This window comes from Podarcis melisellensis (genome assembly GCF_964234715.1).
Source record: "Podarcis melisellensis genome assembly, chromosome: 13".
NCBI lineage: Eukaryota > Metazoa > Chordata > Lepidosauria > Squamata > Lacertidae > Podarcis > Podarcis melisellensis.
In genome coordinates, this window is record NC_138545.1 from 11,466,389 (window position 1) to 11,536,564 (window position 70,176).

The 70,176-nt window shown below is 47.2% G+C and overlaps 4 protein-coding genes across 5 annotated transcripts; 3 read left to right on the forward strand and 1 right to left on the reverse strand.

Annotated features, from left to right (window-relative positions):
* The first annotated feature begins 3,725 nt into the window (after nt 1-3,725).
* On the forward strand, nt 3,726-21,597 carry LOC309354937 (alpha-N-acetylneuraminide alpha-2,8-sialyltransferase-like). Its single transcript, XM_081885243.1, is given in 8 exon segments — nt 3,726-3,973; nt 3,975-4,156; nt 5,175-5,252; nt 6,183-6,335; nt 8,170-8,314; nt 9,690-9,802; nt 11,991-12,077; nt 20,533-21,597. Coding segments are annotated over 8 exon segments (1,245 nt in total). The 5' UTR covers nt 3,726-3,949; the 3' UTR covers nt 20,996-21,597.
* Nucleotides 21,598-23,711: 2,114 nt separating this feature from the next.
* Nucleotides 23,712-31,572, forward strand: LOC309354966 (snaclec rhodocetin subunit delta-like). Its single transcript, XM_081885286.1, has 7 exons — nt 23,712-23,812; nt 25,880-25,982; nt 26,781-26,849; nt 28,443-28,552; nt 29,358-29,477; nt 29,958-30,084; nt 31,057-31,572. Exons 2-7 carry the CDS (start codon nt 25,916-25,918, stop codon nt 31,122-31,124), a joined length of 561 nt encoding a protein of 186 aa, XP_081741412.1. The 5' UTR covers nt 23,712-23,812; nt 25,880-25,915; the 3' UTR covers nt 31,125-31,572.
* A 727-nt stretch (nt 31,573-32,299) lies between these two features.
* LOC309354931 (extracellular calcium-sensing receptor-like) lies at nt 32,300-43,729 on the reverse strand (the record flags this gene model as incomplete). 2 transcript variants are annotated; one of them, XM_081885237.1, is made up of 5 exons in its annotated part: nt 32,300-33,445; nt 34,179-34,302; nt 36,506-36,733; nt 39,014-39,826; nt 42,809-43,729. In XM_081885237.1, 4 exons carry the CDS (start codon nt 39,698-39,700, stop codon nt 32,532-32,534), a joined length of 1,953 nt encoding a protein of 650 aa, XP_081741363.1. In that variant the 3' UTR covers nt 32,300-32,531. The 2 variants fall into 2 exon arrangements, with proteins under 2 accessions (XP_081741363.1, XP_081741362.1); XM_081885236.1 differs by lacking the exon at nt 42,809-43,729 and adding an exon at nt 41,615-41,872.
* A 3,281-nt stretch (nt 43,730-47,010) lies between these two features.
* Nucleotides 47,011-65,636, forward strand: FIS1 (fission, mitochondrial 1). Its single transcript, XM_081885283.1, has 5 exons — nt 47,011-47,170; nt 56,663-56,795; nt 59,454-59,530; nt 62,816-62,921; nt 64,222-65,636. The coding sequence occupies exons 1-5, from the start codon at nt 47,126-47,128 to the stop codon at nt 64,317-64,319; spliced, it is 459 nt and encodes a 152-aa protein (XP_081741409.1). The 5' UTR covers nt 47,011-47,125; the 3' UTR covers nt 64,320-65,636.
* The last annotated feature ends 4,540 nt before the right edge of the window (nt 65,637-70,176 follow it).

Here is a 70,176-nt window from a genome sequence, read left to right on the forward strand (position 1 = left end):
GACTCTTTGTGACCGCATGGACCAGAGCACGCCAGGCACTCCTGTCTTCCACTGCCTCCCGCAGTTTGGTCAAACTCATGCTGGTAACCTCGAAAACACTATCCAACCATCTCGTCCTCTGTCGTCCCCTTCTCCTTGTGCCCTCCACATCATCCCAACATCAGGGTCTTTTCCAGGGAGTCTTCTCTTCTCATGAGGTGGCCAAAGTCTTGGAGCCTCAGCTTCACGATCTGTCCTTCCAGTGAGCACTCAGGGCTGATTTCCTTAAGAATGGAGAGGTTTGATCTTCTTGCAGTCCATGGGACTCTCAAGAGTCTCCTCCAGCACCATAATTCAAAAGCATCAATTCTTCGGCGATCAGCCTTTTTTATGGTCCAGCTTTCACTTCCATACATCACTACTGGGAAAACCATAGCTTTAACTATACGGACCTTTGTTGTTGTTTTTTTAAATGAATATTTATTAGCTTTTTCCACAATAAAACAAAAACAAAAATAAACAAAAAGTAACAAACATACAAAAATACAAAACTTAAAAACAGTTAAAAACACATAAAATTTCAATTGCTTAATTTCTTTTGACTTATTTCCAGGGGCGCCGACTTATAAAAAATATTGGGGGGGCCCATACCGACTTATAAAAAATATTGGGGGGGCCCAAGACCTCCAAACCGCTGCTGCTGGGGGAACGAAAGGGGCAAGCCCCGGGCTGCCCCGACCTTAAGTGAACCTGTGAGGGCCCGCCCTTTGCGGCAGCCGATTGGCTGCCGCCGTGGGCGGTGAATATTAATGATGTATCATTTTTGTGCTTCATGCTGTGGCCACAGACATGTGATCTGATGGTGAATTTGGGGTGACCCAATGCAAAAATCCTGAGAATCCCTGTGGATCCATGCTTTGTAACCACGTTTTTGCACCATTGCAGCCCCAGGCAACAGTGGGTGCGTGATTTTGGGGGGGCAGGCTGTAGCCATGGACATGCTATGTGATCTGTTGGTGAATTTGGGGTGACCCAATGCAAAGATCCTGAGGATCCATGTGGATCCATGCTTTTAAACCACATTTTAAGTGGGGAGGGAAGGAAAAACACAGAACGGACAAGGAGCACGAGAGGGGTGTGCAGAGAAGCAGCTGGCTAAGAATGCAGGAGAGGGGTATAACGGGAGGGAGGAAAGGAAGGCAAAAGTTTTCCCTCACCTACCAACCCAAGCCAGCCAGCTCGCGCTCTCTCTCTCTCTCTCTCTCTCTCTCTCTCTCTCTCTCTCTCTCTCCCTCCTGCATGTTTTCAGCAGCGACACTCTTGCTTTCCCCTCTCCTTGCTTGGAGGGGAGGGGCTTTCCCTGCTCTTTGTTCCGTTTGAGCAAACACAGCAAGGAAACAGAGGAGGGTGGGCAGTAAGACCCTGAGGCAGAATGCAGGAAAGCAGCCGCTTCCTCTTTTTGAGGGAAAAAAACGGTAATAATTTTCTTAAATTATTGGGGGGGGGGAGCCCCCCCAAACGAATTTTTGAGGGGGCTCGGGCCCCCTCAGGCCCCATGGAGTCGGCGCCTATGCTTATTTCTCAGACCTCCTCACACCTCCCCTTCTTGTATTCCAATTCAAATTATTAGCTCAGCAAATCCTTATTACTTATTTCTCAACTTTAACTTAATAATTTATCTTAACATATTATTATTTTACTTTTTCTCCTTCATCCCTTTCCTCAATTTATTTTTGCTAACCTTATTTTCATTTAATTTAATTCATTTTAAAGTCCAATTCTACCTTATCCAAACTTAAACATCAATACCTATCCATCAATTCTTATTCTTAAAACATTTTTTCTAAGATCGACCAAGATTCCCTTCCACGAATTTCCCAATTTTCATACTAATAACAAACAAAATAAAAGCAGATTAAATTGTAATTATGAACCCTTTGGATTCCCAAACTCCACCCCCCCTTTCCCGGTTTCAGCCCCCAACAAGTGTCCATCAGTCTTGATCTACTATCAGCCTGGAGATCTCACGTCCGAGGCTCTTAATTCTCTCTCAGTTCCTCTCTGCCGGTCTTTTTGATAGTCCTTAATATTGAACACCAAATCTTGGAGAAGCTCCGGCCCAACAGGATCCATGTTTCTTCCAGCCAGACCTCCATACTTAAAAGTAGAGCCTATGGGGTGTTCCAAATCTTGTTTCTTACTCTTATCAAGTCCAAAAATCCCCAAAGCTCTAACTTCCACCTTAATCAAATTTGTAATCCTTAGGTCTTCAGATCTCCTCATAAGAAGAGATTTCTCAATCTCCAATTCAGGCCAGACTTTCCACATCAAGTCTTTATTTTCCTTTGTTGTCATCATATCAGGCCTCAAACTCTCTTTTGACATCTGCGAAATTACAGCTCCTCCTTCCTTTTCTTCAGAAGCAACATATGTCTCCTTCTCCAAATTCTCAAAGCTCTCGAGTTTCTCTGTTTGTCCAGTTGCACAGGCTTCCTGATTCAAATCCTTATCAAATTCAATGAAGTTATTTACTGTTAAGTAACATTTGTAGCCAAAACATCAATTTGGCGTTGTAACTTTCCCAAGAGAACAAATACTCTGCCCAACTCAGCCTGGATTTTCCCTCCTCCAGCCATTCTTGTAATGTCCCAAAACCCCCTCTAGAGGGATTTTGGTTCCTTAAATGTTTCTTTCAGTTCAAATCCAAAAGTCAAGTTAGTTTGTATCAGCTCTTCCTTATTTTCAACAAATTGTAACAAAAATAACCAGCAGAAGCCACAGAAACAAAGTTATCTTTTTCCGTCTTGACAGCTAATTTGACAGCTGTCAAACTCTTCAATACCTCATCAGGAGGCTCTCTCGCGGAGCACTCCCAGCTCTGGGGGGGGGGGGTGACACTTCAGCTCTCAAAATTAGTTCTTTATCCTCCAGTATGATTTCTTATAATGCCAAACGGTGAAATTAAAGTCTTTTACCAAAAAAGGAAAAAAAGAATTCTCTCGACCTTAGTTAGCAGGTCCTTTGCTTTAAATTATTTACAAAGAGGGGGGGCTGACTTCCTGTTTAAGCCTTCCCCACTCGTGCCTAATTCGTAGAAAAAAATTTTAGAATCCCAATTTCCGTACTACTCACGGGTTGTTACTTTAAAGTCCAATTGTTCACAAGAAGAAGTCAGCGCTCTCCGACCATGGCAATGCGGCTTCACTCCGCAGAAGGAGCAGTCTACTCTCAGCACCGCGCCGCTCACCCCTTCCCTGTTCCGGAGCCTTTAAAAAGGCTCCTTCGCAGCTTGGGGGGGTGCAAATGGTGCCCGCCGAGTCACCACGCTCACAGGCTTCACCGCCTGTGATTTTTGAGGGTCCCCGCGTCGCCGCAGAGGCAAGACCCAATCCTGCGGAGCCGATTCCCTCCGGAGCTCAGAGGGAATCCGCCATTAGTCGATCGCGCTAACCCGGAAGTCCAACTATACGGGACCTTTGTTGGCAAGGCGATGTCTCTACTTTTCAAGATGCTGTCTAGAGGCTTAGTCTCCTCTAAATTATGAGGCCCTGGGCTGTGGCCCACTCAGCCCATATGAAAATCTGACACTGTCTACTCCTTTTACCAACAAAAGTTGCTGTGACCATTGTCCGCACTCTGAAAGGTGTGATGTTTCCTGAGGGCAAATCCACACTTACAGGATGACTGAACGATAAGGGTGAGGCTGCTTACTGAAAGAGATTTATTGAGCCCATTCAGACGTGAGAAACGTTTTAACTGAGCTGTTTAAGCAGATATTTATCTACCAGCCTATCTTCTGGTTTATATTATCCTTTTGCTTAGTTTTGTTTACACATCAACAGTGATGCAGCTTATTTTAGATACACATATGCTGAATATAATACAACACATTTCTTATATTCTTTTTACTGCCTTTGCATTCGCTTCAGGTGTTTATTGTTTTTCTTGTTCCTCATCCTGATGCGTTTTGATGCCTACCTCGGCAGCAGCTGTTCGGGGCACACCTGAGGAAGCAGCAGACTCCAGATGAACCCGGGCGACGGACAGTTTGGGTCTCGGCTCCATCTTTCCGTAACATGTCCTTCAATTTACGGCTTCGGAAGCAGAATTTAGCGCTGACCGTCTGCGTGGTTTTCCTTGTTAGTCTCACTCTTTCGCTGCTACAGAGGGCAACCAGGTGAGTTACCTGGGTTCTTTGGGAAAGTGGGCTGGGAACGGCATAGTTTTGAGTGCTTTTTTGAAATGTCAAACCGTATCAGAGATAGCCAGGCCGCCTGAGACATCCACTGAGGCAAGCACCCCCATACACACACACACACACACACACACACACACATGTTGTAGAGTGTTATAAGAAAACAAACTGCTTTTCCCCCCTTATGGAGTACCCAAGAGCCTGCATAGAGTCCTTATGTAGGTTCCCTATCGGTAGGAGAACACAACAGAGGCCAACCAGAAAATACCGAGAAGTAAAGCAGCTAGTAAGCCTGGTCTTTATTAAGCTGTTGCAACAGGGTGCTCACCCCCCCCCCCCCATGCAGGAGGGAGGAGGAACCCAGAACATTGGTGTGCAAGCTCTTATATAGACTTTTGAAATTGCCACCCTCTAGTTCATGGCCACCCCGCAATCATACATCACTGAAAGGGTGGTCTACTGCAGAAAACCTGTCTGCCAGGATACCTGATAATGGTCACTGGTTGCTTTTACCTGGGCATCCCAGTCATTCTTTTGTGATAGTAAATACTTAGTTCCTAAATCTCTTACACATATTAATAGTGTGCTCAGTTTAACAGATACTTGCCAGACTGTATGTATAGGGAGGTGTAAGCCCCTACAATCCAAAGACAATTGGAAAGCTTTTCCCATTTCCTTCCTCCTTGCAGAGAAATATTTGAGGTCAATTTGGGAGAGTCAAAATGGCTTCAGGATTGTTCTCCTGTACTATTTCAGACACCTGGTTTATATACTTATGTATGTGTTTGCCTTATACATTTATGAACATTTATTTGTATATCTTAGACCTTATAATTCTTATAACAAGAGGAAAACCTGTAGACAATCAGCTCTGAGAGCCTTCTTTAAAAACTTGGGTTGTTTTAACAAGGGGAAGTGCAAATGGGCTTCAGCAGAGTCTGTAGCAACCACGAGCTCTGAAATTAATCCCAGCGCTGTGTGTGGTTCTTTCCCCCCACAGAGAGAAGACTACGTTAGGACAATTATCAAAGTGCCGGGAATTGAATCGGTTATTTGAAGTAAGGGAATTCTCTCAGAGGTGAGTCTTTCTGTTTGGACTGGCAGGCCTCACTTTGGGGCAGAGAGAGGCAGCTGGTTTGGGGTGTCAGGGAAAGGCAGCAAATCTTTAGTTGTGTCTGGCGCGTCAACTTGAGGCGCGCCAACTCAAGGGGGTCAAAGGTGTCGGTTTGCATTTTTTAGTACAGAAAGTATTGATCAGATGCGTAGAGATCTTTCCTATTCTGGAAGCTTCTCTGTGTGAAAGAAACAAGCAGAAGGTTCATGATGTTTCAGTTATTCCTTCAGAGAAGCTGGCTTAAACTGGTTCTCTTATCTATTACTATAATAGTAAGGCCAGAAAGAGCCTGGCTTTCACTTTCTCTTTCTACCTCTTTTCCTTCTGGTGTAGTCTTCTGTACATAGTATGCTTAGTGTTAAGGTCTAGACTTACCGTAAGTTGTTGTAAGTTTAAGTTAAGTCTGCTGCAACTGGATTTCTTATGGACAGGGCCAATCCTGAATGTATTGGATTTGTGACCATTATGCTCATTTGCCTTCAGTAGCAGGAAAGCTCTGCTGGGTGAAATAAAATTTGGGGGGAATTCTGCAATGTGTTTTTACTCTGCTAACTATACGTCGGAGTTCTGCTCTGGACCATTTTGAGTAGAATTCCACAACAAAAGGCATCTCAGCACCCTCTATATTTGCTTAAGACGTCACACCTCGGGCCTCCACAATCTTGGGGGCAACCTGGCGCCTCTGTGTTGTTAGATCTGTTATTGCCAAATTTCTTTACTTCCCTGAAGAAGTATGACTATGACTTCCAGCCCCTGGAAAACTTGTGGAGGAGGGAAACAAAGAAGAAGGGCCTCAGGAGATGATCTCAGGGTCCGGTTAAGTTCATATGGAAAGAGGGATGAACTCTGAAACTAGTTGTTGGTAATCTCTCTCTCTCTCTCTCTTGCTGGCAGTGCTCAGTTCAGCAAGACAGCCAGCGATGAGAAGCGGGTTCGTGTTGTCAAAACGTGGAAGCTTCCTCAAAAAGATAAGGGCATTCTGGAGCATGTGCTACTCACTCAGGAGTGCCCTTGGGAACCCAATCCTGCAGCAATGGCCCAATACAGGTAAAGCCATCCACTCACCTGTTTGGAAAGACACCTGGAAAGACAGACAGCAATGGTTGTATATGCTGTTGTTAGACCCTCCAGCCGGAAGCCTGGCTGTTGCATTCTGCATTAGCAGCAGCTCCCAGACCAACCCCACATAGCCCCACATGGAACATGTTACAGTAGTCCAGTCTCAAAGGTTACCAGTGTTCTAGAGAGAGGTTTGGGAGAGAGATCCTTACTCTCTCGTAGCAGAGTTAGGCACAATGGTGATTGCTCCAAGCACATTTAAACTTGGTTAGATTTTTCACCTGCCCCCCCCATACGCCTTTGAACAAACATTCTGCCCGAAAATACTTAGGCTAGAATAAATCACATAGTTTAGTCACAGCATTTCTAGATGCTACATTAAACAAGTCTCCTATCTGTTGGCGGTAAAACAAAGATGCAAAGGTTCCGAAAGACTTTAAAAGAAAAGTACTTTGTTTCCGCACAAAAAGTCTCGTGCAATCTTTGGGTTAGCAAAGGTGCGGGGTGTAAAATCTTCTTTTCGGGGAGATTCAGTTCAATTGGGTTGTTGTTGTTGTTTTGCGGTTGGGGGCTCCTTCTTTGCTTGTTCCAGAAAGCATGAAGAGAAAAGGGAAGAATGGGAGGGAAGAAACAAAAGGCTGCAGGGAGCCTGCTAAGCTCTACCCCCACTGGCTACCTGAGCTCAGGTTAACTCCTTCATGCAGGGAAGTGTGAGTCAGTAATTGTATATTACAACAAGTGCCTAGACTACTGTAGACAAGCTATCTTCCTGTCCAAGAATGGACAAAGCTGGTAACAACAACAACAACAACAACAATTTTATTATTTATACCCCACCCATCTGGCTGGGTTTCCCCAGCAACTCTGGATGGCTCCCAAAATGTCTTCTAAAAGTCAGGTAGTTGTTTATTTCCTTGACATCTGATGGGAGGGCGTTCCACAGGGTGGGCGCCACTACCGAGAAGCCCTCTGCCTGCTTTCCTGTAATTTTGCTTCTCATAGTGAGGGAACCGCCAGAAGGCCCTTGGAGCTGGACCTCAGTGTCTGGGCAGAACGATGGGGGTGGAGATGCTCCTTCAGGTATACTGGGCCGAGTCCATTTCACACTTTAAAGCTCAGCACCAGCACTTTGAGTTGTGCTTGGAAACACACTGGGAGCCACTGTAGATCTTTCAAGTGTTATGTGGTCTTGGTGGCCACTCCCAGTCAACAATTTAGCTGCCACATTCTGGATTAGTTGTAGTTTGCGGTCACCACGTAGAGCGCATTAAAGAAATCCAGGGGGGAGATAACCAGAGTATGCACCACTCTGGCAAGACAGTTCGCGGGCAGGTAGGGTCTCAGCCTGCATACCAGATGGAGCTGGTAGTCAGCTGCCTTGGACACAGAATTGACCTGCACCTCCATGGACAGCTGGTAAAAGTGGCGCACCTAGTTGCTGAGGTCACTTAACATAAAACTATCAGAAGAGATCAGGCCAAAGACTCATCTAATCCAGGTCCCTGTTCTCAGAGTGGCCAACCTGTGGGAAGCCTGCAAACAGAATCTGAGTGCAACAACACCCTCATCCTCTTGAGATTCTCAGTAACTAATGTTCAGAGGACTCCAGGGATGGAGTCGGACTAAAGATCTTCAGAAGGAAGGCAACACCATCCTGAGCATGCATAGAGTCCATAAATGATCTCCCCTTGATGAGGCTTAGAGTGACTTCATCTCTTTGTATGGGGCAACCCCCTGCCCCACCTGCCACAAAGGGCTTAGGGGGAGCATAAGTTATTTCCTTTGCAGGGTCACCCTAATCCACCTCTCCTTCCATTTGCAGGGCGGAACTGGGCCAATGTTGCAATGCTTCCTTCTCAATAGTCTTGACCAAGGAAAACACGCCGTTGGGATCGAGTATCACCTTTGACGGAATGAAAGGAAAGGCGTTTCCGGCGAGCGCTAAGCTGGTGGACCTGCTGCCGGAGGTGTGTGCGGGGGGATATTTGGGGTGGGGGAAAAGAGCCACAACCCAGAGCACATCCTGGTACCGAAGGTTCAATCCTTGGTCTCTCTCATTTAAACTGGGCAGAGGAACCTTTGGCTCACAGGTCTCCCTTGGCCTGCCAGGCCTCCCCTCGCGGTCCACACCAGCCTGCCCTATATACCTGATGCCACCTATGAACCCTGTTTTTGTGGGATCATTTCCGGTTAATACATTGTGGGGATGTGCGAAGGATTCTTGCAGTGATGCACTCAACCACCTGCTCATTAGACTCCAGCCAGATAGGTGGGGTATAAAAAAAATATAATAATAATGGAGGCTGCATTTTAATGTTGTATCTTTAATCTTGTTTTTTAAGTTGTCTTTCAATCAACTTGCTTTTATTATTGGTTGTTAGCTGCCCTCTTGGCTGGGGAGGGTGGGGTATAAATAAAAATTATTATTATTATTATTATTATTATTATTATTATTATTATTAATCCTTTTCCATCCTGACTTATTAAATCTAGCCAGGGTGGGGTTACTAAAGGGGTCAAAGGTGTGGTCAACGCATCCTTGCATGAGGGAATGGCACCCGTCACACCATCAGATGAGTGGTGTACAAATAATAAAACTATTATATTATTATTATTATTATTAAGGCCGTGGTGAATCTGTTCCACAAAAAGCCCACCTTAGACCCAATGGAGGTTAACGTGCATGAACCAGTTGCCAATATCCCATTCTTCGCAAAGGTGGTTGTGGAGCTGGTATCCCAGGAAGATTGGAGTTGCCTAGACAAATTTGTCCAACTTCCGGGAGTGAGTCACGTGACCTGTGCCTCACTCTCACCCTGAAAAAGTCCATTTTGGCGTTTGCACCCAAAATGGCTGCTGCAATCTTGTGTGAAAAAACGGGCTGTCCATTTCCCCCCCGGGGGCACTTGGCAGGTATGCTACAATCTGGGTTTAGACCTGGTTTTGGAACGGAGCCTTTAGTGTCATCAACCTAGTCCTGTGGAACTCTCTGCCACGAGAGAATCACCAAGTGAATTATGCGTCAACTTTTAAATGCCTGCTGGAAACTTTTCTGTTCTGCTAGGCCTAAGCAGGAAATTCAGAATGCATCCATAATGGTTTATGGAGGTTTTCTTCTAGTTTTTAACTTTTTATGACATTATTGTTTGGCTTTATGCTTTTATATTGTTGTAAAACGCTGTGATATATTTTTATGACACAGTGTTCTATCAATATTTTTATGCATGAAAATGATTTCCCACTCCAGAGTTAAAGGGTAACAGAATCCTGGTGATCTAAGCCGATATTTCTTTTGTATGTTTTTATTAAGATTATTTCTCTTCTGCACTCTCAAAAACCTAGAGGTCACCCTTCCCAGACTCCCAGTATAGGCACTGTGCTGTAGTGGGCAATGGTGGGATTCTACGAAACAGCAGCTGTGGCCAGGAGATTGATCGGGCAGATCTAGTAATCAGGTAACTTATTTCTTCTTCCTTTTCGAAGAAACAGGTGGGAATCACAAATAATATGGGGTCCTTTTACAGTGTTTATTCCCAGGTGGCCTTGGTTTTTTTGTTTTGTTTTACTCAGAAGTAAGTAACATTCTGCAAAACCCCTACTTCTCCTTGCAACTAGCCTTTTAACTGGCAGTTTCCCAATTATTTTAAAAGAGCCTTTGAGCCGAGTGGTAAAATTCATGCTTTGCATACGGAATGTCCCAGGTTCAGCCCCTGCTATTTTCAGTTTTAAAGCATAGCTGTCAACCGTCCCTTATTTGGCGGGAAACTCCCTTATCTCAGCGCCGTATCCCGCTGCTGTCCCTTATTGATGATGTCCCTTAAATTTCCCGGGTTTCAAAGGAAGCAGCTCCTTTCCCTCCCTCCCTCCCTGCCGGCGAGGGAGGAGGGAGGCTCCAACTGTGTTGCTTGGCTGAGTTGCTCACCCAATAAGGAGTCTAAGAATGACTGGGGGGGTGGAGCTTGCATGCCTTGTGCCGACCAAATCGGCTGTGTTGCCTGGGGACTCACCTTTGCTCAGCGCTTCCCAGCAGAGAGGTGACGGTGGTTTCCCTTGCTGCATCCCCTTTACCGGGTTGCTGCGCTGTGGGAACCACCGCTTGAGGCTTCGTTTGGCTGCTGGCTGGGCTTTCTGCCTTTGACTTGGAGGGGCTCAGAAGTTGAACATACCTGTGCTTGGAAAATCCCTTATTTTGGCTGCTGATCCTTTATTTTCGAGGCTGCTGGTCCCTTATTTTCAAATCTGTAACTTGACAGCTATGTTTTAAAGGCAATGGGAAAGATCCACCCATGCCTGAGATTGTGGAAAGCTGCTGCCAGTCTGAGTATACATTATTGAGCTTGAAAGACAGGTGGTTGGCCCTGGTTTAAGGGGGCTCCCTATGTTTCTAATATTGGAAGCAGCCTAATGCTGAGCCCATGCATATAGCCCAGTGTCATCAAAACTGACCGGCAGCACACCTCCAAGGTCTTGGGCAGAATTCTGCTCCTTGAATCTTCTTGTTCCTGTTCACTTGTGGTCTTTGCATTCCTAAATTCACCGTTCATTAGTTAGTAATGTCTCTTGCAGGAGCTAAACCTTTCATTATTGGCTTCTTCTTTCCCGCCAGAACAATTGCTCATTTAAATACACTTAAAAAGTAGACAACAAAGGAGCAATTGGCTGCAAAGAGGAAAGCTCCGAGTCAGAGAGAGAGAGAGAAACGTACTTCATAGAACAGAACTGCCAGTTTAGCAGCTGATTTAGGAATGCTGCAGTCAGTGAACAGGAAGCAACTAAATACAAAGGTAGAAGCCCCATTAAAAGAGGGAAGCTATTAAAGAAACGGTAGATTGGGAAAGCATCAATATTACTGTGTGAGTCCACACTGGACGGCCTGAAACTGCTTTTGGGTTTTAAGAAAAGGGAAAAAAGATATATAATGAAATAAAAAGGATGTTTAAAATAACGTTCGTAAAAACCCCCAGAAGATTTTCTCTTGGGAATTATAGGGACAGAACTACCTAAAATGTATAGAAACTTATTCATGTATGTGACTACAGCGGCAAGAATGTTACTTGCCCAAAAATGGAAAGAAGAAGAAGCCCCAGCAAAGGAAGAATGGATACAAAAACTTATAGAATATGCAGAAATGGTGAAACTTACCGGAAATATAAGAAATCAAACTTTTATAAAAGAATGGAAGTGGTTTATTGAAAATTTACAGATAAATTGTAAACAGATAAAAACATTGGTAAACTGATAAAAACATTGTAATAACCTGCAGTTTCATAAGAGTATATATTTAAAGAAGATGAATAAATGAACAAACTGAGTTAATTTGAATATGCAGAAGGTATTTAAAAAACAATTCAGGAACCACAGAAAGTCGGGGAAGGAAGTCAAGTTCTGAAATGTCAAAATGATTGTAAAATCAGTGAAATGTATAAATTTGAAAGGTATAAATAAAAATTTTAAAAAAGGAAAAAAAGAAACCTTCACAAATCAGGCCTGAAAAATAGATGCAGGGATAGCATGCAGAGCCCTGGAATGTGATGTGTTGGCACTTAAGTTGCCTGGATTCTCCATGAAGCCTGTCTGAATGAGAGATCCCAAACGGTTGCACGAGAGCTGATTCTGATTTACCACTTTCTCCCTCCGATCCAGGTTCAACCTGCCTCCCATGAATTTCTCTGAAGACGTGGGAACCAAGTCAGACCTGGTGACTTTAAACCCCAGCATCCTTAATGAAAAGTAAGGGAAAGATCTGAGAATGCGCTTGCTGTGTCATAATTTAAGCCATGGTATGATGGGATGATGAGCTGCTTGCGCGTAAAAGCTGGATCCCGCTGGGGTTTGGCTGGTCATCCAAACCCAGGCACTAACGGAGCTCCCCCAAAGCATGACTCCGCTAGTCGCTGGTAGAATCTGACAGTGGGCGGCTACGGAACTTACGCCAACATAAAAGTTGTTTGACAGACATGCGCCTTCGTGACTCTCTGCGTGACAGTTTCCGGCGAAGGGATGGAGTTCCTAAGGGAGGTCTAGTAACCTCTTCACTGTTTCCACTGGAAGTGTCCCAGAGCCCTTCCTCCGCAGTGACTCTGGCACTCCCCCTGCTGGTTCCCTCCGCTGCTGCAGAGTCTCTCCTATTCTGCTGGAGCCTGTCCACCACTTTTTCCTCGGATGACAGTTCCCTGACATCCACCTCCCCCCCAGGGCCCCCTTCACACCCCCCCACCTCCTCTCCCACTGGCGGTGAGGGCGGAAAGCCCCTGAAGGAGCTCTCCTCGTCATCCGAGGATTCAAACACTTCTAACCAAGGCGTACCGTCTCTCTCCCCGTCTTCCTCTTCTTCGTCGGAGTCGGCTTCCTCACCCACCCCTGACTCTGGGAACCCTTCAAACTCTCCTTCCTCATCGGTGGTCCCAAAGTGTTCCCTTCTAAATCGTGCCACGGGTTGCGGTTTTTTTGGAAAACGCTGGTGAAATGTTTCTATTAAAACCTCGTCCTTGACTACCTCTGCTGGTACCCAAGTGTTTTCCGACTCTACTTCCCCCTCCCATTCTACCAGATATTCCACCTGATTCCCCTTCCACCTGGAATCAATGATTCCTGCCACGTTCATGTCGCGTTCTCTCTCTTCTATCACGGGCGCTTGGGTGGCCTCTCTCTCACGCTCCCCCCACTCCCGTCCCTCTCGGTACGGCGACAGTAATGACCTGTGAAATACTGGATGTAATTTCATGTGACTGGGCAGTCTGAGTTTGAATGCTACTGGATTGACCTGCTGTATGACCTCAAAGGGTCCCAATCTTTTGGGTCTCAACTTCTTACTCCCCCCTTTGAACGGTAGACCTTGGGTTGACAACCACACCCGGTCTCCCACCCTTATGGTTTCACCTTCCCTCCTATTTCTGTCTGCTTGTTTCTTATATTCCTCCTTGGCTCTCTCTAAGTTAAGTTGGAGCTGACGGTGAATCGCTTCCATCTCTTCAAAAAACATTTCCGCCGCCGGCACGCTCCACCTCTCCCCTCCCTCTCCTGGGAATGCCCGGGGATGGCACCCATAGTTTGCCAGGAAAGGACTCATTCCTGTGGACACATTCTCCGCGTTGTTGTAGGCAAATTCGGCCAGCGGTAGCTTATCTACCCAATCATTTTCTCTGTCCTTTATATAACACCTCAGGTATTGTTGTAAAATCCCGTTTGCCCTTTCCGCTTGCCCATTAGTTTCTGGGTGTCGGGCAGTGGAGAAATTGAGTTCTACTTGCAGTAAGCTCATAAGTTTCCTCCAGAACCTGGAAGTAAATTGTTTGCCTCTGTCACTGACCACCCTCAAGGGGGCGCCATGCAACCTGAAAATATGCTCTACAAACAACTTGGCGGTCTCTTCCGCTGTAACCGCATGTGAACATGCTATAAAATGACACATTTTGGTTAATAGATCTACCACCACCATGACAGCTGTTTTGCCTTTGGATTTTGGCAGATCCGTCATAAAATCTATGGATACTGCCTCCCATGGCCTCTCTGGCGTGGGTAAGGGTTGTAATAGCCCCGCTGGCGCCACCCTCTCTCCTTTTGCTCGCTGGCACCTGTCGCAACCCCTGACATATTCCCGCACGTCCTCCCTCACCTTGGGCCACCAAAACTCCCTGGTAACCAACCACATGGTTTTGTGCTGTCCAAAATGCCCCGCTGTGGGGCTGTCATGCAACTGCTTGAGTACTCTCCCCCTCAGTTCCCCATCTGGTATGTACAGTGCCCCTTTGTAATATAACGCCCCGTTCTTTTCTTCAAACCCCCCTGTGTTCTCTTCTGTCCTCCTGAGTTCTCTGAGTTTCTCTTGGGCGTATGCATCGTTCTCCGTCCCTTCCATCAGTTCCCTTTGCCCCACCAATGCCGCCCCACACACCCAGCGGTCTTCAGATATTACATGCCTTGCCTCAGGCGCTCCCTCCCCCTCTAAGTACTCAGGTTTCCTGGAAAGGGCATCCGCTCTCACGTTCTCTGAGCCTGGCACGTAACGAATCTCAAAGTGGAACTTGGAGAACTCCTGAGCCCATCGCACTTGTCTCTGGTTCAGCACTCGAGCTGTTCTCCAATATTCCAGGTTTTTGTGGTCAGTTCGGACTTGAACCTTGTGTTGCGCCCCAATCAGCAAGTGCCGCCATTTCCGGAATGCTTCATGAATGGCGAGCAGTTCTCTGTCGTACACCGTGTAGTTCCTCTCGGATTTGTTCAATTTTCGCGAAAAGAATGCACACGGTCTCCATTCAGACGTATCCTTTCCCGACTGGAGAAGCACGGCCCCCACCGCTCGGTCTGACGCATCAGTCTCCACTCTCATTGGTTTTTGTAGATCCACGTGCAGAAGCTGCTCTTCCGACGCAAACGCCTGCTTTAGGCGTTCGAACGCCTGCTGCGCTTCTTCCGTCCAAACAAATTTTTTTTTGCTACTAAGACAATCCATGATGGGCGCAGTCAAATGGGCAAAGTTTTTGATGAACTTCCTATAGAAGTTTCCGAAGCCCAGGAACCTTTGCACGTCCTTCTTGGTCTTTGGTGTTTTCCATTCCAGTACCGCTTGAACCTTGCTGGGATCCATGGCCAATCCCTTGTCAGACAACCGGTACCCCAGGAATTCCACCTCCCTGGTATGAAACTGACACTTCTCCAGTTTCACCCACAGCCGGTTTTCTCGAAGTTTGCTCAGTACCTCTCTTACATCTCGCACATGCTGCTCCTCATTCTCTGAGTACACCAGGACGTCATCTAAGAACGCTACGCAGTTCTTGTAGAGCAATGGCCCCAGGACGTGATTCATGAATGATTGAAAACAGGCGGAGCCTCCTTGTAATCCGAAGGGCATAACAAGGTACTCAAAGGCCCCCAAGGGGGTGAACATAGTGGTCTTCCACTCATCCCCCTTCCTCACACGTATCAAGTTATATGCCCCCCTAAGGTCCAGCTTGGTAAAAATTTTCCCTTTTCTCACCTGTGTCAGAATGTCATCAATTCTAGGCATAGGGAAAGTCACTGGTTCTGACACTGCATTCAGGGACCTGAAATCACACACAAGTCTGGGCTTGCCCGTGTGTTTCTTGTCCACAAAGAACACTGGACTGCCCCCCACCGCTCGTGACTCTCTGATGAAACCTCGCTTAAGATTCTTGTCAATGAACTCCCTTAACTCCTGCATCTCACTGTCTGACATTGCATACAGCTTGCCCACTGGCAATTGTGCTCCTGGGAGTAAGGTGATTTGACAGTCAAAGGGTCTGTGCGGGGGCAGTTTATCTGCTTCTTTTTCGCTGAATACGTCAATTAAATCAGCGTATTGCGGTGGCACCTTCCCCTTGTCCATCACTTCCACCCCTGCTAGAGTGGCCCTGGCACCTGCCTGCGCCTCTCCCTCCTTGCAGTGTTCTAGGCAATGTGCTGATCCAAAGGAAACCACTCTCTGATGCCAGCCTACTAGCGGATCGTGTAGTGCCAGCCAGCTCATTCCCAAGATAATAGGGGCTCCTCCCAAGGTGGCTACGTTAAACGCAATCAGTTCTGTGTGCCGTGCCACCCTCATTATCATAGGTACAGTCTGTTGGCTCACTTCTCCTCCCAACAGCTCCCTCCCATCAATTGTGGTAACCTGCAAAGGCTTACTTAATGGGATAGTCTGTATCTGATGTTCCGCTGCAAACTCCTTACTCATGAAATTACATGAGCTACCTGAGTCCAATAGCGCTTTTATCTTTAGTGGGTGTCCGTTTGCCAGTTCCAGCAACACCTCTATCACAAGCGCTGGTCTTGGAGGTTCCGGCGTGGGCACGTTCACTACTCCCTGGCCTGGCTGCTGTGCCCTGATGTTGGCAACCAGGCGTTGGCTTTTACTTGTTCCTTCATTTCTCCCTCCTCCTTCCCCCCAACAGTTCCTGCCATCCCTTGCCATTCCTTCCTTTGCGGACAGACTCTGGCAAAGTGACCTGGCTGTTGGCAGAGATAGCATCTCTTGCCGCTCTTTCCCTCCTTCTTCCGCTCTTCCCTGGTGTTTGAAACTGCGCGCGCGCGCGCTGTTCCCAGTTCCATCGGCTCTGCTGGCGGGAAAGGCTGCTCCGGAATCTCTGGAATGCGGAAATCCTTCCAACGTTCCCCCTTTTCTTCCCACTTTTCCATAGCTCTAGCTTCCTGGCGTGATCCTATGGACAGCGCTGCTTTAGTCAGCTGATCCATAGACTCCGCCCTAGGTGCCCGGGAAAGTTCATCCTTCACTGACGGAGACAGACCTTCTTCAAACATCATCTGAATAGGTTCACTAGCAAGGTCCCACCCCAGTCTGTGAATCAGCATGGTGAACTCAGTCCAGTACTCACGTACAGATCGGCTCCCTTGTTTACATGCCATTAACTTCCTGCGCACCACCCCCTGCTCAATCTCGCTGGAAAACATCAAGTCCATGGCGCGAAAAAACTTCATTGTGTCCTTTAAGATTTCGTTATTGGCTGCCATCAGGGGCCGAACCCAGTCCCTCGCCCCTCCCTCTAGATGGCCAATCACGTACGCCACTCTAGAGTTCTCATCGGGGAAGTCATCAAACAGTAGATTGAGAGCATATTGCATCTCTGTCCTAAAGGCTTGATAGTTCCTGGGATCCCCCCCAAATTTCTGCACCAATCCAGACACCCTTCTGGCAAGTGGGGTGGTTTTCCCCTTATCTGCATCTTGAGCCCTCCTCTCCTCTAGCCTCGCCGTTTGCAGTGCGAGCTGGACCTCCAACGCCCTATACCTTTCTTCCAGGCTTGGACCTGCTCCCGCTCCTCCTCCTGCTCCGGCTGGTTCGCTCATGATGCCCTCTGCTTGCACAAGCTGCTTTCGGAGACTGTCAGATTGCTATGATGGGATGATGAGCTGCTTGCGCGTAAAAGCTGGATCCCGCTGGGGTTTGGCTGGTCATCCAAACCCAGGCACTAACGGAGCTCCCCCAAAGCATGACTCCGCTAGTCGCTGGTAGAATCTGACAGTGGGCGGCTACGGAACTTACGCCAACATAAAAGTTGTTTGACAGACATGCGCCTTCGTGACTCTCTGCGTGACAGTTTCCGGCGAAGGGATGGAGTTCCTAAGGGAGGTCTAGTAACCTCTTCACTGTTTCCACTGGAAGTGTCCCAGAGCCCTTCCTCCGCAGTGACTCTGGCACTCCCCCTGCTGGTTCCCTCCGCTGCTGCAGAGTCTCTCCTATTCTGCTGGAGCCTGTCCACCACTTTTTCCTCGGATGACAGTTCCCTGACACATGGGTAGGCAAACGAAGGCCCGGGGGCCAAATCTGGCCCAATAACCTTCTAAATCTGGCCCGCGGACGGTCCGGGAATCAGCGTGTTTTTACATGAGTAGAATGTGTCCTTTTATTTAAAATGCATCTCTGGGTTATTCATGGGCAATAGGAATTCTTTCATTCCCACCCCCCCAAAAAATATATAGTCCGGGCCCCCACAAGGTCTGAGGGACAGTGGACCAGCCCCCTGCTGAAAAAGATTTATGATCTCTGATTTAAGCAATTGTAGGAAGCAGTAATGAAACTGCACCCAGTGGCCTGTGCCTTCTGCTCTGCATGCAGCAGGTCCTGGGTTCAGTCCCTGGCGTCTCCAGGTAGGGCTGGCAGGGGCTCCTCCCTAATATCCTGGAGAGCCCCTGCCAGTCAGTGCAGGCACTTCTAAGCTAGAGTGGTCAATGGTTTGACTCGGTGCTCTGGTGTATTTAAGATTTGTTGTATAAATCAGGATCTGATTTCTTTACGCAGGTCCTGTAAGACAGAGTTGTTCCGCCTGGCCTTTGGCTTGGAGCCAATTTGTTTATATATATATATATATATATATATATATATATATATATATATAATTTTTATTATTTTCCAACACAAATATACAATTCTGTCAAATTTTCACAAATTTGGTTCTTTTTAGACTTCCTTCGGCTTCTCTGACAGTCATCCATAATTACTTCTCAGTTTACGCATTCCTCTGTTTATATTGCCATTAAACTTCCCTCCCACTCCTATTTCTAACAATATATCTCTGTTTTCACAGTGCTTCTTGAAATCCCACCAGTGTTGTTTGCACATCACATGTTCTTTTCAGATATTTAACAAATTTTCCCCAGTCCTCGATGAACTTTTGGTCTTGAAGATATCTAATTTTCCCAGTTAATCTGTCCAATTCTGCATAGTCAGTCAGCTTCAGTCTCCATTCTTCTATTGTCGGTATTTCCTCTTGTTTCCATTTCTGGGCCAGTAGGGTTCTTGCTGCTGTGGCTGCATATTGAAAAAGTTTACAGTCTTCTAATTTCATTCCCTGTAATTCCTAAAAGAAAGGTCTCTGGTTTCTTTACAAATGTATATTTTAACATCTTTTTCATTTCGTTATAGATCATCTCCCAAAAGCCTTTCACTTTCTTACATTCCCACCACATATGATAAAATTGGCTTGGAGCCAATTTGATTCCCTCCCTCCCTTTCTTTTCTTCTCCTCCTGCGAGGAGGCTACATTTTAATATTTTAATGTTTCAATAATGTTTTTTAAGTTGTAATCATTCAACTTGTTTTTATTACAGCTTGTAAGCCACTCTGACCCCGGCCTTGGCTGGGGAGGGCGGGATAAATTAAAAAAATATTATTATTATTATTATTATTATTATTATTATTATTTATCTCTGTGTAGGTGTATGAAAACAGGGATGCGGGTGGCGCTGTGGGTTAAACCACTGAGCCTCTTGGGCTTGCTGATCAGAAGGTCGGCAGTTTGAATCCTCGTGATGGGGTGAGCTCCCATTCCTCGGTCCCTGCTCCTGCCAACCTAGCAGTTCAAAAGCACGTCAAAGTGCAAGTAGATCAATAGGTACCGCTCCAGCGGGAAGGTAAACGGCGTTTCCATGCGCTGCTCTGGTTCACCAGAAGCGGCTTAGTCATGCTGGCCACATGACCCGGAAGCTGTACTACGGCTCCTTTGGCCAATAAAGCGAGATGAGCGCCGCAACCCCAGAGTCGGCCACGACTGGACCTAATGGTCAGCAGTCCCTTTACCTTTTAGGTGTATGAAAACATGTTTTATCCTGTGTAAACATTTCAAATACTTCATGAAACCCAAAGAATAATTATGGCCATGCCCACACACCACACATGAAAAACACACCGCTCCCCACAAGGGATCCTGGGAGCTGTAGTTTGCTAAGGGTACTAGGAATTGTAGTCCCAGCAAAGGAAGAATGGATACAGAAACTTATGGAATATTCAGAAATGGCAAAACTTATCAGAAGAATAAGAAATCAAGATAACAAATCTTTTAGAAAAATATGGATATGGCTTCTTGCATATTTACAGATAAACTATAAACAGATAAAAACATTGGCAGGATCATTGTAATAGCCTGCAGTTTGATAAGAGTGCAGTGGTACCTCGGGTTAAGTACTTAATTTGTTCCAGCGGTCTGTACTTAACCTGAAACTGTTCTTAACCTGAAGCACCACTACAGTTAGAGGATTACCAGTATTTGTGAGAGGCTGTATGCTTTAGATGTGCCTTAGGGTAGATCAACCCCATATCTTTAAAGCACATCAAGCGCACATTTAAAGCCCATGACTTCTCCCAAAGAACCCTGGGAACTGCAGTATCCCTCTCACACAGCTACAGTTCACAGTTGTTGTTGTTGTTTAGTCGTGTCCGACTCTTTGTGACCCCATGGACCAGAGCACGCCAGGCACTCCTGTCTTCCACTGCCTCCCGCAGTTTGGTCAAACTCATGCTGGTAGCTTCGAGAACACTGTCCAACCATCTCGCCCTCTGTCGTCCCCTTCTCCTTGTGCCCTCCATCTTTCCCAGCATCAGGGTCTTTTCCAAGGAGCCTTCTTTTCTTATGAGGTGGCCAAAGTATTGGAGCCTCAGCTTCAGGATCTGTCCTTCCAGTGAGCACTCAGGGCTGATTTCCTTAAGAATGGATACGTTTGATCTTCTTGCAGTTCACAGTACCCATCACAAACTACTGTTCTCGGGATTCTTTAAATGTTTGGTGCGGCTGCCCCCACAGCTCCAATCCGTGTTGCAGTCCAGGAGGTACTGATGAGTTCAGCCAGCTTAGAAACTGCAGATAGGATGAAATTTTCTCCTCCAGGCTTAGAAGAATGTGGCTTGATCGTTTTGTTCCTTCCCCATCTCCTGCAGATTCCGAAGACTGTCGGACCGCCGGAAGCCTTTCGCCGATTCCCTGCGCCTTTATGGGGACGCTTTCTTCCTCATTCCTGCCTTCTCATTCGTGGGACACACCGATGTCAGCTACCGTGCCCTGTATACCATGGAGGACTTTGGCTTGGCTCAGAGAGCTCTCTTCTTGAACCCCCATTACCTGGCCCCGCTGGGTAGCTACTGGAAGTCGAGGGGCTTAGGGCCCAAACGCCTCTCCTCCGGCTTCATGTTCACCAGTATGGCTCTGGAGTTGTGCGAGCGCATCACTCTCTACGGATTCTGGCCTTTCCAACACGACCTGGAGAACCAGCCCATTTTCCACCATTACTACGACAACAGGCTGCCCAAGCAGGGGGTTCACGAGATGCCAAGCGAGTTTTCCCGATATCTAGACATGTACGCCCAGGGGGTGCTGCGCTTACGGCTTGGCAAGTGTCCGTGAGAGGGGAGCTTCTGTCTGAATGGGCAAGGGGGTGATCGGGTGTCTCCTGAGCCGTGGAAGAACGGGCGGCACAAATAATGGCACCAGGTTGCAATGCTCGGCGAAGCCGGAAGGCAGCAGTGCAGACAGCCCAAAGGAGCGTTTTGTCGACGCAATCGAAGGCCGCTCATTCAAATTGGAAGACCTTTTCTACCCCCTGGGATGTGTTAAGGAAAATGAGTGAAATTCCTCTAAGAACAGGAGGCTCGTCTGTGTCCCAGGATTGGTAGACTGAGGGACAGAGTGTGGTTTGAGTGTGGCACTGATAATGTCAAGGTCATAAGTCTGATTCCTCTATGGGACTCCTGCCTGCTTCTGCATTGCTGGAGGTTGTGCTAGATCAGGCACCCTCAACCTGCGGCCCTCCCGATGTTTTGGCCTACAACTCCCATGATCCCTAGCTAACAGGACCAGTGGTCAGGGATGATGGGAATTGTAGTCCAAAACATCTGGAGGGCTGAAAATTGGGGATGTCTGTGCTAGACCCTTGAGGACCCTTCCAACTCTACAATTCTACAACAACGTGGGCTTCTTTGTGTTAGTGTTCATATTGTATATGTAAGCCGCTCTGTTTTTTAAAAATATATATATATTAGAGAAAGGTTTGAAGTAAATCAAACCAATAGAAATAACAGAAGATAACAGACTTTGCAGAACTGGCGAAGTTGGCAGGAAAAATCCGAAACTGGCAAGATCAAGCATTCCAAAAGGACTGGAGTAAATTTATACGATATCTGAAAGATTATTGTAAGCAATTGACATCACTAGCAGGGTTGTTTGAAGACTTGTAATGAGAAATTCTCTACCTTTCTATATTTATTTAAATTTTGAGTTATTTTGTAATGTGTGTAATTAGAATTGGGAAAGGTACAAAATATAAAGACTAATGAGGCAGGAGGGTAGGAAGTTGACAGGCTCTAAAGAGCCAGGGATGCAAAGTGGAGTGTTATGATGTGAATGTATATTATAAAATGGAATATATATATGTGTGTGTAAACACCTGAAAAAAAGAGAAATAACAGAAATACAAAAAAGTGGCCAGCCCAGCTCAGAATTGCAGGTGTCTTGACTTTTGAGACCCTTGGGAACCCTCCTACCTCTGATTTGTGCCTTTTAAAATTGTTTTTGCTGCCGTAAACACACTGAGGGACACAGCCTTATTCTGCTTCTTAACGTTTCACTGAATATAAATCCAAAAGGGCTAGTTCTCATGTAGAAACCCGTCTTGTAATTGTGATTCTGCCTCACCTCCCAACCCATGCCTGACTTTCATCCTTGCCCTACCCTCGGACAGGAGAAAGGAAGGTGGTTTCTTGCCACGGCCTGACATCCCATTAGCAAACATAAATAATTGCTCCTGCTCAGCACCTGCTTCCCGTTAGAAGGTCTAGAATGCAGGAACAAAGCCTGATAGCAAACATTTTTTTCCATTAGCTGATTTCATTATTTGCTTAGTGTTTTATATAGTCTTCCATGAGGTCAGGTCAGGTCAGGGTCAGATTTCCAAGCTGTTTTCAACCAAGAGAGACTTCCCTTTGCCAAGACCTTTCATCAAAGGCAGGTGTGGGGGACACCTTTGGCTTGACAGGTGCTGCTGTACTACAACTCCCATCAGCCCCAGCAAGCTTGGCCAACGGCCTAGGATGAGGGGAGTTGTGGCTCAGGAACATCTGGCAGGCCAAAGGTCACACACCCAATCAGAGGTCCTCCTTAGTGGAGGTGGGGAAATTGGGCACTGCCCCATCAACCTCAGTCTGTTCTCACCTCGCCCTGTCCTCCAGCCTTATACTGAGGTCCAGCTCCGAGGGCCTTCTGGCAGTTCCCTCACTGGGAGAAGTGAGGTTACAAGGAACCAGGCTGGGGGCCTTCTTGGTAGTGGCGCCTGCCCTGTGGAACACCCTCCCATCAGATGTCAAAGAAATAAACAACTATCTGACTTTTAGAAGACATCAGAAGGCAGCCCTGTTTAGGGAAGTTTTTAATGGTTGATGTTTTATCGTGTTTTTAATGTTATGTTGGAAGGCACCCAGAGTGGCTGAGGAAACCCAGACAGATGGGCAGGGAATGAATGAATGAATGAATGAATGAATAAATAAATAAAATAATATTTTTATTTTATCAACCCCCCACCCCGGCTTTTCACAACATTGAGATCAGGAAAGGCGGACCTGGGCGGACATTTGCTATGTTTATTTATCTTATTTCATTCCATTTACAAATTGCAATAATAACCACTTTCTTTTTTAATAAGATGTTTTAATTGAGATTTCCCCATAACACAGTAAAATTGCATCTACAAAAGTACAAAACAAAGGAGAAAAGAAAGGGACAAAAGAAAAGAAACATTAGCAAAAAATACAAAAGGGGAACTTCTGATTTTCCACTTGCCGTTTACATAAAATAAGAAAATGTGATTATCTTAAACTTTCGGCCCACTTCAAGGGTCTGCTATCTTCTGCCAATCTTAACACCCGAGTGGGTCCATCGGGAAGGAGAAGGTCCTTTACAGAACATGCATCATGCTTGATGTCCACAATCCATTCAACTACCGGTAGTTTAGGTAGTTTATCCACCGTGTTACCTGATACTGAGTGGAAGAGCAACAACAAAGGACCCCCAAAATTGGCCCAATTTCCCCATTTCTTTTAATGCTGTTTGTCTCTATCAGTGGCATAGCAAACACAGCTGCTCCTAGTGTATAAATGCAACCCAGCAGAGAGGCTGTTCCCTGGAAAGCCATCCAGCTACCGAGTGGAATCATCTAACTTAGACTATCAGGTATACGGCATGCGTTTCGGGTTGCGGTGCTATGACCTTTTGTACCTATTTAAAAGACTTGGGACGTAGACTCCAGGACGGAGAATTATAAAGCATCAAAATTGAGATGTGGGAAAATATGGGAATAATGAGGAGAGCCAGGACTGAGATGTGGAGATATGCTTCAGAGATCCAGACTGTGGGGAGCTCTGAAAAATTAATAATTATAATTTGGACTATAATTTGGTTTTTTAATTTTAGTTTTTTATTTTAATTGGAGTATTGCGATTGGATATATAAACTGGATGTTTTTTATTAGGAAATCAATAAAAATGATTTTTTAAAAAAATTAAGGACTGGGGACGCAGGCCCATGACACAAAACTGCAGGTGCTAATTTTAATCTGCATGTAATGCCCTAACTGACGCTTATAGATACCTTCGGGCAAATTCATATGGTGGGTGACTAGTGGCCACATCCAAGCTTTCCATTTAAAGCATTGTGATGCAGCCATGGCTGTAGCCCCAAAGCATTCTGGGAACTGTAGTTTATTAAGGGTGCTGAGAGTTGCTAGGAGAACCCCCTACCCGCCTACAGTTTTCAGAGTTCCCTGGAAAAAGGGTTAGATTAAACCACTATGAGAATTGTAGCTCTGTGCGGTCCTGAAACTGGGGTGTCCCTAATATTCTCTGTGAAATTTGCCAGACAGGTGAAATTCTTCCCCAACGTGGAAATGTACCGTATTTTTCGCTCTGTAAGACGCACCAGACCATAAGACGCACCTAGTTTTTGGAGGCGGAAAACAAGGGAAAAAAGATTCTGAATCTCAGAAGCCAGAACAGCAAGAGGGATCGCTGCGCAGTGAAAGCAGCAATCCCTCTTGCTGTTCTGGCTTCCGGGATAGCTGTGTAGCCCGCATTTGCTCCATAAGACGCACACACATTTCCCCTTACTTTTAGGAGGGAAAAAGTGAGTCTTATAGAGCAAGAAATACGGTAATTCTGGGCGAAAGCCTTGGCTCAGAACTGCACCAGATTCTTAATTATTCTGCCGGGGCTCTATTAACAACTGTGCCCCAGGGCAAGAATTCAGAAGGTGAAGCATTCTTCAGTTGGGTGTGGTGTACCGAGAGTGTCAGGCTAGGCTTAAGGAATTGCTTCAAATCCTTTCTGAACCATAAATAGCCTTGGGCCACTTACCAATACTTTTATTTTCCATCTTAAGCAACCACATAAGGTTGCTACGAAGAAGTGGACAGGTTCTTTGTCCCCAGCTACTTCAAGGAAGAGCAGGGTTGTTGTTGTTGGTGTTGTTGTTTTTCAAAAAAAAAATTATTGGTCTTCACATTTATCACAAAGAAAAAAGAAAAACATTACAAGACATAGAACAAAGAAGAAAAGACATAAAAAAGAGTTAATACTTCAAATCCCTAATTTCATTACATTAATAACTGACTTCCCCAAATCCCCTCTAACTGAATTTCATTATAGCACCTGTTTAACTGTTCTCCAAATTCATATTTCCAATAATATTAACTCCTTTCATTTACTAACCTCTTCTCCTTTATTACTATTCTAATCCTTAATATTTACTAGCACATATTCTTATTCTACCCCTAAGCCTAATAATTTCTTCCAAGAATTTTCTATTTATCTTCTATTACTATTCTTATTCTACCCCTAAGCCTAATAAATGTTTTGAAATGAAATAAATAAGCAATGGGTTCCCACTTATTATCACACAGTTCTTCAAAGCAGATCAGCCCAGTCACACTTAAAAACAAAACAAAAACCACTAGCTATTATGGTGGCATAAGAGGAGGGGAAGGAGTTTTCTCAGCTGGAGGACCCTGCAGGAAACCTCACCTCAACTTAGGTCACAATGTACACCATATATTATCAGACATTTATACCACTTTTACAGTCATAGCTTCCCCCAAAGAATTTCGGGGACTGCAGTTTGCCCCTCGCAAAGCTACCACTCCCAGCATCCCACCTGGTATTTTGCGGGACGATGTGCTTTAAATGCGAGAGGTTGGGGTTTGTTTGGAAGTAGTTTCACCTTTTTCAGCACCATTTGCCTCCGTAGCAGAGCTTCCACGTTCCCGAATCCTCCTCATCAGAGATGGCGGCTCGGCCTGCCCAAGTTCTCCTGCCCATCGCTCTGGTGATTGCAGGCACCGTGGTGGCAGGTAAGGCTATCAGGAAAGGACAGACAGAGATGGCTTTTTTTCGGGGTGGGGGTGGTAGGCAAAGCATCCTCTGTTGTGCCCCACTCCTCAGTTGCCAGTCCTTGGTGAGCTTGCCTCATATTATTATTAATGATAATAAAAAAATAAGAATAATAATGAAATAAGAAGTTTGGTGATGTTGAGACACCATATTGCGTACTTTAAAATGAGAGTTAAATCTCTTCTTTATCCTTGTGGATTAATGGCTGTGGGTTGTATCCAACTACCATATTTTTTTGCTCTATAAGACTCACTTTTTCCCTCCTAAAAAGTAAGGGGTAATGTGTGTGCGTCTTATGGAGCGAATGCAAGCTGCACAGCTAACCCAGAAGCCGGAACAGCAAGAGGGATCGCTGCTTTTGCTGCACAGCGATCCCTCTTGCTGTTCTGGCTTCTGGGATTCAGAATATTTTTGTTTTTGTTTTCCTCCTCCAAAAACTAGGTGCGTCTTATAGAGCGAAAAATACGGTAAGTCCAACTTGGAGTCAAGCACCGAAATTCATGCACCTGACAGCCATGCCCACCAGTTTTAATGGGTTGTATTCAATGAAGTCTGACTCATAGGAGACTCAGTTAGTCATGTCTGTTAACTTCAGTGGGTCAACTCTGAGTAGGACCAGTATTGCATGCCACCCAGTGGGCCTTCTATGAATAGGGCCAACAGTAGATACAACCCAATATGTTACTCTTCTTCTTTCTGCATGGTTTTTTTTTTTTAAATCACTATAACAAAAAAGAAAATAGATGTTTTCTGCTAAGGTTCTGGAGACTCCATGGAAACAGTTGAGAACAGTGGTGAAGACGATGGCAGTTCTACGGAGAGGACAGGTCTGTGTGTATCATTTTGCTGTGAGTCAATAAGTTATTAGGGCCAGAATCGAGGGTTAGCGTGGTCATGCATCTGCCCAGGGTCCATTTACAATCGTACCTTGGTTCTCAAAATTAATCCATTCCAGAAGTCCGTTTGACTTCCGAAACGTTCGAAAACCAAGGCACGGCTTCCAATTGGCGCAGGTACCCCAGAAACAATAGCCGACAACCACATCAGATGTTCGGCTTCCGAAAAGCGTTCGAAAACTGGAACACTTATTTCTGGATTTTTGGTGTTTGGGAGCCGAAATGTTCGAGAACCAAGGTTCCACTGTACTCTGGATGAATACGCTCATCTGTTCATTGCCTCACTTTCTTAGTTCCCATGGAGGGAGACTTACCAACAGAAAGACATCGGCTGTCAAAAGTCTTTTGTCAAGTCTGCCTGCCTGAGTTATTTACTGACGTTCTCACCCTGGGCCAGCAGGGGGATACTGTAGATAGTTCAGGTCCACATATGCAAATAAGGGATCGAAAGTGACGTCCAGTGATTGGATAGTTACAGAAAGTGGTTACAGTTGTGTTGTGGTGGAGCTCTATATAAGCAGGCTGGCTGAACCCTTCAGTTCAGTTCTGTCCTGGCCTGTGAATAAACAAGAGCTGTTTGAAGAATTGCTGTGTCGTCTGATATGTTCACCCACAACTTAACAGCCTGCCTGTCATCTATCTTTCTATCCATCTATATCATCTATATCTATCTATCTATCTATCTATCTATCTATCTATCTATCTATCTATCTACCGTATTTTTTGTCCCATAGAATGCTCCGTCCTATAGGACGCACCTAGTTTTTTGGGGGGGAAATTCCTTTATTCCCCCCCCCCCCCAGGTCAGGGAACAGTGGGATGGTGGCGCTGCGCCTCCCCGCTGTCCACCGAGCTTGTGGGGCTGGCTGATGTCCGCCCAGCACGAGGGGCGCTCTGCTTCAGGGCACCTTGTGCGCCGGGCGGCAGGCTGCTATTCGCAGTGCGGGGAGCCCTGTGGGAACTCCCGTAGGGCTTCCCACGCTGCGGATGTCTGCCCGACGCGAGGGGCGCTCTGCTTCAGGGCGCCTCGCACGCCGGGCGGCAAGCTGCTATTCCCAGCCTAGGAAGCCCTGTGGGAACTCCCACGGGTTTCCCAGGCTTGCTGATAGCTTCCTGAAGCCTGGAGAGCGAGAAGGGTTGGTGCGCACCGACCCCTATCGCTCTCCAAGCTTCAGCGAAAGCCTGTATTCGCCCCATAGGACGCACACAGATTTCCCCTTCATTTTTGGAGGGGAAAAAGTGCATCCTATAGGGCGAAAAATATGGTATGTCTTTTCCACCCTTTTAAAAGATCCCCCAAGGAAGAAATTTGCATAAATTCACCCCCTGAAATGAGTGGTGCTGAGTTAGCCAATGGGTTCAATCTAGCTGCACTGACTGGCAGCAGCTTTCCAGGGCTTTCAGACAGCGGAAATTCCCATCCCTACCTGGAGATGCTGGGGACTGAACCTGGGACTTTCTGTATGCAAAGATGTTCTGCCCTTGTCCTGTCCTCTCATAGAAAACTGCTTCCTTCCTTTCCAGGACTCGTTTGTCCTTGCACTCAGGGATGCTGTGCCAATGCCTGGTTTCAATACAAAGATGCTTGTTACCTACCAGTCACAGGCGACACTCACGACTGGAGTACAGTTAAGGTACATTGTGTGTGTGTGTGTGTAAGAATCTTCAAACACCAGTGGATAGATTAGGAGATCCAAACATATGTGATCCTAACTTTTTGTGGATGGGATATTTTAATCCTGCCTTCTAAAAATGTGGACATGTTTTAGATTTTCCTATGCTTTGTTTTGTCATTATTTTAAGGTTTGCATTTGCAAGAAAACTAATAAGTTTTTGTTGTTGATGATAGCAATAATAATAATGGATTAACAAATCTGTCAGTTTCACTTTCTATAAGTTTATCATTTTCCCCGGCACAGTCATTCACATTTCTGTATCAATTTGTGTTACTTTTTTAAAATTAATGAAAACTCATTAAAATCCTCGTGAAAGTTCATCAGCACCGTGGTGCAAATTTCTCCTAATATTTATTTTTTTACTTTCTTTGGTGAATTTATATACCTCCCTATACCTGGAGGGCTCAGGGCGGTTCACAGAACAAAATCAAAATAAAAAAACACCTTTTTGTATGCAATTTTGCCTGAAATACAGATATTTGTTAGGTATTTTCCCGTATCTAATGAATTTTATATTATTTTTCACCAACAGATGCATTCTTATGCACACGTCCTACTAATTTGTGGATTTCCCATTATTTCCATTAAACATTACAAACAACAAAGATAACCACACAAAGATAATGCATATGGACCTTTGTACAGATTATTTAGTTAGAGAAACCACACCACAAGATTAGAAAAACTGTGACTTTTAAAAGTTTTTCATGCTCTGGAAAGAGACTGCAGTCCCACTAATGCTACTCTTCTTATTTCACATCAGGAGAACTGTGAGAGATTCGGTACCCATCTAGCCTCTGTTCATAGCAATGACGAGCAAAGCTTCATCTTTCACGTGATGGGGCAACGGACGCGTTACTGGATTGGCGCAGAGAGAACTGATGTAAGAACAAGGGAGTGGGTGGGATGCACTGTTAGTATTGCACATAAAGATAAAGGTAAAGAGCAATACTCATTGTGGGACACGGGTGGCACTGTGGGTCCCGTTGCTCGGTCCCTGCTCCTGCTAACCTAGCAGTTCGAAAGCACGTCAAAGTGCAAGTAGATAAATAGGTACTGCTCCGGTGGGAAGGTAAACAGTGTTTCCGTGTGCTGGTCTGGTTCGCCAGAAGCAGCTTAGTCATGCTGGCCACATGACCTGGAAGCTGTACGCTGGCTCCCTCGGCCAATAAAGCGAGATGAGCACCGCAACCCCAGAGTCGGCCACGACTAGACCTAACGGTCAGGGGTCCCTTTACCTTTAAGTTTGATTGAACTGAACGGGTCTTACCTCTGTAGGTATAGGAGTGTTTCATGACTTTCTCAAGCAGTGGCCTTTCCTGGTTCATAATGCTAATTCTTCTTTTCACTGTTTGTTCCGTAGGATCCAGCAGCGCCCTGGAGATGGACCGATAACTCCACGTGGCGGTTTGAGAAATTTGGGCAGCCTTTACGATTGAGCAACCCTCCGATACCCATGGCACTGGCAGTCGACAGATCAAAAGATAAAGGTTCGGGGCAGGGGTAGGCATAGCTGGGTACACACCTTGAGTGCACTCAGCACATATCAGCCAATCAACTCCCACTGTTGCATGGAAATAATGGAAATGGATGGTGGAGAGATACATTGACCTTTGAAGCAGAACAGAGGTGAGGTTTGCCTCTGAACGATTCTTGTGCTATGTATTTATTGCAGTTCTTTATACTGTCCCTCAGGACAAGAGTTGCAAGGTGATGTACCACAAAATAAAATGCAACACAGTGCACTGCCGAAATGAACCTAGGAAGCTGCCTTAAACTGAGTTTAAGATGTTTCCGAGCACAATTCCAAGTGTTGGTGCTGACCTTTAAAGCCCTAAATGGCCTCGGCCCAGTATACCTGAAGGAGCGTCTCCACCCCCATCGTTCTGCCCGGACACTGAGATCCAGCGCCGAGGGCCTTCTGGCGGTTCCCTCCCTGCGAGAAGTGAGGTTGAAGGGAACCAGGCAGAGGGCCTTCTTGGTAGTGGCGCCCGCCCTGTGGAACGCCCTCCCATGAGATGTCAAGGAAGTAAACAACTATCTGACTTTTAGAAGACACCTGAAGGCAGCCCTGTTTAGGGAAGTTTTTAATGTTTGAAGTTTTGTTCCGTTTTTAGTGTTTTGTTGGGAGCCACCCAGAGTGGCTGGGGAAACCCAGCCAGATGGACGGAGTATAAATAATAAAATTATTAGTATTATGAGTGGGGCTGTCTGCACTGACTGGCAGCGTCTCTCTAGGGCTCCAGGCAGGTGTGTTTCCCGGCCCTATCTGGAGATGCTGAGGATTGTGCCTGGGGCCTTGTGCATGCAGAGAAGATGCTCAGCCACTGAGATACTGGAAATGAGGCTTGGAGAACCTCTGGCCCACAGGTCAAACTTGACCCCTCCCCACACCTGATGTCATATATGCTGCTACTCAGATTTCTTGGTCCCCCTTTTCAGCTGCCTCATCTTTCTTTCAGGTATCTACTGGATCAATGAAGCTAAGAGTAATCAACACATGTACGTCTGCAAATACCTTCTGTACTGAGGATGTACCCTAGAGATAAAGAAGAATTGCATCTGGTTTTAAGAAGCTATTGTGTGCCTTTGCTTAGCGACTATTATTCCGGTAGCTGAAATTGTTCTGGAGCAGATGGATGTCCAAACAATTGCTCTCAGATCATAACCAACCGAATAGTGAACTTTTGACTTTCACAGTTAGAAAAATGCTTCTGACCCGTAGAGAATTTTTGACTTCAGAAGTGTGATTCCCCACTTGCACTGAAGTGAAACAATCCAGCGATGAGTGTACTGTGTGCCTCTTTTGAATACTGGTTGTGAGAATGTTCCATCTGTCGATGTAGCAAGGGAAAATTCAGGAAATTAAATGGGAAGCCGCTACACTATTTATTTCTCATTTGCAGGATGGGCTGAAAATGTACATGCATGTTTTCTGAAACGATTTGGAGCAAATATTAAAAACAGGGTATGGCTGAGCAGCTTGACTGTTTTACTAAATTTATCTCTCGTACTTAAAAAAAAAAAGTCTGAAGGGGCTAACCAAAATAATAAATCGCACAATATTTTTTTTTAATCACACAAAACTATGACATCACAACCAACAAAATGAAATCCAGATTAAACTCCCCCAAAACTTGATAATCACAACAGTAACGATCAAACAATACAAAATGTTAAAACACAAAAAATAAATATTTGTACCTGTTGCAAAAGACAGGCATTTAGGTGCCAGAGGACAGAACTAGCAAAATATGTCTCACAGATAGGGGTAGACCACAGTGATGTCCTGTTCCCCTAAAGGCAATCTAGACATGAGCCCATTTATAAGGGAGCAAGGTAGGCTTTGAATTCTAAAAATGTTTATGGCAAGTTTGAGCTCCCTCCAACCCAGGGGTCAGCAAACTTTTTCAGCAGGGGGCCACTGTCCCTCAGATCTTGTGAGGGGCCAGACTATATTTTGAAGGGGGGGAAATGAACAAATTCCTATGCCCCACAAATAACCCAGAGATGCATTTTAAATAAAAGTACACATTCTACTCATGTAAAAACACGCTGATTCCCAGATCATCCACGGGCCGGATTCAGCCCCCGGGCCTTAGTTTGCCTACCCATGCTCCAACCCCATCTCCCCAAATGAAAATATTAAATGTCAATTTCTGGGGATGTCTCCCACAGCTCATCTTCGATGCGTCTTTTTCCCCCCGATTTGCTGTGAGCTTCATCCTTGCAGTAACACCGTGAACAAGATCACTTCTACCCCCATTTTCCAGAATGGGAAAACTGAGTGTTTGATGCATCTGGCTTGCGTCTGCCCGAGCCGGATTTGTTTCACTGGCCTCTTCAGATACCAACAGGTGAATCTTGAGAATGAGGAACATCCGCGGGCAAAACTCTGCATCCCTAGAGTCTTTTCCCGCTCGCGCTTAAGGTCACGTTAAGTGCTGGCGTGCGTTTCCCTTCTCATGAGGAACCTCCTGGTGTTCAGCTCAGGGTGCCACAACAAGATGTAGCACTTGGGGAAAAACAGCCCGCAAAGCAAGGCTGAGCTGGAGGCTAGGATGGCGAAGGCCTCTGTGGCTGCTGTGTACCACGCTCTGGAGGTGAGGTAAGCCGGGACGAAGGCCAGCCACACCCCAAGGCACCCCAACAAGCTGAAACAGATGAGCCAGGCCTCGTTGAAGGCGTCGGGGAGATTCCGTGCCAGGAAGGCCCCGGCCAAGCTGAGCGCCACTAGCAGGCTCAGGTAAGCCAGCATGCCCCAGAATGCACTGGGAGAGCCTTCATCGCAGAAGAGGGATATGGCATGAGGGATGGAGTGAAAATCTCTCCCGGGGGTGGGAGGGGAGTTGGCCAGCCACATGGAGCACAGCAGAAGCTGGGGCAGGCAACCCAGCAGGACCACAGCACGGGGCGTCCTGGACCCGAGCCACAGCTTTGCGGGGTTGCTAGGGCTGGTGGCCCGGAAGGCTGCCACCACCATGGCCGTCTTGGCCAGGATGCAGGAGAGGCAGAGGGCAAAGGTCAGCCCAAAGGCAGCCTGGCGCCACAAGCAGGACCGAGGCGTGGGCCGCCCCAGGAACGGCAGGCAGCAGAGGAAACTGAGTGCCAGCCCTGAGAGAAGCAGGTAGCTGAGCTCCTGGCTGTTGGCTCGTACCAGAGGGGTCCCCCGGTGAGTGACAAAGAGGCCGAGGATCAAGACAGGCAAGAGGGAGCTGCAGATGGAGGCACTGGCCAGACCGGCCCCCAGAGGCTCGTGGAAATGGAGAAAAAGCTCCCTTTTGGGTACACATTGTGTCTGCCCTGCACCAGGCCACTGGTCTTCGGGACACCTTGAGCAGGCGGAAGAATCTAGAAGCAAAGAAGGATTCAGGGAGCATCTCATCACTGCACTGCACCAACCAATTCCTCTCCCTCCCCCCAAAAAGAAAGGATTTAAAACCTTCAGGTGCCCTTCATAATCCTTGGTTTAGCTTCTATTTGACCTCACCAGCTTTTGCCCTGCAGCCGGTGTCTAACGTTGTGAAAACTCTAAAGCTACATTAAACAAGGGAGTCTCTGGGTGTACACAGAGTATATCACTGGTACAGGCTCAAAGCATAATTCAAGTGCGTCTGGAACTGTGGTGTAGGGCAAAATGGGCTAGAAATATCCCCCTCCCAAAAATACTAAACATGGGTTGAGCCTGAGCAATTGATTGGCAGGAGAATCATCACAGATGAAAGAGAAAGACTTCTTTATGGGCTGGAACATGTCATTAATTTTGGGAATTCTCAGCTGCAAGATATGGGAACAGCCCCTAGTTTAGGGCCAAGCTATGTGTTATGTCAATCTATCTTCCTTCCTTCCTTCCTTCCTTCCTTCCTTCCTTCCTTCCTTCCTTCCTTCATGTGATTTGATGCCAATATGGCTTTAAAAGAGTATTTGGTGAGTTTATGGAGGACCAACCTCTCCACAGCTATTAGCAATGCTAGCTAAATGCCATGGGGGCAGCCAAAATAGCAACCACAGGTATATAAAACTGACAGATATTTGTAGCATAGATAATCTTTCCCAGAGTGACTATAGTGGGCATTCCACGCACCGGTCTGGTTTGAAATTTCCCCGCTTGCACACGGCACACATTCAAAGCAACAAGTAGCCATATCTGAGCGCTGGGTTTTGTGGTGGCCCATGGGGCAACTCGGTGTACAGACTGAGACAGGGACCTAAATGAGAGAGGAGAGGAAAATTTGCCTGACTTAATATTTCTCACCGCAATGCCAATGTTCACCTGCATTGTGACAGTTAAAATGACCATGAATGACAAAGCACACTCTGTTTTAAAATAGCACATCTATATGAAAAAGGCTTACACTGGTGTGTTATCAGCTCAAACATCATGGCTGACCCCCACCCAAGAATCCTGGGAACTGTAGTTTTGGCGAGGGTGCAGAGAATTCACTGGTAGAGAACACTTGTGGGGCGCCCCAGTCTCCTGGAGATGTGCCACAGTTGCATAACCCTCCAACATTTCTCCGATGAAAATAGGGACGTGTTGTCTCATTCCATAATTTTTATCTTGCTATTTATACCCCACACATCTTGCTGGGTTGCCCCAGCCACTCTGGACAGCTTCCAACACATATAAAAACATAATTAAACATCAAAAGAACTTCTCTATGCAGGATTGCCATACCCACCAACATTTCTCCAATGAAACTAGGGACATCCTAAGGGAAAGTGGGACATTCCGGGATCAAATCAGAAACTGGGATGGCTTTCCTAAATCAGGGACATCCCTGGAAAAAAAGGGAGACTTGGAGGGTCTGCAGTTGTCTCCAGGTGGGAACTGGGCCCATGGCTGCTGCTCCTGCCCACTGAAATGGGGCAGGTGTGGAGAATGTTTGGTGCAGGAGCCAAACACATACCCTCCAGCATCCTGCAGATCTAAATTGGGATGCTGCCCAGAGGCCCTGAGTGAGAAAACTCAGGACCCTCCTCAACCCTCTCTGGTTTATTATTTTTCTCTTTTTGTTTTTAAGAGCAGCATGCACTGTACTCCACAGGACAGCTGTAGCAAAGAGTTTCCTAGGAGCTGCATTCTAAAGAAATCTCCCTGGACAAGTTTGACCATGAGATGCACCTCAGGGCACACAAACACAGGAAGCTGCCTTTACTAAGTCAAACCATATGCCCACCTAGTATTGTCCACACTGACTGACAGTGTCTCTTATGGTTTTGGACAGGCCTATCTGGAGATGCCGAGAATTGAACCTGGGGCTTCTGCACGTGTTATGTACTGAGTTGAATAGGACCCAAAATGCAGCAGCCTGATTGGTCCTAGAACAATAGGATTCAGAATGCAGCAGTCTGATTGGCCCTAGAACAATAGGATTCTGCACATGTTATGTACTGAGTTGAATAGGACCCAAAATGCAGCAGTCTGGTTGGTCCTAGAAGAATGGGATCCAAAATGCAGCAGTCTGATTGGTCCACAGGAGCCACCCAATCCAGCTCCAGGTGGAAGGGAATCCACAACCTGATTGGCCTACAGGAGAATCCCGGAATTAGCCAATCACGTGGGGCCCATTGTGTAAATAATGTATATAAAGCAGACATTCTGGGGGAAATTCCATTCCTCCTCACCACTGTGGGCTGAATAAAGAGCATGAAATCCACTCTCAACTCCGAGTATATTTCAGCACGCCAAGCAGATGCTCTGCAACTAAGCCACAGCCCGTCCCTCATGTGCCCTGTCACATCCAGTCCTCACACAGGAACTCTCCCCTGAGGAAGAGTCAATAAGCGGTTTAAAACAACCACCACCACCTCCTCTGCATATCTACGTATGCGGGGTAGATATGCCCTTTGAGGAGCAAAGGTGAACATTTTTTAAAAAAAATTGTTTTTGGTTTTACAATTTAATTGCCATATTTTTCGCTCTATAAGACGCACACGACCATAAGACACACCTAGTTTTAGAGGGGGAGAACAAGAAAAAACAATTCTATCCCTCTCTGCACAGCGCCTCTCCAGCGAAGCCTCTGGAGGCTTCAGGCGGCTATCCCTGAAGCCAGGAGAGTCTTGTACATATTCACACATACATTAGAATCCCAAAAGAGTGTAGCATTCTCTTAATTTCCGGACTTCTTTCCTCCCCTCTGTGGAGTCCGCCGATAACTGTTTTCCACTGCATATCATATTGTCCTCTATTTGTCCATAAAATTCTGTTTATTCTCACTGTTCCTTTCACACTGCAAGTGTTATTTCACAATGGTGAACATCTGGTCCTTCCTCCAGATGCTGTTGAACTGCAACTCTCACCAGCCTTAGCAAGCATGGCCAATGGCCAGGGAGTTGTAGTTTAGCAGCACCTGGAGGGCAAAGTGTCCCCCCCCCACCTGCCTTGGAGGATAAAATCTGTCCTACCTGGGTATTCCCTCCTGTCCACATGATGGCGCTGTCGTCCACCTTCAGTTCCTCGCCTTGTGAGGGGCTGAACGCAATCTGCCCCACTGGCACAGCTTGGAATTTCTTCATGGAAGGGTAGCGGGTGTTGAGGACATCGAAGAGGGCAGGGGGGTCACCGTGCTGGTCAAAGGAGACTTCCTCGCCCACCTTGTTCTTGAAACGGACTTTCCTCAAGTAGTGAAGCAACTGGAAGCAAGGCAGGGAGGAAAGGGGCAGGCATCAGTTTTGTGCTCTATGTAAATACGCATCAACTGAGTTAAGGGCATTCAAGGAACCATTGGGCCTCCAGATGTTGAGGAACTGCAGCTCCTATCACCCCACACTTGCTGGGCCAGATGTGAGTTGTAGTTCCAGGCGCCTGAGTTTTAAAGGGAAGAGATTAGGCTTTCTGCTCGTATGCACATGCTGCCCTAGACTGCTTAACTGGCCAAATCGTGTGGCTAGTAACTGGCAACGGAATACAGTGGTACCTTGGTTCTCAAGCGCCTTGGTACTTGCACAACTTGGAACCAGAACGCTGCAAACCCGGAGGTAAGTGTTCTGGTTTGTGAACTTTCTTCGGAAGCCAAACGTACTCCATTTTGAGTGTTTTGTTTCCGATTTGAGTGCCACACTTCCATTTTGAGTGTTCTGCTGAGGTCTGTCTGTTATTGCTATTTATTTTGCGTTTTTGTTTTTGCGGCTCTTTTTTTGTTTGTTTTTCAGCTACTGATTGCTTGATTGTGTGACTAATGGTCTCATTAGATAGTAAAGTTCATGTTAAATTGCTGTTTTAGGGGTTGTTTTTAATCCGTCTGGAACGGATTAATACATTTTGCATTACTTTCTATGGGGAAGTGCGCCTTGGTTTTGGAACGCTTTGGTTTTGGAGCAGACTTCTGGAACAGATTAAGTTTGAGAACCAAGGTACCACTGTACTTTGGTATCCTCTGAACCAGCATCAGTGTGAATCTCCTAAAACAGCGGTAGCAAGTGAGATACCCTCCAGATACTGTTGGACTACAGAGCCCATAATTTCTCACTGTTGGTTGTGCTGACTGGGAACAGTAGCCCCAGCAGAGAATTGTAGCACTGGAGTTAGATCTCTATGGTTAAGAGTGCTTGACAACCAGGTTCAAATCCCCAGTAAACCATTAAGTTCTGTGTGATATTGGACTGGCCTGTATTTCTCTATGGCCAAATTTAATTCTACCATAATTACAGTGGTACCTCGGGTTACAGACGTTCAGGTTACAGACTCCGCTAACCCAGAAATAGAACCTCGGGTTAAGAACTTTGCTTCAGGATGAGAACAGAAATCGTGCTCTGGCGGCGCGGCAGCAGGAGGAGGCCCCATTAGCTAAAGTGGTGCTTCAGGTTAAGAACAGTTTCAGGTTAAGAACGGACCTCCGGAACGAATTAACCTGAGGTACCACTGTATCTTCACTGTTATGAGGAGATTTCATACCGTGTGTTCCATCCTGTCCTGTTCGTGCTTGGGAAGGATTTACGGTGTTGCTGAAAACCCTTAATAGGAACAAAGGAAGGACACGCCACATCTCTTCTGTAAAAGGAGAACATATGCTGGATTCTGAGTTCCTTTTTCAGCTATTAGCCCTCTCTGCTCTTTTGTGTGGGGGGGGGGGAGAATCTGATAAAGAAGAACAACAACTGGAGGTAGCCACCTTAGGCTGCACCCATTCTGGAAACCCCCCAAAAGCATTTCAATGTAAGAACATTAAGAAGAGCCCGCTGGATCAGGCCAATGGGCCATCTATTTCATCATCCTGTTCTCACAGTGGCCAGCCAGATCCTGCTGCAAACTCTCAGGCATGGACCTCAGCACAAGAGCACTCCTTCTGTGGTTTCCTTCAGCTCGCATTCAGAAGCACCTGTGGCAGGCTGATCATAGCTACCACGGCTAAAAGCTATCCATAGCCTTCTCCAATGCGAATTTGTCCAATCCTCTTTTAAAGTCAGCATACGATTGGAGAAGAAGAAGAGGAGTTTGGATTTGATATCCCGCTTTATCACTACCCGGAGGAGTCTCAAAGTGGCTAACAATCTCCTTTCCCTTCCTCCCCCACAACAAACACTCTGTGAGGTGAGTGGGGCTGAGAGACTTCAGAGAAGTGTGACTGGCCCAAGGTCACCCAGCAGCTGCCTGTGGAGGAGCAGAGACACGAACCCGGTTCACCAGATTACGAGTCTACCGCTCTTAACCACTACACCACACTGGCTCTCAGATACAGTAGTACAGTACCTCTGGTTAAGTACTTACTTCATTCCGGTGGTCCGTTCTTAACCTGAAACTGTTCTTAACCTGAAGCACCACTTTAGCTAATGGGGCCTCCTGCTGCTGCCGTGCCTCTGGAGCCCGATTTCTGTTCTCATCCTGAAGCAAAGTTCTTAACCTGAAGCACTATTTCTGGGTTAGCGGAGTCTGTAACCTGAAGCGCATGTAACCTGAAGGTACCACTGTATTACCTTCCAGGGCTCGATCCCAGGAACTCCCCTTTTGGTCCTCTTCAGGCCCCTCGGCTCCTCTTGCGCCAAGTCGTGTAGGGCGTGGGCAATGGCATAGACGGCGTTGTGGATGTTGAAGGACAAGCCGAACCCCATCATGCCGACAAAGGAGTTCCTGCCGTCCCCCAAGTTCTCCTTCCCTGTGCAGGAATGGCTGCTGTTGTTTCCCCCCTCCTCAGAGCTCGCATCCCACCAGCAATGGAAGACTTCACCCCAGAACTCCTGGATGAAGATGTCTTCTGGAGAAGTGGAAGGGTGGAGCCGGACTATGAAGTCTCTCAGGCCGGGGACTGGCCGTTTGCGAGGGGAGATGGCCAGCGAACCGCTGAGCATCAGCAAGGCCTGCTGGTTCCTGTAGAAGGTGATGTGGCTCATGGCTTCGGAGCAGAGCCACACCTTCCCTGTCACCCCCTGGCTGTGTAGCAGGAGAAGCAGAGGCTGAGCCTCAGACCCACAGAAGGTGACGATGACCTGGCTCTTGGATCCTGCCACCCTTCTGGCGACTCTCTCGACGTTGCCCATGTCCGGCGGTTTGTCGAGCAGCTCCGAAAAGGCAACGCAGGCCCCGTGCCGGACGATCTCCACCCGCACAATCTCGATGCCTTGCCTCCCGTATTCGGAGTCCGTCGTGAGCAGGCCGACCCACATCCAGGCAAAATGGGTCACCAGCCGAGCCAGGCCCAAGGCCTGCAGCCTGTTGCTGGGGACGGTGCGGAAGAAAGAGCGGAACTGAGAGCCGTCGTCGGCCACCGGGCCCGTGGCAAAGTAACTGATCTGGGCGCAAGAGGAGAAAACCGCCCGTCTGTTAAACAAAAACGCACGCCGGTCCCCCTATGCAGACGCACTTGCCAGACGAACCTTCGGTTATTTGAACGAGGGACTTGCACCCTCACCATAACTGTCAGCTTACAGATTTGAAGATAAGGGACCAGCAGCCTCGAAAATAAGGGATCAGCAGCCATGTATGTTCAACTTCTGAGCCCCTCCAAGCCAAAGGCAAAAAGCCCAGCCAGCAGCCAAACGAAGCCTCAAGCGGTGGTTCCCACAGCACAGCAACCCGGCAAAGGGGATGCAGCAAGGGAAACCACCGTCACCTCTCCGCTGGGAAGCGCTGAGCAAAGGCGAGTCCCCAGGCAACGCGGCCGATTTGATCGGCACAAGGCATGCAAGCTCCACCCCCCCAGTCGTTCTTAGACTCCTTATTGGGTGAGCAATGCAGCCAAGCAACACAGTTGGAGCCTCCCTCCTCCCTGGCCGGCAGGGAGGGAGGGAGGGAGGGAAAGGAGCTGCTTCCTTTGAAACCTGGGAAATTTAAGGGACATCATCAATAAGGGACAGCAGCAGGACATGGCGCAGGGATAAGGGAGTTTCCCGCCAAATAAGGGACGGTTGACAGCTATGACCCTCACCTTGGTACGCGAACATCTGATTCGGATATCCGAATCGTGGGACTTGCGTGCATGTGAATATCTGAGGCAGTGGCTTTCTTTAATGCTGCCATTTTATTTCTGCTGACATTGCGCTCAGCCAAAGAATCACTGAACACACCACCTTATAAACCAATATCTAGATTTAGTTATTTAGATTTCAAAAAACCTATAAACCTATATCATTTAGACTTTTTAAAAAAATGGAACTGACATCGCTTGGAAGAACAGAAAAGTCTCTAGGATGCAAAAATTGTTGGAAGGGTGCTCGGAGAGACAGTAATGCAAGTAGGTGGACCTAGATACCGCATGAGGCCTAGTCATGGTATTATCATATAAGGCATTTTTCATGGAAATAATAAATTCACAGTAAACAGCTCCCAGCCACAGGCTAATAAATACAGGTACAATAAAGCTCCCACTCAATCCAGGCATCCACATTGCCCTCTACTGGCCCTACCATGCAACTACAACCATCTGCCAAAATTGCAACACCCTTAAAAGACTACCGATTTTATTATAGTGAAAGCTTTGATGAACTGCTCAAATCCATTTCTTCTGCTTCTTTTTTAAAAAACAAACAAACAAACCTTATTGTAAATTTTTAAAAACAGTTATGAAACATAAGGTGCTGTCTTCCAAAACAAATACATGTACAGTGGTACCTCGGGTTACATACGCTTCGGGTTACATACGCTTCAGGTTACAGACTCCGCTAACCCAGAAATAGTACCTCGGGTTAAGAACTTTGCTTCAGGATGAAAACAGAAATCGTGGTCCGGCAGCGCAGCGGCAGCGGGAGGCCCCATTAGCTAAAGTGGTGTTTCAGGTTAAGAACAGTTTCAGGTTAAGAACGGACCTCCGGAACAAATTAAATTCTCAACCAGAGGTACCACTGTACAGGTGTTAAGTTTTGTATCCACACACCATGGAAACAAACTCAGAAAATCTTTCACGCCACAAAAAAATTGGTTACTCTTTTTAAAGTCTCACAGTGCTATTTGCTCCTTTGCCACAACTTATGTGAAACACACAGATATCATGTGAAATGGGTTTTATCCTTGTGGGCTCTGGCATTTTGCAAAGTGCAAAAGGACAGCTCCTGCCTCAGGGGAACTCAAAGCCCCACTCCTACCTGAGGGTATTTATAGAGATCCAGCCACCTAGCTATCATCCTGGACTCGGTTATGCCTGCCTCTCCTATAAGACCAGCTTGAGGTGGGGTGTGGCCGCAGTGAAAGTTGGGGGTGGGGTTTTGTCCGCCCGCTAGAAACTGCGTGGCACCCAAAAGGGCTCTTGAAAGAATCTGGCAAGAATCGAAGATCTGGAAGCCAAGAGTGATGTTGGGCAATAGGCTTGAATCCTGGTTAATCTCTTCGATGGCAAAGACCATGGTTTGGATGAACTTGTAAAACCAAAGCACCAAGCTGTGGGAAAGCAGGAGAAAATGCAGGGGATTCCAGTCAGAACACAGGAATTGCCAACTGAGATAGACCTGCCTCAGATGTTGTTCAGTCAATAGCTAATGGACATGAATGGTAAATACAGTGGTACCTCGGGTTAGACACTTCAGGTTACAGACTCCACTAACCCAGAAATATTAACTCGGGTTAAGAACTTTGCTTCAGGATGAGAACAGAAATCGTGCTCCGGCGGCGCAGCGGCAGCAGGAGGCCCCATTAGCTAAAGTGGTGCTTCAGGTTAAGAACAGTTTCAGGTTAAGAACGGACCTCCAGAACAAATTAAGTTCTTAACCCGAGGTACCACTGTAAATGTGTCTTCAATGGGTTCTGATGATTGGTGGCTACTAGCTACTGAACACAGATACCAGTGAGTGTAAGGAGAGTGTATAAAAACACACACACACACCTCTAATTAAAATTATATTAAAAAATAAACTGAAGCAATTTTCTATTGTTTTCTGTTATTAGTACAAACAATTAAATCCAGATTTTGCTGGTTTTACAAAAAGGAAAAGAAAAAGAAACAGCATTCTAAATATCTGGGTAGGCTTGTAAAATTTTAACAGTCACCAGTTAGAGTTTGGTGAAGGCTGCTAAATCACTGCTAATGCATTATTATGAGGTCAAGAACATGTCACAGAACACACCCCCAATGAATTGCCAGTCTGGTGAGGCCCCAGATTCAAACCCAAGTCTCTCCCAGGTCCCTGTCCCACACTTAACCGCTACACCTTCACAGGCTTGGTCGGAGAGGCCCTGGGTGACGTGCATGCTTGTGTGAGTGAACGAGCCCTCCTTAGGCAGAAGAGAAAAGGAGAATCGTCCGCCCACCTTGCTCCAAAGCAGCCCAAACACCCCAGATTTACCTCGAGGGACGTTTTCCATTGACAGTTCCAGCAGTATCCTTCGGGAGGGGCTGCTGGCGCCGCATTGACGTGTGGCAGTATGTGGGATTAGGCAGCATCGTAAAGGTGATGGCCACAGCATCGCTTGATGTTTGGTGATGCAGCGGGAAAAGCCCTCCGATGAGGATGTGTCCCCTTCTCTCAAAGGCCTCCATCCTGAGGGCTGGCAGCTGACACTGGTGTCCATCAGCGCGGATCACCAACATGAAAAATGGGAGTCCTAGGAAGAGGGTGTTCATGGATCCACAAGCAGATCTACTGTATTCACCTCTCACGGAAAATAGATGTCACATCCAAAGAAGGCGGCCCTCTGTAACGTGGAGGTCTTTCTTCGCTCCGATTCTTGTTTGGCGGCAAATATTAGTAATATTTCACATTGTGTTAGCTAGCAAAAGAGGGACAGAAACTAGCAGCTCCCTTGGCTATGAAAACGGAATGCACAATTAATCTCCCGGACCCCCAAACTCCCTTTTTCAATTGACTCGGAGAGCAAAATAATATGTTGTTGGCTCTTAACATCCCTGGAGCATTGCTGCCAAATGGAAAATTGTGGCGAGTTGAGGAAGAAAGGCGAGATGAGTGACGGGCCACCACAAAGGAAGGGCACATTTTAAAATGGATTCTCTGGAGGGATGACAGGACACGGGAGACTCCAGTTGCTCAGCAAGGCAGCCATGGGCTTCTGCATTCACAGCAGCTAATGGCATAAAATTATTCCCCCACCCCATCCTCTGAAACTTTTATCTCCTAGGGGGTTATTGCAGATGATCCAGTCAGGCCAGGGAATCCCGTAATTGTTATTTCTTTCACCCAGGAGATGAAAGAAGAAAGATGGTATATGCTTTGTTTTTCCTTTATCACCTGGATTGGGTCCCTCCCGGTAAATATCTGGACTGTATTGCATGTGTGTGTGAATTCTGGGAATGTGCAACAGCGTCACATTAGTGTGGAATTTTGTGTCTGGTGTGGACTTCACTCTCTTTTGTTTTCTTTTGAATAGGTTTCTAGACCTCATGATGGCCAAGGAGGCCAGCATGCTGTGAAATCTTTGGGGCCGTGCAAACACAAAGCTTTTCCTTCCGATCAGTGGTGAGAAACCCAAGTGAGAAGTGTTAACCAATGGCTAAGGTTCAGAAAAGGGCAAGCAAAATTATTCAGGGGATGGAGAAATCCCACATGAGGCAAAGTTATAGTATCTGGGGGGTATTTAGCTTAGAGAAAAGGGGAGGTGGAGAGCCATAACAACATGCGTGGTGTGAAAGTGGAGAAATCCACCCCATACACACTTATTAACACCAGAACTTGTAAGCATCCAATAAAACTGAATGTTGGAAAATTCAGGACAGACAAAAGAAAGTACTGTATTTTTTCGTGTATAACATGCCCCGTGTATAAGACAACCCCTATTTTAGGTAAAGGTAAAGGTACCCCTGCCCGTACGGGCCAGTCTTGACAGACTCTGGGGTTGTGCGCCCATCTCACTTAAGAGGCCAGGGGCCAGCGCTGTCCGGAGACACTTCCGGGTCATGTGGCCAGCGTGACATCGCTGCTCTGGCGAGCCAGAGCCGCACACGGAAACGCCGTTTACCTTCCCGCTAGAAAGCGGTCCCTATTTATCTACTTGCACCCAGGGGTGCTTTCGAACTGCTAGGTTGGCAGGCGCTGGGACCGAGCAACGGGAGCGCACCCCGCCGCGGGGATTCGAACCGCCGACCTTTCGATCGGCAAGCCCTAGGAGCTGAGGCTTTAACCCACAGCGCCACCTGCGTCCCCCTATTTTGGGGGACTCCAAATTAAGAAAATGGGGGGGGGGATTGCCCAGAGTTGTTAAGCTTAAAATCAACAGCAGGCCTTGCCATAAATCAGCAGCAGGTCTTGGCTTCTTCACTATCCATTATTTTATAATAAATAAAACATTGTCTTATACACGAAGAGCTACGGCACTTCTTCCCACAGAGCATTGTTAAACTACTTAATTTGCTCCCCATAAGATGTAGCAATGGCTACCAACTTGGGGCGGTTTTAAAAGAGGATTTTGCAAATTCATGGAGAAGAAGGCTATCAATGGCTATGTTTCGCTTCAACTGTCAGATGTACTATGTCCCTGAATGCCAGTTCCTGGAAATCACATGGGGAAGTGTGGTGTTGTGCTTGTGGGTTTCCTATAGGAATCTGGTTGGCCACTGTAAGAACAGGTTGTTGTTTAGTCATTTAGTCGTGTCCGACTCTTCGTGACCCCCTGGACCAGAGCACGCCAGGCCCTCCTGTCTTCCACTGCCTCCCGCAGCTTGGTCAAACTCATGCTGGTAGCTTCGAGAACACTGTCCAACCATCTCGTCCTCTGTCGTCCCCTTCTCCTTGTGCCCTCCATCTTTCCCAACATCAGGGTCTTTTCCAGGGAGTCTTCTCTTCTCATGAGGTGGCCAAAGTATTGGAGCCTCAGCTTCAGGATCTGTCCTTCCAGTGAGCACTCAGGGCTGAGCCTTTGGCTCTTCTTCTGTTCTTAACAGAATGAAAAATCCACAGAGATTCTATGTGAACAATCAGGAGAAGGCAGTGATCTATTGCCAAGCCATTCCTACTAAACTGCCACATTTTCAGGGGCAGAGAGAATATGGAAATTAAATGGGTGCAGCTTTTTCAGGTCGAGAGATGCATTGGTGGCGAAAGCTCTGCCCCTCTTGGGTTTCTGCCCCTTGCCCAGCTGTAAAAAGCACAGGAATCTCCACCTGCTCTACTTGAGGACAAACTTTTGAAACTTTCGCAAGTGGGTTGTCCCTATTTGCAGATTTATTCCCAGCTGCTTTATGTAATTAAACCAGTTCCTGCCCGAAAGCTAATTTTGTCTCATTAACCAAATAAGGCAACACATTACTAACTCAGGCAACGCCCTCATCTCCACCAAGGGCAGATAAACCGCATGTGACAAGGGAATAGTTAGGATTATTTTTATTCCAATTACCATTAGGAAAATAGCAGATAAGTGCATGTAATTGAGGGCAGGTTTAAACATGAAGCAGAACACTTGAACTGCACCTCCCCGTCCTAATTAAGTGCCTGCTAACTAGTGTGCGTGTTTTCTAGGGAAAGAACAGTTATCACAAAGAAATGGACATTGCCATTGGTTGGCAATCGGCAGCCTGTCACGTTATGGCTGCAAAAACACCATACATTTAACCACATGCATAAAAAAATCATGGGAACTGCAGTTTACCCCTTCACAGAGCTACAATTCCCAGCACCTGTAACAAACCATATATGGTTCCCTGGAGTCTTTTTTTTGGGGGGGGGGAGATGATTTAAATGTATAGTGTGGACTTGGCCTGTGCCAGAGGAGGAGGAACTGTATCATCAGAGAAGATGGCAAAAATGGGACCAAATGTGGTCCTACACTATGGGCAAATACCCCCTGGAATCTAATGCACCACTGGGCAAAGTTTGGGGTGGCTCCTAACAATATACTACCGCAACATCTGGAGGGACAGATTCCCCACCATTGCCCTTATCCACCTCAGGCCTTTGTTTTTGCGGCTTTTTTTTTGCTTTTGTGACTGTGTGGAACCCAGTTCAGCTACTGATTGTGTGACTGCAGTGCATTGTTTATTGCTTTCATTTTTTTGGATCAATGGTCTCGTTAGAGCAGGCACCCCCAACCTGCGGCTCTCCAGATGTTTCGGCCTACAACTCCCATGATCCCTAGCTAACAGGACCAGTGGTCAGGGATGATGGGAATTGTAGTCCAAAACATCTGGAGGGCCGAAGGTTGGGAATGCCTGCGTTAGAGGGTACAATTCATGTTAAATTGGTGTTTTAGGGGTTGTTTTTAAACGTCTGGAACGGATTAATCCATTTTGCATTACTTTCTATGGGAAAGCGCGCCTAGCCTATGACGCTTCCTGCTCCCCAGGTTGCCATGGCAGCCTCCTATTGGCGTTTGGTTTTGGAAACACGAGGAAGCGCGCTTCCTTTTCCTCCAGTGAGCGTGAAGATGGAGGGAGGCGGCGGCAGAAGACTCTCCCCCCGCCCTCCCCGCTGCCATGGAAACGGACCAACGCACAAACAAGCGCGCGGGCGCATTTAAATCTCTCGGGGTTTCTCTGCGGAAGGGAGCGTGCGCAGGCGCACGAGGTAAGGGGGCGTGGCTGCACTAAGGGAGAGTTGAGAAGGGGCGCCATAGAGACAGCCTCCCTCTCCCGTCCTAGAGCGGCCGAGTGGGATTTTTAAAGTTCCGCTTCCGTCGCAGGACCGCTTCCGGCCCTGCTTCCTGGATTGGGCGCGATGGAGTCGGTGCTCAGCGAAGTGGTGGCGCTGGAGGATCTGCAGGTGAGTCGGAGCCTTATTTAACAGGAGGAGGAGCGCGCGGGTTTTGTGTGTGTGTCTCCCTCTTCTCCTGGCTCTGGTCGCGGGCCGCGAGATTTCAGTGGAGCCTCCAGGTCCAGGGGCAGTCTACCTTGGGCTACTGAGTGCGGGCGGCGCCTTTGAGTTTCGTGGAGTCAGCTGGGCTTGGACGGGCCTTTTGGCCCAGCATAGCCGCCCTCTGCTCTCCGTCCTGGTCGCTTCGTTCTCCCTCTCCGACGGCCTGATTTTGGGTGGTTCTTCCTTTTTTAAAAAAATGCACCCTCCTGTAACCTTTTACATTTGTGCTGTGGGTCATATGTCTGGTCTGAAGATGAGGTGGAGCCGGAGCTTCCTCTCCTCTCCTCCAGTGGAAATGCTTCATGGTAGCGACTAGGAAGAGGCAGTACTCTCCTCCGCTGAAGTGCTGGGCAGCCACTCCGTATAGAGAAGGGAAGTGCTGGGAGTGACTTGAGTGGATTCAAGTGAGGGAAAGTACAAAGCACCCCCTGTCTCCCTCAAGACGTTTTTGCCTGGCTTATATGAAGCATTAAACTATGATGCTGTGATAATGCCTCTTGCTTCTCTGGATACAGTCTGGAGAGTGAGTAGCTTCTATATGGCTAAAATGTAGCTAATGTAAAATCTGGCCCCACTCATCTCTGGAATGTGGCCCCTGGAAGATTGCCGCAAATGCAATTTGGCCCTCTGGCTGGAAAAGGTGTGATCCTCTCAGCACACACGCACACACACAGACTCTCTTTATTAATTTAGTGTGATAGGATCAGAGTAGCTCTACTCTGGCTTAGCTGGGTGCTACTGTTTATGATTATGAATATTAGCTACAAACTGGATTTTAAATTATGTAGGTAAATTAATTTAGTTAGCTACTTATGCTATACATAAACTTGTATGTTCTCTATGTTTTGCTCTCCTCTGCTCCCTCATCAAAGTGTCAGAGAGAGCTCAAGAAAAAAACGGGCTGGTTTATCTTTCTTCCCTGTGACTGGTCATTCCACCCCCACCCTCCCGTACACATTGAGACAGCTTCACGGCAGTGACTTTTTCTGTTCTCCAATTAGGATTTCTGAACAGCAGGGTTTGCGGACAGCTGAGGTATTCACTGTATACGGGTTTCAAAATTAGCAGGGCGCCATGCACATTTTGCGCCTAAAGGTTCTCCATTTGCAAGCACCTCAAAATGTCTGGGTACCATTTTTTTCACCTTGATGACACTCAAGGATTACTGGAATGTATGTGCTTTGAAGCCTTGAAGTATATGTTAAGGATAGACAATACGTTAAGGAGTTGAACAATAAAGAGTAGCATGTTTTGAAAACTGAAGTTTGGTACCAATATTTTTATTGTAAACACCAAATTAAACCTGTATTAACAAATTCTGTTTAAAATGTGATATTAACAATGTGTCACTTATGTGAATTGTGTATTGGTTCATGCTTATCAAAATAATAAATAAAAAGTATTACCAATAAGTATTGATCTGATGTGTAGAGATCTTTCCTATTCTGCTTAATTCAAAAGGGTTCTGGAAGCTTCTCTGTGTGAAAGAAACAAGCAGAAGGTTCATGATGTACAGCTGGCTTAAACTGATTCTGTTATCTCTTCTGTCAAGGTCATGCTGACTATAAAAGTAGGGGCAGAAGGAGCCTGGGTTTCACTTTCTCTTTCTATCTCTTTTCCTTCTGGTGTGGTGTTTTATATGCAGTTGTACCTTGGATCTCAAATGCCTTGGCTCCCGAACAAATCAGCTCCCAAACTATCAAAACCCGGAAGCGAGTATTCCGGTTTTTGAACGATTTTTCGGAAGCCAAATGCCTGGCACGTCTTCTGCGGCTTCTGGAACGCATTCTGTTCGAGAACCAAGGTACCACTGTATAGTTTTTAGACTTACTATAAGTTGTTGTAAGCTTAAGTTAAATCTGCTGCAACTGGATTTCTTATGGACAGGGCCAATCCTGAATGTATTGGATTTATAACCATTATGCTCATTTCCCTTCAATAGCAGTAAAGCTCTGCTGGATGAAATACTACTGCCTCTGGTCTATTTTTTGGGAATCCAGAACGTATTTAAGTTTTTACTCGGCTAACTATAAATTGGAATCTGCTCTGGATTGAGTAGAATTTCATGACAAGGTGTTCTCCAGATGTTGCTGAAATACAGCTCCCATCATTCCTGTTCACTGGTCATGCTGGCTGGGGCTGACAGGAGTCACAGTTCAGCAACATCTGGGGGAAATTGGTTTCCCATTCCTCTTCTTACACAAATACAGCATCCTAGAAGGTGCCCTGTGCTTTCCCCCACAGTTCTGTATTGCAATGGAGCTAAAGATGGGAGCAGTGCATGCATACACCCACATCCATGATAAAGAAGAAGAGGTGGTTTCTTAGATGTGTAAAATCAAGTAATTGAAGCCTTGTGGTTATAGAAGGCAGCATGTTAACAGCCTTTAATCAAATGATTCAGATCTCTAAAGGGCTGTCACATGATGGAGCAAGCTTGTTTTCTCCTTCTCCAGAGGATAGAACCCAAACCAAAGGATTCAAGTTACAAGAAAGGAGATTCTGACTAAGCATAAGAAAGAACTTTCTGACTGTAAGGCAGGCATAGGCAAACTCGGCCCTCCAGATATTTTGGGACTACAACTCCCATCATCCCTAGCTAACAAGACCAGTGGTCAGGGATGATAGGAATTGTTGTTCCAAAACATCTGGAGGGCCGTGTTTGCCTATGCCTGCTGTAAGGGCTCTTTGACAGAGGACACGACTCCCTCAGGAGGTGGTGGACTCTCCTTCCTTGGAAGTTTTAAAACAGAGGTTGGATGGGACATCTATCATAGAATCATAGAGTTGGAAGAGACCACAAGGGCCATTGAGTCCAACTCCCTGCCAAGCAGGAAACACCATCAGAGCACTCCTGACATATGGTTGTCAAGCCTCTGCTTAAAGACCTCCAAAGAAGGAGACTCCACCACACTCCTTGGCAGCAAACTCCACTGTCAAACAGCTCTTACTGTCAGGAAGTTCTTCCTAATGTTTAGGTGGAATCTTCTTTCTTGTAGTTTGGAAGCATTGCTCCGTGTCCACTTCTCTGGAGCAGCAGAAAACAACCTTTCTCCCTCCTCTATGTGACATCCTTTTATATATTTGAACATGGCTATCATATCACCCCTTAACCTCCTCTTCTCCAGGCTAAACATGCCCAGCTCCCTTAGCCATTCCTCATAAGGCATCGTTTCCAGGCCTTTGACCATTTTGGTTGCCCTTCTCTGGACACGTTCCAGTTTGTCAGTGTCCTTCTTGAACTGTGGTGCCCAGAACTGGACACAGTACTCCAGGTGAGGTCTGACCAGAGCAGAATACAGTGGCACTATTACTTCCCTTGATCTAGATGCTATACTCCTATTGATGCAGCCCAGAATTGCATTGGCTTTTTTAGCTGCCGCGTCACACTGTTGGCTCATGTCAAGTTTGTGGTCAACCAAGACTCCTAGATCCTTTTCACATGTACTGCTCTCAAGCCAGGTGTCACCCATCTTGTATTTGTGCCTCTCATTTTTTTTGCCCAAGTGCAATACTTTACATTTCTCCCTGTTAAAATTCATCTTGTTTGTTTTGGCCCAGTTCTCTAATCTGTCAAGGTCGTTTTGAAGTGTGATCCTGTCCTCTGGGGTGTTAGCCACCCCTCCCAGTTTGGTGTCATCTGCAAATTTGATCAGGATGCCCTTGAGTCCATCATCCAAGTCGTTGATAAAGATGTTGAATAAGACCGGGCCCAAGACAGAACCCTGTGGCACCCCACTAGTCACTCTTCTCCAGGATGAAGAGGAACCATTGATGAGCACCCTTTGGGTTCGGTCAGTCAGCCAGTTACAAATCCACTGAGTGGATCCACTATCAAGGAAGCTTAGTTGAAATTCTTGTATTGCAGGGGGTTGGACTAAATGACCCTTGGGGTCCATTCCAACTCTACAATTCTGTGATTTATTTGTGAGGAAGTAACTGGCAGAAGGGACGCGGGTGGCGCTGTGGGTAAAACCTCAGCGCCTAGGACTTGCCGATCTCATGGTCGGCATTTCGAATCCCCGCGGCGGGGTGCCTCCCGTTGTTCGGTCCCAGCGCCTGCCAACCTAGCAGTTCGAAAGCACCCCTGGGTCCAAGTAGATAAATAGGGACTGCTTAACAGCGGGAAGGTAAACGGCGTTCCGTGTGCTGCAGTGGCTCGCCAGATGCAGCTTGTCATGCTGGCCACGTGACCCGGAAGTGTCTGCGGACAGCGCTGGCTCCCAGCCTATAGAGTGAGATGAGCGCACAACCCTAGAGTCTGTCAAGACTGGCCCGTACGGGCAGGGGTACCTTTACCTTTACCTAACTGGCATAAGAAGTGAAGCAAATCCACTAGGGGGCATCAAATCACTTCCAATAGCTCTTGAGCGCTTAACTGCCCAAGCCTAAATGTGTACACTTATGCATGGGTATTGTTGAATTCAGTGTAGGTTTCATTCCAGTAGGTACATTTATTTGTTCCAGAGGAGAGCACTGATTCAGTGATATTTTTTCCGACAATGCAGCTGCTGTTTTTGCAGTCTCTGAGCAGCAGTTTGGCTTTAAAGAATTGGTGCTTTGTTTGATCCTACATGTTGCATTTACATTGAATGTGCTAACTTAGGAAAGAAGATACCATAGGTTTCTATGGCTGTGTGCAGTTGGAATTGGGCATTCAGGGTCAATTGAGTCACTAAGGAGGAAAGGTATGGAACAATAAGGAATTTCCAGGATGTCTGTATCAGCGCCATCAACTTTGTTGTGAATGGCTACTCTTAATAACATAATTATTAGTCTTGTACTTTTTCAGCGTTTCATTCCTCTCTGACCTCAGTGATGATAATACCTTGCCCCGTCTATTAACCTTAAGTACACCTGTAACCTAGGATGACATTTCGTACACCTGATGAAATGGACGAAAGCTTACGCCGTAATAAATTTGTTAGCCTTCCAGGTGGCGCAAGATGCTTTGTTAGTTGGTTTCAGCCAAGCTACCCCTCTGGAAATAGGAAAATCGCATGGCATGTATGTCTTACACAACGATAAACGATCAGGGTGTATTTTAAGTGACCACAAATAAGGACTGGTTTTTCAAATTGGAGACTTGAATTGTGGTTTTGGTGTTCTCATTCATATATGGTTACTCCACAACAATGCATGCTAATGTTTTATCATAATGACCAATATCAGCTTGCAATGACCTATGCTAGTTCTGCTGGGAGTAGAAATACTGGCATGGTGAGGTACCAACAGAGCTTTCTATAGTGCACAGGAATGCAGTCTAAAACTAGTTTCCTTTTGTATTGCAGAATCTATCTGCATTTAAGGAGCAATTGTGAAATTAAGCACTTTTTCCTGGCACACTCTTTACATCTGTAAGGCACTTACTCAAATCAGAAGCAGGAGCTGGTGGATACAGGACAGAGAGAGTCATGCATCTCCATGACTTGGAAAGCAAATCTTACTATTGTTTATTGTTCAAACCATGAATATTTAGACTCCTTGCCTTTTGGGTATGTGAGAGCGAATTATTGTATCTCCATGCCTGTTTCCATTAGCCTGGATTCCAAAGTAGCTTTCATACAGTCAATAAACATTACAGTAGAAGGTCACACTTAATATAACAGAACATCAAAATTGCAATGCTTGAACTCCTGGGAGCTGCGCCTGTCAAGTCATACAATACTGTCAAGGAATCCACAGTTCAGATTGGTGTCCCATGGTATCTGGAGAGTCATGTGCTTTCGAGCCCTGCTTTTTAACATCTGAACTGTGTTGATGTGTTTAAGAGTAGGGGGGAAGCATGGATTCATTGGAGTAGCTGCGGGGATACTTAATATAGTAAACATCTTAATAATAATAAAATCCCTCTACCTGAAATTTTCTCACTATGTGTGACCTATTTCCTGTGATTACTGCTGAGGGCTAGAGAAGGATCCAAGAGACTTCGTTGGCTGTGACCAGGGCGTGTGTGCTTCTCTCAAAACATAACCCAGTTTTAAAAGGAAACCTCCATTTAATACGGAGGTCTGCCTCTTAAAATGCCGGTGCCTGATCTATGCGTGCATCTGACTGAGATGGCTGAATCTTGAGGTGCAGGAGTGGCCAGTGCAATTTCAGGCTATAGATGGGTGGGAGTCATTTTTAAAGAAATGTTCCTTGTATTAATCCAATCTCCCTGGAGGTTGTAGAGCTAGTAGCCTGTCAGCTAATTAGGCCTGGAACCAATTTGGCCTGGGATGCTGTTCCCGGCCCCCCCAACCCCCCCCCACCTGTTGTCATCTGGTGGGCAGGTATAGGGTCGCCATATTTCAAAAAGTGAAAATCTGGACACAAAAATCTCAAACAAAAAGAGAGCTATTTTTAAGGAAATTCGCCAAAATCTACACTTCCAACATGGGTTGCCATACGTCTGGATTTTCCAGGACATTTAAGCGATTTCCTCCCAGACACCCTTTCTGATGGCAGAATGCCGGCTGTGTCCGGGAAATTCTGGACGGATGGCAACCCTAGGCAGGTGGACATACCTTAAATTCTACCCTTGGCAAGGGACGCTTGCTGTTGGCGATGACTGCAGGTCTGCAGTGATCAGTTCCCTATGAGGATGCCTTTTTTAAAATGCTCCCCAGGTGGTAGTATATCCTTTTCCTTTTAGGAAGCTTCTGTTGGGGGTAATTTCCCCCCAAGCTTCTCCCTGAAGATAACGCTTCAGGTGGACTCCAGTCTGCAGAAACTTGTGCAATAATAAATTGGTGGGGGTTGGTACTGGTGGGAGAACTCCTAGCTCAGCCTCGGAGTATTTATTTTGGATGTCCTCCTTGACCTGCAGGGACTAACATGCCTTCTTCACTGGCGCTGTCATCCTATCTCTTGCCAAGAACCTCCATTGAGCCTACAGCAGACTCCCTGAGAATTTTGGCTTCTCAAGTGAATCTGTTTCATAATGGGGGAAAACATGACTTAAATTGGTGTGCCTTTCAGTTGATTTATTTCTCTCTCTCCCCCCGGCTTGGTGGTTTAAATCAATGGTTTTTACCCTGCTTGGATTTAATTCAGTCCCCATACTACCAAGGCGGCCTGGGCTCTACCATCACACCCTGCAAGCTGGGTGGGATCAGTGACCCTTCACCAGATGCTGCTGAGCCCCATCTCTCCTTATTCCCAGCCAGCTTGGCCTAGTGGGGAATTGGAGGCTCCAGCAATGTATGGAATCCGGAGCCCTCAAGACATTGATGGAGCCTCCAGTTCCCCACCCTAAAGTGAACTGGCAGCAGGTTCCATGCATCCCCCCCCCCATTGCCCCTGGGCTTGCAACTGGAAGGGCGGCTTGCTAGTTGCTGACTCCTTTCTGCCAGCTCCCACCCCACAGAGGACAAGGCGCTCTTCAGCTCTTCTCTTGGCTTCCTTTGGGTGTTTTCAGGCTTTTGAGCAGTGGTGTTGCAACCAGAGGGTTGTTTAAACAGTTCTGTTTCCTTTCCGACGAAATTAAAAGGGCGCTTTTATGGCAGGTGACCTTCCTCTCCTTGAGCGGCTGTTTTTAGTAAACGCCGGTTTTTGAGCAGGCTTCTGAGAAGTCCTGCAGCCACTTGGACAGATCTTTGGCTGGTTTTAGCCATCACTTCAAACCTCTTTACACCACCGCCCCGCTGAAGGTCACATTGTTTTCATTGTGAGAGTGAATGATCTTTATATTTCTTTATATTAATTTTACTGATTAGCTGGAAAAAGTACCCATAAAGTATCAGGGTGGTGTGCAGCAGTATGAAAATGTGAAAAAACAACAACCCACAATTAATAGTAGTACGGAACAGTCATTAAAATGACTGGCTACCCAATAAAATTGTAAACAACTGCATGGCCCTGTTTAAATGGGGGGTGGGTGTCTTATACTGAGTGGGAAGATTGCTCCACCTAGCTAAGTGCTGTCTGCACAGACTGCCAGCGACTCTTCAGGTTTTCCAACAGGGAGCGTGTCTCAGCCCTACCTAGGGATGTTGGGAATCGAACCCAAGACCTTCAGCCCGCAAAGCCGGCACTCTGCCACTGAGCTACAGCCCTTTCCCCTGCACGTTCCCTTCTGAGCCCTTTCATGAAATGGGGTTTGAATGGTTTGTGTGCCTGCGGAACGAAGAGCCCCCTCTGACTTTCCAGCACTAAACAGCCTGGCAGCCTTGGGCGGCAGTTGGTGCGACCTGCCCGGACCAAATCCATTGATGGGAGACAAAAAGACCAGTGTCTGGTTTCGGAGGTGCTTGTTGTTCTCTTCTTGTTATTCCGATGCTTGCGTAAGGCTTCATAGAAGATCCGGCTGCTAAGCCAGGGTCACCGGTTCCTGTTGGAGCAATTCCTCATCTGGGAATCATCTGTCCTTACTAGGTACTCAATGCTTTAAAATAATAATAAATCTCCCAACTGGTAGAGCTGAATTCTATGACCTTTGTCGAAATTTATGTGCTTGTACATCATTCCTTTTGCATAATTGGTTCTGCACCTGTCCCCTTCTATTTCTGAAGTTCGGTGGTGAGTAGCCGAGATGGCACTATCCACGCACAAGTACAAAAAATTATTTAGGGTGGTGATTTATTTATTTTTTGAAAAGCCGAAAAAGGAAACTCTTGGATCTGCCAACCCTTTCGCTGTTGCCCTGCAGAGAAATGGCACCAAATGTTTGGAATTCCGAACTGCTTCTCCTTGTCTTTCTTCCTCTCCTTCCCCTGCCATCCATTTTCTGTTGGAATCAGCAACATTTTTTTGGTTATTCCATGGTTGCTGACATGGTTGTTAGGTGCATGGATGGGAGATTGCTTGAAAAGTCCCTGTGAGTCGGTGCATCCTGCTCATCTGGATGAAGGTGTGTGTGTGTGTGTGTGTGTGTGCGCGCATAATTATTGACATTTGCATGTAGGCTGTTGGCACACCTGTGGCTCCACCCACTTCCGCTCCTGGCTCCGCCCACCACAGACAAGTGGCCCAATGGAAGCAACTCTCCTATAGGCCAGAGAAGCATTCAAAACTCCCATTGTTCTAGGTGCCTTTTGCAGGGGAAGGACTAGACCATGTGAAGAATAAACATAATATTTTAGCTGCAGTTCATTCATTTTCAGCTGTGTATTCTTGTTATAAAAAAGCGTGCCTAGACATTCCATTGTTGTGCCCATAACCTAGGTTTGAGGTCCCATTTAACTCCTAGCTTTCATATCTTGGCTTCTAACACTGGGCCAGAGTCCCTTGTCACTGTAGGCCCCCTACCTGCCCCCTGGTGGCCCACTGTGGCCAAGATCGTGTCAGGTTGACCCCTGCTGATGTATTCTCAGGAAAAACCTGTGAATTGGGTGGGCGAAGTGGGGCAGAAAGGCACATTTTGCCTTTCCTGGGAGACTGGTGTCAGCTTAACCATCCCTCTCTTCTTTTGCACAGAGATTTGAGAAGAAGTACAATGCTGAGGTGAGCTCAGGCAATGTCTCCAAAGGGACCACATTTGAGTACGCCTGGTGCCTGGTCCGCAGCAAATACAACGAGGACATCAAGAAGGGCGTTGTACTCCTGGAAGGTGAGCAGTAGATCAACAGACTAGAACATCCACGGGCCAACTCCTTGATTTCTCTTGCCAAGCAAGACATCCATTCAGCTAATCGCAAAGCAGTGGTTGAAACACCCACCCCATTTTGATTTGATTGATTGATTTGAGCTCCACAGTGTGTCCTTTTTGTACACTCCTGTTGGTTATTTTGTAGTTTTTATTACAAACTTCCAAGTGCTTGAAACTAGCCAGGCACATTTTGCACCTGGCTATCGACCGCTTGCCAGGACGCAGGTGGCGCTGTGGGTTAAAGCCTCAGCGCCTAGGACTTGCCGATTGAAAGGTCGGCGGTTCGAATCCCTGCGGCGGGGTGCGCTCCCGCTGCTCGGTCCCAGCGCCTGCCAACCTAGCAGTTCGAAAGCACCTCCGGGTGCAAGTAGATAAATAGGGACTGCTTACCAGCGGGAAGGTAAACGGCGTTTCCGTGTGCGGCTCTGGCTCGCCAGAGCAGCGATGTCACGCTGGCCACGTGACCCGGAAGTGTCTCCGGACAGCGCTGGCCCCTGGCCTCTTAAGTGAGATGGGCGCACAACCCCAGAGTCTGTCAAGACTGGCCCGTACGGGCAGGGGTACCTTTACCTTTACCTATCGACCGCTTGCAACCAAGTGAAGAAGCCTGAATGGTGCCTGACATCTCCACCATCTGGAGGTGCATGCCCAGGGATCCTTGGATCTTGATTGTTTTCACACGCTAATGCCACATCCTACCTGTTACATTTTATTTGCGCAATCGGAACCAATTTCAGAAACTAAAATGCTTTTTCTCTGCAGCCTGAACAGGAGCAGTGAACAAAGTTATGGTTAATTGTTGTAGTTTGTCTTCACTTACCCCATCCCACTGCCCTGGTCACAGTTGTGAAGAATATTTCTATGTTATGAATGGTTTGTGTCACCATGAAGAAAAACAGGTAGGGATGGGCCAGTATATATGTGGACTGTCCCTGGATCAAGTGACTTTTCTTCTTTAAGTCCTCCAAGTTCTTAACCTAGCTCAAGGTTGTCATTGGAATTAGCCTGATGTTTCAGTGAAACTCAATCACAGTCAGTCTGACATTTGCAGAAGAAGACCTTAGAGCCGTCTTAATCCATAGAGCAGGTGGTACTGTGGTCTAAACCACTGAGCCTCTTGGGCTTGCCAATCAGAAGGTTGGCGGTTCGAATCCCCATGACGGAGTGAGCTCCAGTTGCTCGGTCCCAGCTCCTGTCATCCTAGCAGTTCAAAAGCATGTAACAAAGTGCAAGTAGATAAATAGGTACCTCTCTGTTCTGGTTTCAGAAGCGGCATAGTCATGCTGGCCACATGACCCAGAAAAACTGTCTGCAAACAAACGCCGGCTCCCTCGGCCTGTAAAGTGAGATGAGCACTGCCACCGCAGAGTCGTCTGTAACTGGACTTAACTGTCAGGGGTCCTTTACCTTTACCTTTTACCCCAAAATGGCAACTAGGCATTCCATTTTGCCATCTACAACCTCGGTTTAAAGATCCATTGGCCCCTAGCTTATATACAGTGGTACCTTGGTTTACGAACTTAATCTGTTCCGGAAGTATGTTCTTAAACCAAAACCTTTCTTAAACTGAGGCGTGCTTTCCCTAACGAGGCCTCCCGCTGCTGGTACCCTTCCACCGTTCGTATTCTGTTCTTAGACCGAGGTGAAGTTCTCAAACCAAGACACTATTTCCAGTTTTGCGGAGTTTGTAAACCAAGGTACCACTGTATCTGAGTTTCTTACACTGCAACATCTCCACCTGCAAGCACTTGCTCTAATAAGAGCCTTACTAGATTGGACCGAAAGTGTTTCTAGTCCAGCATTCTTCCGCCCGGCCCCACGGCCAATCATATGGCCTCCAGCAAGCTCACAGGCAGGGCATGACTAGCCCTTCTCCCCCAGCACCTGGTATTCAGCAGCACACTGTCTCTGAACGTGGAAGTTCATCTACCAAACATGGCTGAGATTTGCATAACCCTCCTTCACAGCCACCTGAACCCACCACCGCATTAACTGGCAAAGAGGTCCACGTGCCAATTATGCTTTCTGCAAATAAGTACGTTTTTCTGCGTGGTTTGCCCTGAATCTGCTGCCAGTCAATTAATTGAGCAGCTCCCACATTTCTGCCATAATCGGTTGGGGAGGGGAGAAAAAAACTCATTTCTCCGCACCATAAACTTCCGCTATGAGTCCCCCCCCCCCACCTCCCTTGGAGTATCAAAGGATCTTCTGCACTGTGGGGAAAGAAAACCTTTTGTGTGTACGTGGCAGCGGGTGAGATGCCTCCTGTCCTTCCGCCTCTGCCACATCCTCCCCCTTCTTTTTGTGTGTGTGCATCTGTCCCATTCCTGTCTTTTCATCGGTCGGGCGTGACCTCCTTGGCACAGTGTCCTTGCTCTCCTTGCACGGCAGCTCTCCGTACACTCTCTTGACCTTCGGCTTGCCAAAGTCCAGGCGCCGGGGTGTCGTTTGGGATTCGGTTGTCAGGAATCCAGGTGGGGTTACTCTAGTTCCAAGTTGTGTTTTGTGTCTGTATGTGTCGTGAGCTGTAGGAGGCAGGTAAAATGGAGAAACCCTCAGACCCATCTCTCTCTAAACAGATATAGGTAAACGTTACACTCTTGACCCTTTTATTTTCAGAGCTGCTGCCCAAAGGGAACAAAGAGGAGCAGCGTGATTATGTCTTTTACCTCTCGGTGGCCAATTACCGGCTGAAGGTAAGTCTCTGCTGGTGGCCCTGCCTGCTTCCTTAGCTTTGGACCTGCTTATATTTGTACCTCTGTTGTTCAGGCGAGATGGGATCCTGATGAGGCGTATAGTTAAAATCCACGAAAAGTTTAACTTTTTTTAGGGAGGTAATTTCCTCTAAAGCAGCAGCGGGGTCACCTCTAGCTCTCGGGCCTTATTAGGCCTACCAAGCCTGTCTATTTGTGCTGTGAGACTGTTCAGGGAACCCACCCACCCTATAGTGTATGTGATGTCAGGTGTAGGTCAGGGAAAGAACCTGGGGTCTGCTGGGCCCACTGATCTGTGAAAAGTCTCATGAAAAGTCTTGTGCACAGCGCTTTGTGAACCCTGATGATCAGCCAGTTGTTGGCACTTGCAAAGCCCATGGGAGCAGTGTGGTGTAGTGGTTAGAGTCATAGTAGGACCATGGTGGCTGCTGTGGGGATTGCCTTACAGGGGGTTGGACTAGATGGCCCTTGAGTTTCCCTTGCGAGTTTACAATTCTATGAAAGGAGGAGGCAGGAGAATCATGTAAGCCACATTGAGCTGCATGGAGAAAACGGTGGGATATATACCGGTATATAAATGCAATAAATAAGCCATAATAAATGTTTTGATTCCAAGTCATGTAGGCAAAAAAAGGGATGAAAAATGAGTAAGACTTTCACTTGAGAGCTGCTGCCAGTCGATGCAAACGATACCAAGCTAGATGACCCAATGGTCTGACTCGATATGTTCCTAGTGTCATTGTGGTGCCAGGTGATTGACAGATAGACTTGCCCACCTGTTGAGCTTGGCCTCTGTGCAGGGGGTGGGGAGGTGATGATCTGCCCAAACCCAGCGCCCCACTCTGCTCTGGAGGAGAACATGTGACATCGAGTCAGTGGGACAGAGGCAAAGAGGGAAGGAAGGTCAAGAATCGTTCTTCCTTTCTTCAAAGTGGCGTCAAGCAAGTGAGCTCTTCTTCCTCATTACCTCTCCTAGCTTCTGCCCCTTTCTCCCAAACTGGAACTGATTTGGCCCAGGGCTGCTAGTTGCTGATCCCTCACTTGGACAGCATCCACAGGGGCTAGCTCCACAGAACGCCCTGCATAGCATTTGTTTGTATCCCCAGGGCTCCGATGAATGAATATATAGAAGAGCAGCAGTTGGCACTCAAGAGGATTCAATCAGGCGACAGAAAGTTGGAGGCTGCATTAAGTCTTCCCCTGTTCCATCCTCTGTCCCCAAATCTGACTTAAGGAAAGCTGAGCTTCTGTTTTTCACCCACTTCCTCCTTACACAGATTGGAAAACTTCGAAATGTTTTGTATCCTGCAGATTTTTGCAGATAGGCAACAGATGTGTTTTCTGCCTGGGTTGCCAAATGGGGAGCGGGGGAGAGATCTCAGTCAGTGTTTGAGACGTTGCCTATCTTTCAAGCTCGCTTCCCCCACCGTGTGAGGGAGATGTTAACTCTCCTCTCCAGGGTGAAAGTCCTGCGTTTCCCGTTACCTCAGGCCCTTTCTTATCTCTGGCAGCTAATCCCAACTCCATAAACCTTGTCAAAACCAGGGTGGTGCCCACATGTATCAGTCTCAGCTGGGCCTTTTATCTCTGTGCTTTTATAGACTGCGAGAGCAGCAGATCATAACCCTCTTCAGACATGGGGCGTGTGTGTGTGGAGGCAACGGCGCGAGATAAGCAGGAGCTTGGGCCCAAAGGGAAGGAGCGGTGCAAAACACAGCCGAACTGTGCAATCCTGCGCAAGGGAGTTCTATTGCTTGTAGTGGGTCTCAAAATGTCTGGGGTTGCAGCCCTGAGAGCGTCAGTGCAAATGATGGCAAGCTGCAGTTGATTGCTGGGGTCTGGGTTGTGCTACCGGGAAAGTGTTAGGCTTGCAGCCAAGAAATCCAGGGCAGTATCCAGCAAAGTAGCTGTGCAACGGAATTCCCCCCCCAATCTCTTCATGCATCCTCCGTTCTGCTCTGGGACTCCCCAATCCTGCAGAGCAGTTGGGGGCACATGGGGAGAGGGAGTTCCATTGAGCAGCCATGCACCAGCAGAACACCTTGGTGGGATTCTGCCCTGAATCCCCCCCCCACTTCAAATCCTGTCCTTCTCAAAACTTGTGGCAGGGGCAGGGAGCCTCAGGCCCAAGTGTGGCCCTCCAGGCCTCTCTGCCTGGCCCCCGGGATGCTCCCTAGCCACGCCCCTTACTCGCTCTGCATCAACACCACCCCAAGTCTTTTTTGTCTGGCAGTAAAGTGTCTTTTAATCATGCCTCCTGCAAGTGTGCATATAGAAACCAGCCTACTGTACAAAGGTGGTGCTTGTTGCTCCACCCACCTCTGGCATGTGGACTTCAGAAGGTTGCTCAAGCAGCCACCGCCCTCCCCATCCACCTCTCTGGGGTTTGCATCTCCTGTGCAGGTTAAACTCCTTGCCTTGAGCTAAAAGGGGGAATGGGAGATCTTAACGTCCTGAGGCAGGAGACTTTTGAACTGTCCCTCTTTCCCCTGTAGAGGAATTCTGTCTCCTTAATAAGGACTTCCTTAGCATCCTGCCCTCGGCAGTGGTCATCCAGATGACCTCCTCGAAGCTTGAGAATCAGACTGTTGCCTGTTGTTTGTCCCTGTTTTCCGGTCCTTGGAGGCATCCTTCCTTTTGAATGTGGAGGTTTCATTGAGCTGTTGTTGCTAATGGACTTCATTTCTTGGGGTGTTTGAAACCCACTTCAGCAGCCCTTACATACTGTATATACTTGAGTATAAGCCTACCCGAATATAAGCCGAGGCACCTAATTTTAGCACAAAAAACTAGGAAAACTTATTGAATCGAGTGTAAGCCGATTCACCACCTCACAAACCTGGTGGTGGCAGCAGCAGTGGAGGAAAAACAAGCAGCCCAAAAGGGCTCCTTTCGGGCCACTCGTCCCTCTCCCGACGCTGCCTGCCTCACTCGAGTATAAGCCAGGGGGGGCTTTTTCAGCATAAAAAAATGTGCTGAAAAAGTTGGCTTATACTCGAGTATATACGGTAGGTTAGCTAAGGTGCTCTGTGTCCAGTCTGACCACAGTCGTGGTCCACATTGTTGCGTGACCCTAGTTCTAAGTGTACATAACTCCTTTCCCCACCTTCCTTGACTCTCCCCAAGCCTCCATCCAGCTCATCACTTTTTTTCCCCAAAGCTAGAAAGCCCCACATACTGATTCCCTCCATCTGTGTTGGGCAACAGGGTACTGCGCATGATGTCCCCAGACACAGGTGCATTAACGCTCTTCTCTCTTTCTCGTAGGAATATGAGAAAGCTCTGAAGTACATCCGGGGGCTGCTGAAGACGGAGCCAAGCAACACGCAAGCCATGGAGCTGGAGAAGCTCATCAAGAGGGCCATGCAGAAAGGTTAGGGGGCCAGGTGTGGGGAGCGCAACCCTTTCCCTCCCACCTTTTAAGGCTCTGTTCAAACACACTAATTCTGATCCCAGTAAACCATGGTTGGGGCATTTCTCACAACAACAACAACAACAACAACAACAACAACAATAATAATAATAATAATAATAATAATAATAATTTATTATTTATACCCCGCCCATCTGGCTGGGCCTCCCCAGCCACTCTGGGCGGCTTCCATAAAAACCAAAAATACAGTAAAATATCACACGTTAAAAACTTCCCTGAACAGAGCTGCCTTAAGATGTCTTCTGAATGTCAGGTAGTTGTTTATCGCTTTGACATCTGCTGGAAGGGCGTTCCACAGGGTGGGCGCCACTACCGAGAAGGCCCTCTGCCTGGTTCCCTGTAGCTTCGCTTCTCGCAATGAGGGAACCGCCAGAAGGCCCTCGGCGCTGGACCTCAGCATCCGGGCAGAATGATGGGGGTGGAGACGCTCCTTCAGGTATACTGGACCGAGGCCGTTTAGGGCTTTAAAGGTCAGCACCAACACTTTGAATTGTGCTCACAAACCAAGTGATGACTCCACATAGGAAACTGAGGCCTGTGTCAGTCCGCTTAGCTCAGCGCACTGACTGGCAGCATCTCTCCAGGGTTTCAAGAAGGGAGTCTTTCCCAGCCATAGCTGGAGATGCCGGGTCTTGAACCCCGAGATGTTTTTTCACGCAAGGTTTGTGGGGATCACCCAAAACAGTTTCTCAGTTTGGAAGCAATGGGGGAAATGTGGTTTAACAAACTGAGGAGGCTTTTTGTTTTTCAAGTGTGTAGGAATGGGGAGAGCGCAGGGACGTTCTTCGTAATTCCTTGCCCAACAAACCATCGTGCTTTAGACATGTACACTAAGCCGATGCGTTCAGAGAGCAGAATGCATTAAAACACCCAACCATCATTGAGCGCCTTTTATGAAATGCCTCCTAGTATTTCTCAAGGAGACGGAAAGGCGTGTCAACAGCTCTTAAGTACCAGCAATGAGGACCTGGTGCCTTGGTTGGATAAGACGGCACAGGGATCACTTTTGCACTGCCAGAGGCCAATGAGAGGGTGAGGGCCGTCGGCCTGGGAGGTGGCAGCAGCTATTCTTCCACCACCTCCTCTGAAAAGGTGGTGATGGAAAAAGTTGGTCCCCATGGCAACCGGGTTGGTCCAGCCCCCCTCCTGCAGGCTGCAATCCAAAGATCTCTTGAGGAGCCTCTCAATCCTTAACTAGCGTTCCAGGATGACGCCTTTCTTCCCTCTTCTCTCTCCACAGATGGCCTGGTTGGCATGGCGATCGTGGGCGGCATGGCTCTGGGCGCAGCCGGGCTGGCTGGTCTCATCGGCTTGGCCATCTCCAAATCAAAACCTTAACTGGCTCGGTTAGGGAGGTGGTGGGGTCCCACCCCCCCCGCCCCCTTTTGCACCCGGCCAGAGCAGCCTGGCCTTGGCAACTCACAGCTCTAACCCTGCAGGGAAAATGAGGGACGATTAAAAACATGCTCGGCAGCCACTAATCCGACCCTGATTCCCGGACTTTCCCCTCCCCTCCTTCTGTGAGGCCAAAGTGGCCCTTTCGGTAGAAGACTGGCCAAATAGGAACATGGGCGCGCATGGCTGCGGGCCCTTCTAGCTCTCAGTCGCCCCAGCCCCCTGTTGTGTAACTTCCTTTAGGTTCCTTGCCTACGCTTCACCTATCACACGCTGACGTGAGGAAAGCACACGGGTTTCTCCCCGCTGCCTGCCTTTGCCGCCTCTCGCTTGTCGTGGGGCTTGGAGATTTCTCTCATCTGAGACTTAAGATACAAAATGCCAGGAAAGGACATCATTTTCAGAAGACTACAGTTGGATTGGGTGGGGCGGGCGGGGGGGGAAACCCCTTGTCCTGCAGTGTGCGGCTTAGCTTCTTGTTGCTGTGAACGATGGTCGAGGAGAAGGCTTTCCGGGACAGAACCTTTCCCTCACTGTCAGACTGTGTTTTCTCTTACACTTAATAAACACACACATGTGCCTCCCTCTCTTCCTTCCATCCCCCAGTTTGCACTTCCTTTGCATGGTGCCTCCTGACCCTCTTAGCTCCGTAGCAGCACTGGGTTCCCTCTAGAGGAGCCTGTGGTCCTCCATATTTTTGTTGAACTCCCATCAGCCCCAAACAGCATAGGCAGTGGTCAGGTACGATGGGAATTGTAGTCCAGCCCCATCACTGGAGGAACATAGGTGCCCCACTTCTTCTTTGGGGTCTTGCTCTGCCTAGATAGCTATCTTCTGTTGTCCCCTTATTTATTTGATAAGAGCTTGTGGGGGCTGCCAACATGAGAATTAGGTCACCTCTCTCGTCTCGCAAGAGATAGAGCGAGCTTCTTGGGACATGGAGAGGAAACACAGCAGAAAAGAGGGACATTCAAAGCAGCCTTATATTGGAAAGTATCTGCTTCTGAGCTGACAAGGGACGGGTTCCTTATTTAGGTTGGCGAGTGAAGACCCCACACCAAGCCTCTAGCGGGGCTTCCTTCGCACAAGGTTGGCGTTCCAGTCGCCGTTCAGAGACTACAAATGTATTGAAAACACTTCTCTCCTCCTTTCTGGAAACTTTAATCTCCCTGCTCACTGAACAGGTGCTTTTATATGGTTTTCTAGCCTCTGACTGGTGTGAGGCAGGGATGTGAATAAAAATTAAAATACAGATGCAAATGATTTTGATTGTCTGATTTGCGCCTCTCGCGAAGTTTGGGCCTCGGATGTCCTTAAGGCGGTGAGCTGTTGTCCAATCCATCCTGTTTATGCTGTAGGCCGCCACTGAATTTTCTGTGTTTTGGGCCATTTAGGAATCAATTAGACCATTGGCCTATCAGCTGCCAGCATTGTTGATGCTGCCTGGCAGCAGATCTCCAAGGTTTCCGGCAGGGTGCCTTTTCCTGAACCTACCTGGTGATGCCAGAGATTGAAAGCTGCATGCAAAGCAGATGTTCCACCACGGGAGCTCCAGCCCTTCCCCCTATGGCCTGGGTCTCCCTCGATAATGAGCACCTGACAGCTTGCCTTGAACTCTGGATCCTTGGCAGCACCATGCGTCTTAATTGCTGTACGACAGCTCACACCCAGGCAGCCCCAAGTAATTTTCAGAAGTGAGCAAGATGGCTACTTTCACGTTGCGGAGCTGCTGAAACCTGGCTGCTGTGCATGCAGATGTTGTGTGCCAGCATCCTGGCAAATGCCTCTTGACCTAGTGAATGCAGAGGCTACACGGTAGCCTTTGGACCGAGCCTGGCAAACTGCAATTCCCCCTCACCCCGCTGGCTGCAAGAGTTGCTGAGCAAGTGGAAGCAAAGCGATGGCCTGATTCGATGGGCCTTTTTCCCATTCTGCAGCTGACGTGCGTTTTGAAGCAAGCTGAGAACGTCCCATTGCGCCAGGATCTGTCTAGGACATTGTGTCTTGAAACGTCCCTTTCCAGTCCTCGCGCTCCATTTCTGACACCTTGCAGAATGGGTGGGTTGGGTTTAAATTAAGGTGATTTAAATAGTTGTGGGAGACGTGTGTGCTGTGGCAAGGGAGGGATAATATCTCCGTTGGGGGGGGGGACATTGTACTCTTGGGGTAGTTTGTCCACCTTTGCCCCCCCCACTCTGTTCTCACCTGTGGCTCCTAGATGCTGTCAGCATGTGACAGCAGCCACCCCGGGAACAGCTTCAACTGGCCAGCTAAACCAGGTGAGGGTACCTCATCTAGGAAAAGGAAAACTGGTCCTAAACCTTTGCTGCCTTGCGGGATATTTGGAAGAAGAAAACGCCACACAAATCCAGAGTGGAGTCCCTAAGGCGGTTGGATGGTGCCTTGTATTCCTCTTTCCAGCAACAACTGCAGCCAAGCTGCTACCAAACATCTTGTTCTGCTTTCCTTTTGTAACCCAATAAAACCTTTAATAAAAACAATTAAAAAAACACACAACTTTGGGTCCCCAGATGTTGTGGGACTGCAATGTTTGAGGATGTTGAGAGCTTGAGGAATAATAATAGTAATATTTTTTATTTATACCCCAACCTCCCCAGCCAAGACCAGGCTCAGGGCGGCTAACACCAAATATAAAAACAATTGATTGAAATACAGCTTAAAAAACAAGATTAAAATACAACCTTAAAATGCAGCCTCATTTCAGTAGAAACTCAATCAAAAACATTTGGGGAATAAAAACTTGGCCTTCAGTGTTGGGTTGTCCATGCATAGCATCTTCCAGAGGAGTGTGTTTTGTCCTGTTTCCCACCCAGGGAGTTTTCTGCATCTTTTAAGTTCAGCAGGCAGAAATTCACCAGGGAAAGTTGTTGTCAGTGCTGGATCTCTAGCCAGGCAAGAGCTTCCACCTCCTGAATGCAGAGGAGGAAAATACTGGTGTGCTATCAGAGGCTGCAGCTCCTTCAGAAAGGAGATTGATGGTTCCTAGAACCTGGAAATGTTTTTCTAGCTTATCTCTTGTTGACGTTAAGTTTTTTATGTTGCATAACCTAGGGAAACTTTCTTTTGATGGTCCAGACTTCTGTACACTTCTTGGCCATGTTTAGTTAATGACATGGCTTTAGAATGAATAGGGTTGTAAGTATATAGGAAGCTGCTGTTTTTCTGGGTCAGGTCCTTGGAAAATCTAGGCCACTGTTTTCGTATCCCATTCTTCCCAATGTTTAAAGGTGGCGTCTGGTGAAGCTACAGCTCAAATGGGTGCTTTAACTTGCATTTGTGCGATCTTGCACACATCCCTTCTTATTTTAAAAGCACTGCTTAAGGAGAACGGACACGGATCGTTCTCCCTGGAGTTGCATCACAGCAGCTAATCGGATTAAATGCAAGGAAGAAAGATTTAGCTTGGGTATGGGGAAGAATGTTCCAGTGATAAGAATAGTTGGGCAGTGCAGCAGCTTTCAAAGGCTGGTCACTTTCTAATCCACCTCAACCCCCCCCCCAAATGGTTTAAAACTGTTGGGGCAGGTTTAGTTGGAACTGACCCTCCACAAGAGTGACTTCCTAAGGGTGCCTGCCCTCTTTGCAAATCCCCTCCTTCAGACCCACCTTTTCCATGAAGTCTCCGCCAAGGTCTCATTGCTCCCCTATGGAAAGCAAGCCTAAAGCCCATTCGGTCTAATTGAATCGATTGCCTCCCCTCCCTGTTTATCCACCCAAGGCTGCTGCCGAGGGTTAGGCATCTGACAAGAGCCCCTTGGCCCTGCTGCAGTGAGGAGGTAGACACGCTGAGGGAGGACCCAAAGGGGTCTCTTAAACCTGGACTCATCACTGGTCATCACCCTTCAGTTGTCTTCCCTATGTTGCAATTGCAAGTTCCTGGCAGCAGAGATTTGTCTTGTCAGTAATGTCGTGCCAAAGTAAATTGGTAATGCCCATCTAAAAAGACCCAGTACCTTTATATTAAAAGGCCACATTCACACCATGCATTTAAAGCATGATAGAATTGTAGGGTTGGATCATCTAGCAACCCCAAGGGTGGCCAACTCCCAAGAGACTGCAATCTACTCAGAGTTAAAAACTGACAGTGATCTACCCAAGTTGTTGAGATTTCTTTAGGAAGGAAATCCCCATTTTTTAAGAGTCCAGGGCAAAAGTGTTGAGCTTTTTTTCAGGGGAGCCAATGGGCTACCACAGACATCCAGTGATCTACCAGTAGATCATGATCTACCTGTTGGGTGTGGCTGATCCAGCCTAAGCCCACTGCAGTGTAGGAATGTACAGCTGTCCCATCGAACCTGCAGCTTTGTTATCAGCACCATGGCTATAACCAAGTGAGCAGTACCACTGTAAACTGTCATGGCTTCCCCAAAAAACTTTGGGGAGCTGTAGTTTGTTAGGAAGTTGTTAAGAAACCCACATTCCTCCCTAGGAGGAGCAGTTTCCAGAGTGGTTTAACGGTGCTTCCCCCCCCTAAAAACACACGTTTAGGGATACTCTCATTTTCGTACTCATATCGAAATACTGCCCCTCAATGAGGCCAAACTTAGATTCACAAAATGTTTAGGGGTATGCACACCCCTGCGTCCCCCTAGAAAAAAAGCACTGGGTTTAACAACCAACCTTTCTCTCAAGGAACTCTGGGGCTGGGGGCTGGGGAACAGCTCAATGAAAACTGTGCATGCTCAGTGGCCATGGAACGCTGACTGATGGGTGAGGGGGTGGGGAATATGGACCCAATGGAGTAGGTAGGATCCAAGGACAGCAGCACTTTACTCAACAACTCATTGCAGGTCACACGCTTCCTCTTATGCAAGCCCCTTTGGGCTGCCGCATTAACACATAACAGGTGCTTATCTCTTCTGCTTGGCTGAGATCTCTGAACCATCATGCCCCACCCCAACATATAATGGCTTCAGCATAGCTATCTGCATATCAAAACAGTTAACAGTGTATTCAGCTGCATTGCATTAGGATGGGGTTATCAGACTTGGGCTATCCTTTCTGTGTTTGGTGTCAGGTTGTGGAGTGACACACACACACACACAGAGAGAGAGAGAGAGAGAGAGTTAGTTTTGAAGCTCCTCTGCATTATCGGTGCTTGCTGGTATGTGCAGTATAATTTTACGAAGCAAGATCTTGCTACTTTATTTTGCTTGCCCCGAAGATATACAGTGGTACCTTGGGTTAAGTACTTAATTCATTCCAGAGGTCCGTTCTTAACCTGAAACTGTTCTTAACCTGAAGCACCACTTTAGTTAATGGGTCTCACGCTGCCGCCGCCACGCTATTTCTGTTCTGATCCTGAAGCAAAGATCTTAACCTGAGGTACTATTTCTGGGTTAGCGGCGTCTGTAACCTGAAGCATATGTAACCTGAAGCATATGTAACCTGAGGTACTACTGTACCTCCACCACATGCTCTCTCTTTCGAGGGTTGGGAAGCCATGATGGCTATCAGCCTAGCAAGGCTGTTTCTTGAGGCATTTTGCTGGTTGAGGTGAAGCGCAAGATGGTTTCATCTATAAAATCTCCCTCGTTTCATCTACAAAAGCTGAGCAGGCTGGCAATTAATGATGGGGACGGGATCCTTGACCCCACCTGGAGGTGGCTATATGTGTGTGTCTCTGTGTATTTGTGTTGGCCATGCCACATAGCTGCTTCTACTTTAGCCTCTACCTCAGCTGCCTGAGGCAGTCACCTCACTCTGCCTAATGGTAGGGCAGGCCCTGAAGCCCCATTTGGAGCAGTGATGCTCTGCCTCGTTTAATGGACTTTAAAAA

What these genes read in the sequence shown, in the direction of transcription:
- FIS1 (XM_081885283.1), top strand. Translation starts at nt 47,126, where the DNA reads ATGGAGTCGGTGCTCAGCGAAGTGGTGGCGCTGGAGGATCTGCAG. An exon ending in TGGCCAATTACCGGCTGAAG is followed by an intron (nt 59,531 to 62,815) that starts GTAAGTCTCTGC and finishes TCTTTCTCGTAG; the next exon opens with GAATATGAGAAAGCTCTGAA. An exon ending in CAAGAGGGCCATGCAGAAAG is followed by an intron (nt 62,922 to 64,221) that starts GTTAGGGGGCCA and finishes CTCTCTCCACAG; the next exon opens with ATGGCCTGGTTGGCATGGCG.
- LOC309354966 (XM_081885286.1), top strand. Translation starts at nt 25,916, where the DNA reads ATGGCGGCTCGGCCTGCCCAAGTTCTCCTGCCCATCGCTCTGGTGATT. An exon ending in CAGTTCTACGGAGAGGACAG is followed by an intron (nt 26,850 to 28,442) that starts GTCTGTGTGTAT and finishes CTTCCTTTCCAG; the next exon opens with GACTCGTTTGTCCTTGCACT. An exon ending in CGACAGATCAAAAGATAAAG is followed by an intron (nt 30,085 to 31,056) that starts GTTCGGGGCAGG and finishes TCTTTCTTTCAG; the next exon opens with GTATCTACTGGATCAATGAA.